The sequence below is a fragment of the Notamacropus eugenii genome, chromosome 5 (genome assembly GCF_028372415.1).
Source record: "Notamacropus eugenii isolate mMacEug1 chromosome 5, mMacEug1.pri_v2, whole genome shotgun sequence".
NCBI lineage: Eukaryota > Metazoa > Chordata > Mammalia > Diprotodontia > Macropodidae > Notamacropus > Notamacropus eugenii.
Genome location: NC_092876.1, coordinates 122,116,286 through 122,188,374, shown reverse-complemented (window position 1 = coordinate 122,188,374; position 72,089 = coordinate 122,116,286). Strand labels below are relative to the sequence as shown.

The following is a 72,089-nucleotide window of genomic DNA, read 5'->3' as shown; positions in this document are numbered from 1 at the left end:
TGAAAATTGAAACAAATTTGAGATAACTCATAAATATGAGATTGGCTAACATGAGAAAAATGACAAGTCCTGGAAGGGATATGGAAAAACAGGGGAAACTAATACACTCCTGGTAGAGTTATAAACTGGTTTGTCCATTCTGGTAAGCAATTTGGAGCTATGCCTAAAGGGCTATAAAACTATGCACACTTTTGATCTAGCAATGTCACTGCTAGGTCTGTATCCCAAAGAGATCAAAGAATTCAGAATAGAACTTATTTGCAAAAAAATAATTATAACAGCTCTCTTTGTGGTAGCAGTAAATTGGAAAGTGAGAGGATGTCCATGAATTGGAAAATGGCTTAACAAATTGTGGAATATGACTGTGATGGGTTACTATTGCTCTGTAAGAAATGTCAAGGTGTATGGTTTCAGAAAAACCTGGAAATTCCTATATGAACTGATGCATAGTGAAGTGAGCAGAATCAGGAAAACACTGTATACAGTAACAGCAACATTGTAACTTATCAACTATAAAAGAATTTGCTACTCTGATCAAGACAATTATTTAAGATAACTCCGAAGGATCCATAATGAAAAATGCCATGAACCTTGAGAGAGGGAACTGATGAACTCTGAGTACAGACTGAATCATACTTTTTTTTCTTGTTTTGTGTGTTGGTGTGTTTTCTTTTGCAACGTGACTAATACGGAAAAATTTTGCATTATTTTATTCGTATAATCAATACATTTGCCTTTACAAGGGGTGGTGGATGGACTGGAGTGAGGAAGATAATTATTATTTTTTTCAATGTGGGAAATAATGAAATATATTTTTGAAAAGAATATGAACTTCTTAACAGTAGGAATTCTTTTATTTGCTCAAATTTTTATCCCTATTATGTAGCATATAGTAAGTACTTAAAAACACTCTAACCATCTCACTATCTCTATAACTGAATCATGCTAATAACCACTTACAATTACAGAACACAAAAGATTCTCAAAGGCCATTTATAAAATTTGTTATTCCATATCCTATTCTGAGAAATAACTGGTATTTAACAAAAAAAATTAAAAGAAGAATAAAGGAAATTCGGTACTAGAAAGCATTTCTTAGAAGGCCTCTAGTCCAATGTCTACTATCAGATTCCCCTCTACAACATCCCCAGTAAGTTGCTAGTTGGTCAATCCTTGGAAAAGTGAAATAAATGTTGAAGATCCTATGGCCTTTGGAGGGAAGATTCAGAGTAGAAGAGACTTATAAAGTCACCTGGTTCAGACGATTTTTACTATTTTGTTTCATGAATCCTTTTGACAGTCTGGTGAAACCTCAGTTCTTTTCAGAATAATGTTTTCAAATGCATAAAATAAGATATAATTCGTAGGTGTGAAAAGGAAGTTAACTATACCAAATAGTTGTTCAAAGTTTTTTTAAAAAAAGAAACTTTCACAGACCCCAGATTAAGAACTGGCCTAGTTTAATAGTCACAGTTTACATATAAAACTAAAACCCAAAGAGCTTAAATGACATCTAACATCTCAGATGTGACTCAAGCTAACAACTTCTAACTTCAAGATTTATTATATTATGCCATGCTGTCTTTTCATAAAAAGGCTACACAAGCTATTTGGGGTCAATATTAGGGAATTCTTCCTTTTTCAACCAAAAAAAATAATTGCAATGTGTCATCTGGATCCATAAACTATGTCTGAACATTCATTCACATCCTGGTCCTTAGGAGATGTGATCCATTTCACATGGACTAAAAACCATGTGCTCCTCAAACCAGACATCCTATGGAGAATCTCCAGACTGTACTGATTATGGCTGAGCTCCTTTGGATGGGCTCCAGATTGCCAATGTCCCTTCCTAAAATGTAGCAACCATCAGTGAACAACAAACTCCACTTAGGGACTTATAACATGATATAGCTGGGGACTATCACATCTGTCAATGCAGGCTTTTTCACTTTATGTCCTACCCTGAGATGTTATCTGAGAACCCCAGAAATTTTCAAAGACTAAAATCCCTCTTTTCTGCATAAACTGTTTTCAGATACCTATCGTCCTTTCTGAAAAGAAATTGTAGATATTCTGAGTCTGAGTTTCTAAACTCACACAGTATGCTCTTGAAGAGTTTATTAGCCATTAAAGAAGCATTATTTTTATATTAAGGATTTTACTATCTATGAAAAATAGCTATTATTAATAATATTGGATTTACCAGAGGCCTACTTTTCCTCATCATGTATGTTAGTAGGGAACTATTGAAACTGATGTGCATATGTGTGTATACACACATATGTATATGTATTTATATACACACATATTCACAAGAGTATACATGTATGTATAGCATATATAAGAATAATACATTATATATTATCTATTGTATAATACATAAATATCTGTGCACATACATATATGTACACTTCATACACATACACACACATACACACACACATACATAGACTATAGGAGCATAGAATTGAATTAAAATTGAAAAGAGCCTTAAGTTCTCTAGAACATTCTCTTTATTTGAAAAAAAAGAAGCAAAAAGACCCAGAAAGGTAGAACAAGTTGCCAAAATTCCCACAATTAATATATAGCAGACTCTGGATTCAAAATCAGGCCACCTGGCTTGAGCTAGAAGTCTCCAGTTCCTCAACCGTACCACCTCCCAAATGATTTGTGTACATTACATAATTTCATCCTCACAACATTCTTATTAGCTTTGTACTAAATATAGGTATTTTATTTACACCCACTTTATAACTGAGGGAACTGCATCTCAGAAAGATTTTAATGCCAGTGTCCATCCAACTAGTAAGTGCTTAGTGGTGAGCTTTAAACACAGCTCTCTGCTTTTATAGAGGCTAATGCTATTTCTACTATACTACCTTTGTGAAGATAATGTACAGATTTCACGTGTCATCAGTGTCCATGATAAATATCCCTATGATATATACATGCACATGCTAATGTCTGTATTACATGTAGTAATTCTCCTTATGGAGGAAGTGATAATTTTTCTATTATATTAATAATAAACCATTAAATTCTGATTAAGATTTTTTCTCTTTATTTCCTCATTTAGGAACCAGCCCTTGTAGGTCAGTCAGCTAGTCTCTGAAGGAAAAGGTTTGTAGGTGACATCCTCCAAGATCATGCTTCTCAAGCTTGGGCAGGACCCCAACTAGAGACCTTTCTTCTGTTTACAATATAAACAGAATGTAATCTAGATGAATTCCAGCCTCAAGGCATCAAGTCTGTGCCTTTGCACCGCTCCGTTAGAGTTTAGGGTAACCCAGCACATGAAGGAGAAAACCAACCGGAGTGTTATGGGTAGAGATGAATTCCTCTGTCCAGAGTGCTGGAGGCATCTCAGTTTCATGATCAAGTCAGTTCTTAGAAAGAAGAGTTAAAGACTTTTAGCCCACCTCCTCATCAATTTGTTTTTCCTTGATTATTCACCAGTCAGAACTGATTTTTTCTGTTAGGGGCATTCCCTTAAAAAAAAGGCATTCAGTGTCTCTATTAGGTGTTTTCCTTATGGAGAAAAACCACTGACTGTCAATTTATTGATTATCAGCTAGCCTATTTATAATGATAATTGATTATCCAGAAACACAGTCTCTTGGGTTTCTCCTTCATCTCACTTATGATTCAACTCATTTAACTCACTTATGAAGTTTGTCAAATTACCAAAGACATAGGGAGTTGGTGTGGCATATTCAGGACAACTAGGTAGTGCAACAGATAGAGTGCTGAGCCTGGAGTCAGGAAGGTCTAAGTTCAAATCCAGTCGCAGATACTAGCAGTGTGACCCTTTGCAAGTTTCTTAATCTTGATTGCCTCAGTTTCCTCATCTGTAAAAGGAACTGGTGAAGGAAATGGCAAACCAATCCTGTGTCTTTGACAAGAAAACCCCAAATAGGGTCACAAAGAGTTGGACACAACTGAAATGATTGAACAACAACAATGGAATATTCAGAAATCTAGTAATGGTAGAGTAAGAAAAAGTATTTGTGTTAGAGTAAGAAGATACTTGGTTCAAATCCCACTGATGACATTTAATGGTTTGATAGCCTTAGGCAAAAGTTCTCTCAGACTCAAATTTCCCATCTGTAAAATGGGGGAGATATATTTCATGCCAACCACACACAAACACACATAGGCATGCAGTGGAACCACCTTTGATTTCATAAGCGAGATTCTGATAAAGCCCTCTCAGTAGGCTACTTCTCTATGATGGGCAATTTCTCTGACTTCTCTATACTAGGAGGCTAACTGACTTTTCTAGGGTCACAAAGTTAGTATGTGTAACAAGCAGGATTTGAATCCAGGCTTTCCTAGCCTAAACATTAGCTCTCTAACTTCTACCTCACTTGGTTTCGTGACTTTAAATTTTGTATCGGAAGAAGTTAGAAATGGCCAGATCAACATGGTCCTGACCCTGTGGCTGCTGGGAGAGGAAGGTGAGGGAAAATGAGGACAGTGTTATGCCCCAAATTGCAATTAGGTTATTCTGGGGCAGGGGAAAACATTCAGAGCAAAGAGGCAGGTGAGGTCTCCCAAGCTCCTCCTATCATCAAGGCTCTTTTGCTCACTTGGTGTTCCCCTGCTGTCTCTAATCAACCATTTAAAGATATAACTTATAGTTAATTAACATCCAATAACTTTCCTCCTTCCACATGCTAAATTGAATACTCATTAGGGGATCTTCTCTAAGACAGTTAATAAGTCTGCCATGTTACCAGCTGATTCTGAATCTATTAGCATACCACTCTTGTTTCTCTATGTGTTAAACTACAATGCTTGATAAGAAAAAAAAAATCAAGCCAAAACCACTATAGTCTCTGTGTGTATATTTGTGTGTGTGTGCATGTTAAAAACCACCTCTCAGAAATGTACCATTTGAGTCTAAATGGTAAAAAAAGTGAGTCCAATCCTCAAATCTTTTGTCCGGGGGTTCTAACATTGTTTTCTTTTCTTTTCTTTGGAAAGTCTGATGAAGTCTATGAACCCTTTCTTAAAATGATATTTTAAAACATGCAAAATCAAATATATAGGACAACTAAAAGGTATACCAAAATAGCTATTAATACACATATATCATTATACATAGTATATTATATATAATGTATCATATAATATGACATGTTATATGTATATATGCATGTATATGTATGTATATGTGTTTGTGTATAATATATGGGTATATATGCATATATTACATACATGTGAGCATGTGTGTGTGTATCATATTAGAGGTGCCTAGGGGTTGCAGTGAATAGTGGGCTGGACTAAGAGTAAGTCAGAGATGCAGAAGCCTCAAAGACCACTGAAATTAATCGGCCCATGTCTGCAAAAGTGATGTTTTGGTAACCTTGGAAACCTTTAATACCTTTCTTTCAGAACCTTGGGATGACAAACTAACTTCTAATACATTAAGAGCATATGTAGATGTGGCTGACTATGTTCTTTAAGTGATACTAGGGATTTTAAAGATGGGAGAACAACAAATGGAATATTTTTTTTTCTTCCTTTTGGGATCATTCTAATGGTGAGCAGTAGCATGACATAGCTGACTAGTAGTTGGCCATAAAGTAAGGAAGGGATTCAAGTCCTGTCTCTTCTGAGTATTTAATGAGTGATTCTAAGCAAGTCACCTAACCTCTCAGTAACCCGTAGGCAACTCTCTAAGGCTATAAGTTATAGAGAACATGCATTAATTGGGGGAGTTTCCTCATAAAGCATTTCTCTATACCAGTGGTGTCATCCTCAAATAGAAAGTGATCACTATAGGCTACATATTGACTTAGAAAAACATGAATTAGCATTATCTATATTTTATTGTATTTTCTCATATTTTAAGCATTTCCTAATGACATTTTAATCTGGTTCAAGCTACATTTGGGAGTGCATGTGACACTTATACCAACAAAATCATAGGTGCTCTCCCTATCCCTATGTCTATCAAATGATTAAGAATTTCTTCCTTACACTGAGATGAAATCTGCCACCTAATAACTTCCAATCATTGATTCTAATTCCATCCTATGGAGCCAGGCATCAAAAAACTAATAATCTTGCTTCCATACAAATTAAAACCTCTTATGATCCTGGGCAAAGCATGCGGCTAATATCATGCTCACTAAACATGGTACACAGTAGAGCCAGCATGGAGATATTAATCATCCAGTATTCAGTAACAGATATAATTACTCATTATCCTCTTATTTTTTTCACATTTGAGTATTTTTCAAGTTTATTCAGTGAATTCTTATTAAGCAACATCTACGTCCAGAGCCACAAGGGAGACACAAGAAAAACTACATTGATGTCCTTGTTGTCCAAGAGACTGCATTGTAGGTGAATAGGAATCCAGACAGATACTGCTCCTTCTACAGAAGAGGTACATGACTTAGGAACACTAATTAGATATAATCTATTTGGCCCAAACTGAGACAGATCTTATCATCATTGCTGGATCTCAAGTGGTAGTAATAGAGTTGTAAAGCTCGATTAGTTCAGTCTTGTATCCTATGAACAGACAAGAATAATGGAGCTCCCCACAGGTCTGTTCTTCCCATGAGTCTTATTAGGATCTCATAAAGAGAATATTAATTTCCCTGTTAGGGTAGGTAGTGGGAGTAGAGAAAAGCCAGACAGCTGTGTGATGTAGGTAGAGAATCCCCACAGACATCTTAAATTGCTAAGTAGTCCTCAGGGTAAAAGAAAAAATAGAGAGCATAGAGTATCCATTGAGGACATGGAAAAGGTAAGTGTAAAATATTAGAAAGTGAGTTCATGGGAGGGAATCCACCAAAGTATGATTTATATGCATTTTTCCATTATTAGTATAACAGTATAAATTTTTCTCCCATTTCCACTCACTTCATTGTGAATAAGTTCCCACAAGTACTCCATGTGTGTTCTTCTGCCTGTGCACATGTATATACACAGATGGTAATTAGGAGAGGGTGGTAACAAAAGGCAGAAAGTGGCACTTGACTGAAGTCTTGAATGGAGCCCAAGATTCTCAGAAGTGAAAGTGTGGAAGGATTGGAAGATGAAATATGAGCCATTATGGCAAAAGTATGCACTATGTCACAGAGAGTGGTATAATGTATTAATATTTATAAAGAGTAATAATGTATCATCAACTTGGAAAAAATAAACTGTAGTAGGTTGTGCTGGTTTTAAATGCCAACAAAAGGAGATTGTGTTCAATATTAAAGGTAATAAAGAGGTTGGAACTATTTCCATCACGGAAATGATGCTGATATTAACCCCTGGTAGATGCTGAGATATTTGAATGGTGTAGTTCTGCATCCTGGACAGATTAATCCGTATACAGGAAAAACTGACAGACCACAGCTCAAAGGATTGCAATTAGCGTCAAGTGGAATAGTTCATATGGATATGTGTTAGTGGGGTCCCTAGTACCCATCAGAGGAAAGAACTATTTAAACTTGACCTTAAGTTGATCAGTTAAACTTTTCTGCATCCTCTTTCTTTTAATTCCTCACACACTTGTCCTTCTGAAGGCCCTGCTTTGCCACAACTTATTCTAGATCACCCCTACCATCTGCTTTGCCTTTTATTATTGAACTACTGAACATTTTTGAAAGAAATAATACAACAGTGCCAAATGCATTCCCCAAATTCGTATTACCTAAATCAATCAGACTATCATTTCTCTGCCACAATATTTACATCCTCCATACTTAATCCACAATTACTTTCACCATAGTGAACATATATCAATCCTTCTCCCTTCCGGTGCTTTGATCCAATCGTATCTACTGTTTCATCTCCTGTATTCTATACCTCAAAAATCCCTATATATCTTCACCTACTCTATTTCCCTTTGCTGAAGTGTTGGAGGAGGGGAGGGTCTGTATTTATCCCAATAATACAGTCTAATTTTGCTGTAAATCCCATGCCTTCTTATGGCCCCTCTCTTGTAGAACATATTCTTTCTAGTCTACCAGTCCTCTCATCTTCATTTTCTCTCTTGTTACTATCTCCTTCCCAACTGCCCAGATCATCTCATTGAAAGAACAAAACTAAATCTATGAAAAATAAAAAAAGAATAATTTGCTCACTCCCAGAAGTTAATGCACTACTTCCATTCTTTTACCAACACTTCATAGAGTCAGAAGCAATAAGCATTTGTTAAGCAACTATCATGGTTCAGGCACTGTGCTAAGCTCAACAGATAAAGAAAAAGACAGGACAGTCCCTGCCTTCAATGAGATGATAATCTAATGAAGGAAGCCAAGACATGGAAAGAGGCAAGAGAAGAGGTCAGAAGTTACCCAGTTCTAGAGGATCATGAAGTCTTGCAGGTAGGGAGGGGAATGATCTGAGGAGGTGAAAGTTTCAGAGTCAATTTCATCTTGCTTAATAATGTTTCTGGGGATCATAAAATCCAGGGAAGAATCTAGGTGGGAAATGGTGAAGTGAATTATCCAAAAACCATCTTTAAATTGTAGAAGGAGAAGGATGAAGTCTCCAGCATCCATCCTTTGTCTTCCTCAATGAGGAAGGGTAGGGCACCATGGCCACAGGTGCTGAAGAAGTAGAGTTTCAGACCTGATTTAATCTTATAGAATGATGATGAATAATGAATGAGGTAAATTCCCTGAGATGTTTCATAGAAAAAAAATCCACATTATCCACATTAACTTTCTCCATCACCTTTCTTTATTCTCCTCAACTAACTATAGCTAAAACTTTTCTATACCATTTTATTAAAACTATTCTCTCAAAGATTACCAATAATTTCCCAGGTTCTAAGTCTAATAGCAATCTTTCAAATCTCATCCTTTTTGATCTCTCTGAATTTTTTGACCCTATTTAATAATTTCTGGCTACTATCTTCTCTGTGGCTTCCAAAAATCTTAATATTTCCAGGTTCCCTTCTTCATCTAAGAGCTCTTCACCTCCATTGTTGGATCAGTTTTTCCATCACATTCCTTAGTCCCTGTAATGATTATTTCATGTGCATTAGACATTTGGGTACACATCTCTCTCCTCTATACAATCATAAATCCCTTGATAGCAGAGATCATTTACTAATTTCTACATCCCCTCATAGCACTTAGCACGAGTACATAGGTCCTCATGATCCATCATTTCACTGGGATACAGAACTCTCTCAGGATCAAACTCCCTCTATAAATACAAGTTGACACCTTCTCTGTACATTGAAAAGTTGACCACATCACAGGTATACTGTAGGCACTAAATAAATATTTGTTGCCCTGAAGTTAATAATATAAAATAGTTTGGAGGAAAGTAGATCCAAACAACTCTTTCATATCCAGAAGGGTTCTTTATTTTAATTTTCCTAAAGTTCTACTAGGGTCATTCCCATAGCCATACCACCTGCCCTCCAACATGATCCATCATCAGTATGTAATCACTGATACCAATAGCATAGAATGAATCTAAGACTTTCTGCTATTTTTAGTTTTGCCCCCATACTGGGGGCCTCCTATTTTGTTCTCCTTCCTCACTTCAGTGACAGTCTTGTAGGAGGAAGTGAAAGCCCAGTGAGTGACATGTTTATTTACGTACCCCATCTGGGAATATGTGAATATGAAGAGACAAGTGGCAGGGAGGGATTTCTTCAAACAGACTTTCTTTGCCTCTTGTCAGTTCCCTCTTTGGAGCTGGCTGGTTTTATGGCACCTTTAGCTATATTTGAGTGCCTAATAATCCTACAGCACATTAAATATAATTTTTGAATTACATCTGTCTTCCAAGCATACATCTCTTTATATTTCTTAGTAAAACTATTCATAGGGATCTCTTGACAACAGACATGCTGCTGGGGGTTTATTACTAGGCAGAAAATGATATATGTGATCATCTTCTTTCCTCCAGCTTTCATTGGAGATAGCTTTTCATTTACTCATTCATTCATCTGATACTTATTAAGTACCTCTTGTTTTCACTGCCATGTAGAACACATGTAGTGGATAGAATAATGGCCTTGGGGTCCAAAAGAACAAGATTTAAATCCAGCCTTTGATATTACTAGCTGCCTTAGGCAACTCCTTAGGACTTATCTATTGTTACAGATGGGTTGATTTTTTAAAATCTGCAATTGGAGGAGGAACATCACAGGTCCATTGATTATGAGCTATCCTAGGAGTTAGGGAAATTAATTAAGAATCAGACTCTCTTCTCAAAGATCTTATAGTATAATTGGTGAGAAAAAAAACAGAAATAACTAAAACTAAAGGCCGTGAGAAGGTGCCTGCATCAAACACTAGATTTGGAATCAGGAAGACCTGAGTTCAAGTTCCTCCCTTTACATCTACTAGTTTTGTGATCCTGGGAAAGTCACAAACTCTCCCTACCTTAATTTCCTTATCCATGTAATGAGGAAAATATAACATCTCCCTTATAAGATTGTTGTAAGAATCAAGTTAGAAAATGTACATAAAGCATTCTGCAAACCTTAAAGCAGTACGTAAATGCTAGCTATTACTAAAATACAAATCTTCATGGAGAATGTGGCATTTAACTATGGGGCATGACCTTTGGATCTGTGCTTAAAAGCTACTTGGTTTGCCATGTCTGGTATTGTTTATCTTTCCATCTTTAAGATCTGAGGTTGTTCTGACATGTTTTGATCTTGTAATATAATGGAAAGGGCACTGGGCTAAGCATCAGTAAACCAGAATTCTATTGGGACTTTAAAGTGCCAATATTTGATTACCCTGTAACTGGACCAATATGTGCCATCATTAGGCAGTGGCATGATCTGGATTCACAGATTTCAGGTAAGCCTGAGTACATTTGCTAGACTATTCAAAGGCCTCCCCAGAGCATTTAACAAACACCAACTAAGTAAAAAGCATTGTGCCAAGGACCAGAGGAGATATGATGTCTATATGAAGCCTAGCCTACTGAATCCACACAACAACTCTAAGTTTGAGGTAGGTTGATTATGATTATCTGCATGGAAGAGCACAGGGGCAGAATAACACAGGTTTGAGTTGAGAGATCTGAGTTCAAATTCCATCTGGATCACTTAGTCATGTAACTTTATACAAGTCTCTTCAAATCTCTGAGCCACATTTTTCTTATCTCTAAAACAAAAACAACAATTCACCTCATGATCAACTTAGATAACCAATGGAAAAGTATTGTTGCTGGTTTTTTGATCTAAACCAAGACTGCATAACATATGGTCCACAGGCTGTTTGCAACACACCAAAGGATTTCAGGTGGCTTGTAAAAATGTAGGGTTGCCACTGTACCCTCTCTCCTGTTTGTCACGTGACTCATGGCAACCAAACATCATCGTCTGTCTCTAGTCTAAGCTATCTGCAGCCTGAAGAAGTTTAGCCTATTTTAATATTGTCTCCAACCTACCTCCAACTTGTGCAGGTCTGCTCTAAACTGTTAATAAAGATGAAGTGTTATCATTGTTATTGCATGTGAAAAAACTGAGGGTACCCAAATGGATGGTCCATGAACAAACAGTTAAGTGCAAGAGCTAGAAATGAAACTCAGGTCTTCTGCCTCATGTCCAGTGCTCTTTTATTGCATTTTTCTTATCAATATCCATGCCATCTCACTCCAGGTCCAGAACTCCATTTACTGAGATACAAATGGAACCATTCCTGCCCACTAAAATGTTATATTCTAGTGACAGAGACAACAATTCATAAGAAATTCTTAGAGCAGGGAAGGAACAAGGAGGGGTATAGATCATTGGAAAGAACCCTGGAGAGAAACAGCTCTACCTATTTTATAAGTATGGAAAATGAGGCATAGGACAAGTAAGAGCTTTGATCAAAGTCACAAAGCTGAGTGCCATGCTAGGAAAAGAATATAGAAATCCCAAATTTTTATCCAGTGCTCTTTCTCCTAAATCAAATGAAAGGGTTGGTCTAGACAAAAAAGTACTTCCCTTCCTGCACTAAAAGTCTGTTGGGTATACATTTCTATTCTCTCTCTTAATCTTCCCCTCAGTCCTATCCCCCATTAACTTCTTGACCCTGAAGAAAGAGAGGTGGAAAAGCTATACTAAATCATGATTTTATTCCCATGTGAAATCAGGAATATCTTGGGCAAACACATTTTCTGTCTAGTTCAATGTTCAGTGACTCAAGTGATGTTTCTTCTGTCACTACCCTTGAGAGATGCTTGCACATTCTAAGCAACTAGGCAACCAGGAAAAGCACCTCTAATGTATCCTGATGAACAATGTCGTCTCATTGTTCCCCAATACCTCTCATGACCTTTTACTTTCAATATGAGAAAAAAAATAAAAAGCAAGATCTAACATTAATTTCTCCATTTGTAAAGGTCATAGGGAGAATTCCTCACACATTTCTGTCTTCTAAAAACAATCACAGCAAAGACAGTAACCACCATGATGACAATCTTCAGTGGAATGAATGCAGTGTTTAGACAATGGATATGTTTTCAAATACTACTTCCTTGACACACTGACTGCGTGATTTTGGGCAAATCATTTAACTTTATTAGCCACATTGTCATCTTCTTTAAATTGAAGCTATCACACTAGGTGATCAGAAAGAGTTCTTTCAGCTCAAGATACGTGATTGGATCATCTTCACAATCTGCACATGCCTCTAGAGCAATGCCACAGGCCTAGACCTCAAGCAAGTATTCAAATTACTTCAGATTTCAAGGCTACTATAGCTTTAAGAAATTGTGTATTTTTACCCTAAGGTGATTTCTCTCTCTAGTGAAAATCAGATCCCGGCACTAATTAGCCTTACTCTAATCAATGAGTCTCAAAAATAGAAACCACCTAGGCATTCAGGAAGACATAAGTTCAAATCTGCTCTCAGATATTTACTAGCCTTGGGACCCTGGTCAAGTTACTTAAGCACTCTGTGCCTCAGTTTCCTCATCTGTAAAATGGGGATAATAATTGTATTTATCTTTCAGTATTGTTGTAAGGAGAGAGGACAATATTTGTAAACCCTTTTGCAAACCCTAAAAAGCTATAATTTATATTATAATTATTATGTTTTTGTTGTTATATTACTGTCTTTTTCTCCAACATATTTGACTAATTGATGGTACAACTTTTTCCTGAATAACTTCAGTGAACATGAGCTTACTGTCTCCTGAGGCAAATCATTTTGCTTTGGATAGTTCTAATTATTGGGAAGCAGCTTTTAATTTAATTTAACTTTTTTATTTTTACAACAACCCTAAATCTTCCTCTCTGTAATATCCAACGATTATTCCTAGTCCCAGTCTCTAGACCCAAATAGAATGTTTAATTCCTCTTGAACCTGTCAGCCCTTCAGATAATTGAAAACAGCTCTTATATCCAAAAAGCAAAACAAAACACTGGATTGAAGTCAATAGACCTGGGTTCAAATCATCCATCTGTCAGTAACTATATGATCTAAAGCAAGTCCCTAAAGCTCTCTGAGCCTCAGTTACTTCATATATAAAATAAGGGGGTTCATTAGACTAAATGGCTTCTAAGAGACATTCCAGCTTTAAGTCTGGAATCCTCTTATAACTTTCTTTTCAGTACCCTCCCCATCCAAGTTATCCCCTTAAGCACATCTTACAGCTTGTCAATACTCTTCTCAAAATGTGCTTGCCCAGATTCAACAAAATATTCAGCATGAAGCCTCACCAGGAGGGGTAAATCCAGATTATCCAGTCCTATAAATTATCACTCTTATAATGTAGACTGAGAAAATGTTAGCACTCATTTGATTTCTGTATCAAACCATTAACTCATATAGACCTTCTAGTTCACCAAGATCCCAGAGATCTTTGAGATATGAATTATTGACTAACCATGACTCAAGCAATTTATACTTCTGAAGTTGATTTACTGAATCCAGATATTGGGTTTCACTTCTTTCTTAATCAAATACTGCTTTGTTACATTTAGCCCATCTTTATAGCAAATAAAGAGAATTTTTTTAAACTGTAAACATGGCATCCAGTGTATTAGTTATCTTTCCTATCTTGACTGTTCTCAAATCACATAAATACCTACATACTTAAATAAATACATTTGTATTTTTATGTATGCATGTATATATGCATATTCATGAGCATATACATACACACATATATATACCTACGTAACATACATATATGTGTATATATCTGTGAATGCATATATATGTATAGAGTATAGAGATATGTAGATGATGAAGATAAATCCACATATAGAAAGACAAAGAAGTAAGTAGATAAATAAGCTTCATATAAATCATTAACCAAAAAGTTAAGTAGCACAAGGCCAAGGATAAATCCTTGGAACATTTCACTAGAGGCCTCCTTCCAAGTTTCCTTTTATTGGGAATAGGGATTTGTTCTGCGGAGTCTGGGTTCAGTCAAAGGGATGCACTTGAAGACCTAGAGGGCTCCATATGGCCTTGCATACCTCCATATCTCACCATCTTATCAATAAGAATAGCATATAAAATTATTGTTTAAACATCATTCTTTTGATCTTTCTAACATTTTGGGAACCCAGTCAAAAAAGGAAATGAAGTCATTCTGGAATAATGTATTCTTGAGGAAGTTGTGTTGGCTCATTTTTGATCACCACTGATTTTTCTAGATAACTGATAACTTTCCCTTAGTAATATATACTAGAACCTTCCTAGAAGGTTCTGCGAACTCTGAACTCCACCCCACTGGCCACTGTTTACAGATTTTCCTGTTTCTTAGAAAAATTTAACTATATATATGCACATATATACATATATATATGTGCATATATATATGTATTTTTTTTCTTACTCTTCAGAGCTTGTTCATTCTTCAGGATCATTCATAATGACTGGGGAATGACTTCTTCCATTTTTTTTCAGTATTCTGTTCCAAGTTTCTCTCGGTCCATTGACTTGAACTCCTCAAAGTAAACTAGGATTAATCTTACTATATCCCTATTTACCTTGTTTATTGGCTCCTTACTCTATCACCTATTTCTATTTAATCTTTTCCCATCCAAAGTTTATTCTTCTTCAAAGACAAAACATCAGAATAAAGAGGTGAACAATTCTGAGGATCTTTCTAAAATCATTGCTCTACCTTTCTTTGATGATTTTCTTTTTCCTAATATGATTATGATAAAACTAAAAATGTTTTGTCTTTAGCTTCTGTCCTTAGCCTCAGGTCATTCCAAGGTTTAGAAAGCCTGATAGTATTGTAGTGGGAACCAGACATTCTTTTTTTTATTCATCCTCTTGCCCTTAAATTGATCTTCGATAATTATCTTTTAAAAATCATAGTCATTCTAATAAATTCCATTTGCATCCACATTGGTTTGACAAATTTTGTCAAATTGGCAAAACTTGTCATCCGACAAATCTTTCCTTACTGCCTTATGAGAAATGTGTTTTCCTATCATTAGAACTCTGTTCTTGAGAGCATCCCATCCTTCCTCAGCTAACTTCCACTCTAGATTTTAAGTTGCAGGATCCTGAATTTTCAGTTTCCAAACCATTTGAAATAATATTTTCTATAAATCTGAGATTTATCTAAGGTTTTGTTTGAATTTCTTCTCTTTCTCTGTCATATTTTTCAAGATGGAATGGTCATTTCCTCCACAATTTCCCCTTTATCTCTCCCCCAGTAACGAGTTGTTCAGAAACAGGCTTAACATTTAATTTATCTTCACTCTTTTTTCACCTCTTTTCAGTTTTTTATTTAGTATTTTATTTTTCCCCAGTTACATACAAAAATGATTTAAACATCACTTTTAAAATTTCATGTTTCAAATTCTCTCCCTTCCTTCTCCCCACAGAAAAGGCAAGCAATTCTATGTTTATCATACATGTGTAGTCATGAAAAGCATACTCACAGAGTCATGTTGTGAAAGAAACCATAGACAAGAAAATAATTTCAAGAAAAATAAAGTAAAAAAAATATGCTTCACTCTGTATTCAGACACTGACAGTTCTTTCTCTGGGAATGGATAGCATTTTTCATCATAAATCCTTCAGAGTTGTCTTTAATCATTTTGTTGTTGGGAATAGGTAAGTCATTCATGGCTGATCATCTTAACAATATTGCTGTTACTTTGTACACAGTACATTTCACTTTGCATCAGCTCATGCAAGTCTTTCCTGGTTTTCCTGAGAGCATCTTGCTCCTCACTTCTTGTAGTACAATAGTATTTCATCATAATCACATACTAGAACATGTTTAGCCATTCCATAATGGATAGGTATCCCCTCAGCTTCTAATTCTTTACCTCCATTAAAAAAAACCTGCTATAAATATTTTTTGTTCACATAGGTCCTTTTCCTTTTTGTTTTTATCTCTTTTGGGATACAGGCTTAGTGTAGTACTGCTAGGTCTGAGGGTATGCATGGTTTTATAACCCTTTGGGAATAGTTCTAAATTGCTCTAAAGAATGGTTGAATCAATTCCACTAATGATACATTAAATAATTTACCTTCCTTCTTAAGTTTTCAAGAATGAATTTTGGCAAATCAGGAAATATTTAATGGTCTGACTGTGGCACAAAGTTCTAAACATCTCTGGGTTAATGATTATTACTGTACTATACATTTATTCCAAGGTTATCATTATGTTTGCAAACTCCTCTATTTCTTCTTTTCATATTGGTCATCTATAGTACAATGATGAAATATATATATACATATATGTATATGTACATATATTTCTGTTTCTTTCTCTGCAGATCTTTACCCAATCAATCAATTGTCAAACAACATGTCTTTTTTTCTTTCAAACCTCACCCTTCTTGACCTCTCTGTAGCCTATGACACTATCAATCACTATCTTTTCTCAGATATATGCTCTTCTTTCAGTTTTCATGACACTTCTCTCTCCTGATTCTCCTTCAACTTTTGCCAGATCTATTATATCAATGTCACATCCTCATATTGTGCTCTGCACTGGAAACTTTTCTCCTTTGCCCCTATCCTACCTACCTTGGTGAAATCATTTGCCTCAAGTGTTATAATTATTGTCTCCATGCAGATGATTCCCAGACCTCTGTATCTACTCCTATTATCTTTCCTGAGCACAAATTCCAAGTCAACAAGAGCCTTTTGGGCACACCAAAATGTTTGCTTTGAAAGCATTTCAAGCCCCACATGATGAAAATAGAACTTAATCTTTCCTTTCACACTATTTCCTACGTCCAACTTTTAATGAAACAAGCATTTATTAATTCCTAACTGTGATCCAGATACTATACATTATCTTGGTCTACAGTTTTATTTTTAAACATTCCACGTGCTAAGGTGTCCTCCTTATCTAATGACTAATATTCAGTCTTCTACCACTTCTAATTTTTATACCCTAAAGACCATTTCAAATTTAACCATCCAATATGTCTACGATTCTAAGTGGCCAGCCCATGAAACTGATCTATCTCATTTGAGCTTATAAATGACAACTCAAGAAACACAATACCCTAATAGTATCTTCTCATCTTCAGATGATGTGCCATAATCTTATTCAATCTACAATTCCTGGTACTTTGTAAGAACTAGAACCTTAAAAAAGATCTTTGTTTCCATGGCTAGCAAAAGGTCTCAGACTCACATAGAAGTATATCCCTTCAGCCTATTGATTTAGATGTTCACAATTTATTTCTAGCTAAGTATTTTCCAATTTTAATTTGATTTGGGTGACATTAGAAATTTTGTGGAGTGCACAGGGTCAGAGTTTGACATTACTAGGCTAGAGTGTTCCTTATTGCTATGTTTCCCCTCAAAAAAATGTAATAAGAAGCCATAAAGTTGATTTGAAATGAAGCTGAGAAATCTCACTTACAATAAAAAATATTTATCCTTTACAGGAGCATAGCATCTTCCATTAATGATAATTGAAAGTATTTTTTAAACTCTCCACAATCTCCATTTAATAAATGGAATAATTAAGGTGTGATTTCAGGCAACTGATTCAAGGACATAGAGTTAATCTGTTCCAGATTTCAGAATTTGTGGCCACACTCCTGCTCTGAGAACCAAGCTCTTCTTCAGAATATGGAAGTTTTTTATCATCACTTATACTGGGAATTTTCATGCAGAAAAGCCTAATCTAGCATAAGTCTGAACTTTCAAAACAATTTTCATCCATTATTTCTGATGACTACTGTATCTTCTTTCAAAAAATGTATCAAATAACTTCATTTTGTCCTTAACTATTCTAAACCATAAATGAAGTAAATTGTGTGTAAGATGGATCATCCATAGAATGTCAAAGTTGCCAAGGACCTTAGAAAATAGAGTTTTAGTCAGGCAATGCAGAAAACACCAGTAATCCTTGATGATGGAGAAAATCGAGGCTGTTGGATGACTTGACTATATGAGTTCTGAGCTAAAGTCAGTCAAGGCTAGTGTCAATCAGGAGTCTGCAATAAGTGACAGAGTTAGTGCCTAAGGTATGGGGGTATACCAAACTATATGAGGTGTATACTATCCAAGTTTCCAAATGGAGTAGGTTAAAGTTAACATGCTAATCTGTCTCAGGACTCACACTGCCTGTGAGTGACCCCTCAACTTCTATTCTAGGTAATACCAACCTCAAAATAATAATAATAAAACAAACAAGAAACAGCAGAATATTAGAACATGGAATTTTCTGAAGAAACTTCATATTGTAGTATGCTAAAGAACAAAGCATTGAATATTAGATTTGGAGAAGACGTTAGAGATAATCTTTCCAATTTCTTCATCTTGCATATGAAGAAACAGAAGCTAAAAGAATTACAGAATCCCGGAGTTGGAGGGGATTGTAGATACCATTAAGTCCAAACTAAACCTGAAAATAGTAATTCTCTCTATACCATAGCAAGTCAGTAACTATCCATCTTCTGCCTAACGAACTCTATCAAGGAGAAACTGCCACCTTCCTAAGGGAGCCCATTCCACTTTGGGAAGGAGAAGAAATGCTTTACACACTATCACACAGATAATAAGGAGCAGAACCAGAATTCAAATTTAAATCTTATGACTTCAAATTCTTGCTTTCATTATGCCATGACCACCTCTAATATCTTAAAGAAGAAAGTAATGAGGATTTGGGAGTAGACAGATGGTATATCACATGATTATATTCTGATATTTACTAATTAGAAAACTAATGTATAAGGGAGAGTCACTTTGGAACAGTAAAGTACGTTTAGCTGCTTCTTTAAAAAAACGCTAAATTGAAATATAGCAGGAAATGTATTAACTATTTTTCAAGAAAATGTAGGTGACAGAAAGTGGACAGAGGCTCAAACATATAATCAGCAACTCTGATTTTATTTTAAAAATACAGAAAAAAGAACGATATCAGATTATTATAAAGAACATGAATTAGAAATAAGAATCCAGAGCAAACTGAAAGCGAAGATGGATAATGAAGAAAGTAAGAGAAAGCTTTTTATTGTAAAGAGGTGCAAAAATGAAGTTTAAAAAAAACCCTAATAAATAGCATTAGCTGTAGTGGGGGAGGAGGAGGGGGAATCTACCTGGTTAACTTAGAGGGGAAGAAAAACAGAAGAAATATATAATCAGATGACATCAAAAGAGAGAAACATACAAACAAGGTAAGAAATAAGAAGAAGGCTTAGAGAGATGGGAAGAGAGCAAATGAGAACAGGTTCATCTTAAAAAAAAAAGGATTAAAGTCAAATAATTGAAGGCACATATTCTTTTGTGTTTATAGCAGAAGAGTTTTGACTTGGAACAAAAGATGAATTGTGCCTTATACAGCTAGAGGGAATACCCAGTGTTGAGATCACAAATCCCCTGAAATATAGAAGTCACCACATTCATTTATTTCTTAAGTTCTCCTCAGCTTTGATTTTTTTTTAGGGGGAGGGGGATTTGCCTTTTATAAAAACAAGCAGTTAGTGATTAGTCCAAATGGAGAACAGATTGCATTTCAGATTTTTTCATGGGGGGGGGGGTGGGTAGGAGTGGGGAACTGAACATTTAAATAGTAAATGCATTGTGTTGGATTCCAGTTTCTTGATGTTGCTAATTCCCTGTCATTACACTGGGTGTAATTGCATCTTGTGAATATGTTAAAACATGTGTTTTGCTCAGACTAAGAATGATCACAACGAGTGATTCAAACTTGTCATTTGGTAGAATGACTGCAAGCAGCAGAAGAATATTTCCTTAAATCTGTAGTGATGTGAGGTATACTTTTGTAACCATTCCAAACAATTGCTGAAGTAGATGGCATCCTGATGACAGCCATTCTGTTCAACTTTTTTTTCCAGATGCTACCCCCCTAACCAAAAAAAGACAACTCCAAAACAAAAACAACCCCTGGAAGTCCCTGGACATTATTAGTTCCTGCCTTTGTGGGGGAGTCTATTTTCTCCAAAGTTGTGTGGTGGTGGTGGTGGTGGTGGTGGTAAGGAAGATTATTAATTCACGTACTCTGTGTGGGGCTATTCAGGAGAGATACTTCCCCAGGACTGTGGAATGAGAGCTCTGAGCCAATCTCCATATAAAATACATTATTCCAATAGTTAATAAGATTCCCCACTACTCAAGATATTCAGACAAAGGCTGAAGGACCATTTGTCAAAGATGTTTTAGAGGGAATTCTTTTTCTGATAAGAATCAGACTAAGCATTCTCTGAGATTGCTTCTCGATTATGATTTTCCTCATAGTGACTCAGGTCCTTTGGGACACAAAAAGTAATAAAACAAATATTCAAGTATGATCATCAGCATTTGACATATGACTCTTTTCGCACTCCAAGGTCAAATGACTTGTCCAAAGTCACAGCCTCAGTGATCCCTTCCAGATCTGAGATTCTGTGATTCTTAATCCCAAGTCCAGTCCTTCCATGCTACATTGTGAGGCATAATAGTAGTACATGAAGGAAACATTTATAACAGTTAGTTTAGTTAGTGATGTGTGTTCGTCATTCATTGCCAAAGAAGACCATGCCATCAGAGAGAAATAATGACATGATTTGCACTTAACTTTGTTTTGAGTGAAGGTTGTGCAGATCACCAGCCTCACTTCTCCTCCAGAGCCATCTGAATCCAGCGACCAGATATTCATCAGGATGACTAGAGATGACCCAGGATGAGGCAGCTGGGGTTAAGTGACTTGCCCAAGAGGTCACACAGTTAGTGAGGGTCAAGTGTCTGAGGTGAGATTTCAACTCAGGTCCTCCTGACTCCTGTACTGGTGCTCTATCCACTGCACCACCTAGCTGCCCCTTAGTTCATGATATGGCATGTGTGTAGCCTCATCAAAGATTCTGGGGTGTTTTCCTCATTGAAAATCATTCTCAACTAAAATCTCGAAATTCTGAGAAAATCTGATAGCCTAAGGAAAGGAACATATAACCTGGATTTCTTTCTACTTGAGTGAAAAGAAAAACCTTCCAGCAGGAAGTATCAGCTTGTTACTGTCCCTATTCCTGGATAGTCTCTAATAATGACTAAAGAACTGTGGTATAAAATACATCTCTCTAAAATTCATTGTATATATGTACATATGTGCACCCTCGTATGCATGCATGTACATGCATGTGTGGATGGACATCTATTTCTATGTATCTGCAAATATCTGTGGGCACTGAAAGAGCAGCAATCTTTCAGAACACTTCTAAGAGTTTGTAGGTCACATTTTTATTTTCATAAAAGACATACAGCCACTATTTGATTACCTTTTGTGAGTACATATCAGGCTCTGGCAGTAAAACCTTCAGTCTCAGAGGAGGTGAGGGAGGTATATCCTTAGTGTCAAGGCAAAATCCTAATTAAGCAATGAAAGAAAGGTTTATCATATCTTTCATAGGAGAAACCCCTTCAATTTCTCTTACACCACTGTGGATCTACTAATCATTAAGATCTTTTCATTTAGACATGAAGGACTTTTATCCCCTAGAATTTTTCCTTTGGGGAAGAAGAAACCTATACTCCTATTGGCCTTTTCAGTCAGACAGATCACATCAGACCTATTGTTGAAACTCCTTTAAACCTTCATTATTTTTAAACTCTGAACAAGAGGAAAAGCCCAGTCTCAGATAATCAGACCTTTTTGTATATTACTTCAACAACTTTTTATAGACAAAAGATAGACAGTTTTAAAGGAGATGTAAAGTGTACGATAAGCAGATTCAGCACATAGTAATGCAGATGAAAGGGGCAGACATCTAGGCATTAGAAACCCTTGGTTCAAATTCTCATTCTGTCATTGAGTAAATAAATGACCTAAGGCAATTAATTTCATTTCTCTGAACCTTAGTTTTCTGAACTTGAAAACGGTCACAAAAATACTCATACTTTACAGAGAATTAGGGATGACAAATGTATTAGATACCAAGCAAGTTATGCATTGCCAGATGTATAGAATAGATGGCACAAATCTCAAAAAGTTGATCAGGATCAGATATATGTAGGATGAGCCATTGTCTTGTTTATGGGAAAGAGATAGAAATGAAAAAGATAGTATGGTCGGTTCTGGTGTTCCCTACATTCTAATTGTCATCCTGTTGAGTGATGCATCACTACAAATGATTACCTTTGACATTCTCATGGAGTGTTTGAGATGGTCAAATGAGATTATGTAAAGTATTTGGAAACCACAATTATCATCATTATTATTATACACATTATTACTATGATCATAATGACTGCTTAAATGTGTCAGTAGGTTTATTCCTTGTTTATGCCTGAATCAAAACATTCCTGACTGAAATTACTGGATGGCTCAGTGACCAGCCTATGTCAGCATAGCAGCAGGGGGTTGGCAGCCCTTCTCAGACTAAACTAAGGTGTGACAGCTGGTACATTCCTGGAAAAGAGAGTGAGATCTGGATCAGTGACATGAGGTAGAAAGATTATTGGACCTAGATTCTTGTTGTGGCTCTTCTACTAACTGTGATGTTTCAAAAGTTACCTTTCCCATTTATACTTTAATTTCCTCACCAAAAAAAAAAAAAAAATGAGAGATGACCTGGAATATTGTAAGTTTCCTTTCAGTACTATTTACTCTTATTTGGGATAATTCCTGTATGTTCTGTATGTCCCCTTCCTTTTTCTTTTCTTTTTTTGGAGGGGGAAAAGTTCTGTGATTTCCATGGTATGAGAAATTTCCAGTGAAGAAACTCTGTGAATGCCAACTAGCAAACTGCTTTGGAAAAATTCTTTATGTAGCATATCCAATAACCTGAGTTGATTCATAACCTGAGAACATATAATTATGATGTCTCTGTGATCTTGTGCAAGTTTAGAAGAGTTAACTTGAGTACTGAGGTCAAGTGACTTGTCCAGGGTCACATAGCTTTTGTTTGTCAAAGGTTAAACTTAGAACCTAGGTCTTCCTAAGGCAAGCTCTCTACATCCTACTCCATGATTCCTCTAGGCACATGTAGCCTATTAATACGCTACCCCCTTTTCAGAATGGCCCTTGTATGCTTAAGACTTAATTCTAAGTTGCTCTTCATCTGACTCAAGCCCCTCCCTCCCAAAAAAAACTTTCCTAAATTCCAATCAAGTCAGTTCATTGGGTAAAGGCTTGGGTTCTTACTACTCTTCAAGTCATTTATTTGACTCATGTTCTCCCCAGGGAGATAGAAGGAAGTCAGCAATACCTTGTCTCGAACCATCTCTTCATGAACTGTGAAATAATTTCATAACGTCATGAGTCTTGTTAGATGGTTTGCATATGCATATATATTAGTTATTTCAAGCAAATTATTGATTCACTTATTCATTCAAAATTTGTTTCCTACTACAGTACATAAAGTACCTTGTTAAATAATGGGGAAGATGAAAAATTAAATAAGATATAGTCTCTGTCTTCACGGAATAAACAATTTAGCAAGAGGATATAAGCCATATTCAAATAAGCATAACTAAAGATATTATGTAAAAGTATAAACATGATGTAGCAGTAATAACTTTAATAATATATTTAAAAAGCAATTTATATTTCATTTCATGGTTTTTAAAGTGTTTTACAACTATTATCTTGTTTAATTCTCATAATAATCCTGTAAATTAAAGATTATAAGCATTATTAACTTTATTTTACAGATGAGGAAACTGAGGCTCTGAAAAGGTAAAGAATTCAGTTATGATCACACAAACATATAATGTCCTAGGTGGAATCAGAGAAAGAAAATCTACCAGTGGCTCAGAGAACAAGGAAAGCTTTTGAGATTAAGTAGCATTTAAATTAAGCATTAGAGTCATAGGAATCCTCTCATGGGAGACACTAGTCTAGGCATTGAAAATCCAAAGGCGGATGCATAGAGGCAGAAAAAAGCAGGAAAAGCATCCAAAAATACTCCATTCATTTTGGCTGGAGTTCAATACAGGGGAGTGGATTATGTAAGAGAAAGGTGTACCTTTAATCCTTCAGGAATATAAAGGAAGAAAAAAAGGAAAAATGATTTTACTATGGTACTTTTCTTTTTAGCATGATACAGAAAAAGTGACAGGAAATCTTGGCCATTTTAGTTCTTAGAAAAGGTCATGTCAGTCTTAATAGCCATGGCTATGCTGAGCAGATAGAATTTCCAGTTCCCTTTGACATTTCAAAGCACACTGCTAAATAGTTCACCAAGATAGAGAATTAACTCTAAAAAGAAGCATATTCCCTGACCCCAAAACATTATCCAGTGAAGGGAGGAATATGTGGTCCTGGACTATGTGGCCAATCTTCTGGCTGGGAGGCCTCCCAAATGGTTAGGTTATTCTGGTAGCAGGAAAGAAAATCATTACTGAAAATGTGTGTGCCTGAAGACAAGTATTAAAAGGGGAGGGGTAAATATGCAACTGGGATAATCTGGAGGCTTTCTAAAAGAGATGGGTTTGGAGCTGGTGATTTCTAGTGTATATTGACTTGTGGGCCAGGTAGAAGATTTAGAACCAGCTTCTGAGAGTTTTCAAAATTAAGTGATGTTGTTTCATGCCCAAAGGTAAAGTTTTAAGAAAAGAACACATTGAGGTTTATTACTTGTTGTTAGATTACTTATGAAAGGGCAAACTTTAATTAGAATTTCTAAATTCCTCATTTTTATTCAGGCATGCTCTATACTAGAATAGGACCTAAAATTAAATAGAACCTAGACATAACCAATAAGAAATATTTGAAACTCTGACTACACACATTAAGAAGCTGAAAGGTGAAAAAATATTTCACCGTCAATGTAGAACAGTAGGTTTGGAAGCCTGAACAACTTACTCAAATTTACAAGATCTATGGTCTCCATAGTTGGAACCAGGATTATCTGAGGGACAATGGCCTAACCTGAATGGTTGCATGATATTTCCCCATATGTTCCCATGGCATCTTCTCTCTCCACTATTCAAGCTGCTATTCTTTCACTTCTGAGCTGGACTTCAGCCCTTTAGGCCAATTAGAACCCAATCCTTATATGGGCACTCATGCCTATATATGCTTGGTACCTCTGGGAAAATTCCACTGCCCTCCCAAATATACTTACCTCCAACCCAGATTATCTTTAGCTGTGGCAGAGGTCACTCAGAGGGTGGGCTCTGAGATTAGGGGGGAGGGGTGACCAGGGACAAATATTTCTATACTCCTTTCCCAAAGATTTAATTGTGGGACAGAGTATGTTGCACAGGATGAGAAGGTATGGATAGGTAATAATAAGTTATTGATTTTAATATATCATCTTTCCTCCTAAACCAGCCCCCTTTCTGAAATCAGTTTTACTATAGAGGCTAGGCACCACCATTCTCTCAGTACAACTTTGATATCAGCTTTGACCGATCACTTTCCCTCAACACATATATTCAAGTCAGTTGTTGAATCTTGTTTTGTCTCCATATCTTTCCCATATGCCTTTATTTATATGACCACCACTCTGATTCAGACTTTCTTAACTTCTCACTTTGCTTGAGGTTTTACTTTCCTGAGATCTCTCCCTGATTTGAGTCTCCCTCTTCTCCAATTCATCTTCCACAGTGCCACTGAAGTGACTCAAATCTGACCATATCATTCCCCTTCTCAATAAACTCCAGTTGCTCAGTGTGGCATGTGAATCAAATATTTTTTTTCAGTTTTATCTAATGTTTTCAATATTTATATATCTCCCTAAGTTTTAAAAGATTTGCTTCAGGTAGTTCTCAATCAGTGGTATTCAAATATACTTTTATCATACCCCCTCCTAATAAATATTTCTAAGCATATTATGTCAGTGTTTTTATGTTTATTACAAAAATTATAGAGAATATATTTTTAAATAGTTATATATATTATAAACCATAGATGTTTTAAAAGTATAAGAATTAGCTATTACAACACAGGTTAGAGAAGAGAAGGTTTTGACCTAGGGTAACGGTCATGTAAACAGATAAACAGGATAGATTTTGAAATGTTATGGTCGTTAGGAACCTCATAACGTGGCAAGTGATTATATATGTGAGGTGACTGAAGGTGAGGAACTGAAGATGACGCTGATATTGTTAACCTGGGTAACTGGAAGGATGGTAGTGTCCTTAGGGAAAAAGAGGAAGTTTAAAAAACGAATAAGGTTTTTACATTTATTTTAGAAAAATAATGTCATGAAATATGAAGTACAGTTCACATCCATCCATGCCTGCTCATCCTATCTGTCTCACCTAAAAAAATGGGTTTGAGGTCCTTACTTTTTACTTTCCTGGAAGTCAGATCCTGTCTTCTGAGCAATGTTTGATGGGGCCATGACAATATGTAGTGTGGAGAGCACCATTCATTGTGTAGGGTTTGGGGGTTGGGAGGAGTCTCATTGAACCTGTGTAGACTTTATTGTGGGTGTATGGGTTAGGTTATAACTATCCTGAGGTGGTGGTGCCTGGCTTTAAAAGGGAAACAGGAGATTGTACAAGAATACAGGTGAGAGGCAAGAGCTGGAAGTCTTGGGGGGATGAAAGTATGTGTGGATGTTAGAGACAAGACCTATGATCAGTAATGAGATGGAAGGGAGAATATAATCCATTTTTCTACAGTGATTGGTTGATCATACCTCCTTTGGAGATCAGGTCATATCTCTCCGTTGGGGTCAAATTACAGCTTCCGAGTCCCCACGTTTTGACTCCCTCACATAATCAGTTTTCTAAGCCATTTTCTATGAATGGAACTAAGGAATGTTCAGGCCATAACCACTTCTTGGCTAGACTATTATGATATCCCTTTACTTGATTTTCCTTCCTCATCTCTCTAATCCATTCTCCATACAGATGCCTTAGTATTTCTAAAGGCAATTTCTATTTTGTCACTTGAGTACACAAGAAATACCAGTCAATGGCTCTCTGTTGCCTCAATTAAAAACTGCAAACATTTCTATTTGGACAAAAATACTTTCACAAACTGGCCATAATCAACCTTTCCATTTTTATTTCACATTAGTCCTATGTACTATACTTTACCAGCAAATTAGAGTTCTTGTTCCTTTTTTGTTTTGGTTCTTTTGCTTAAACTGTTATCTATGATTAGAATGCATTATCTCCTTCCTTTCTCTAACTCATAAAATTCTTACATTCTTTCATTTCTTAAGTGCCATGTTCCTTCAGGAAGTATATCCTGACCTTAACACTGAAAGAAAAAAAAAATAAACAGAATTTCTGATCTCTTCACCAGAAAATGACTTTGCATATATTTTGTATTTAATTTTCTATATTCATGTTGTTTCTTTCCAACAGAAAGTGAGTTCCCTAAATAGGCTAGCATAGTGCATGATAGAGAGAATCTAATCAATAAAGATTTGTTGACTTCAGTTGAATTGGATGCTAGAGATGGAAGGAACATTAGAGATCATATACTCTAGTCCCATTTGGCAGATGAAGTAACTAATCCCCTGAAAGGTGAAGTGAAATTGTTCCAAATCACAAAATTAAGAAATAGAAGGGTCAGGAATAGAAAGGAGATATTTTGAGAAAAAATCTTTAAAATATGCCAGAAGACAATATATTAAATTTATTGTGATACTTTTAAAAGACACAATTCCTCTACCTCAAATCTCTTCCTCCTTTCTCGAAAATTATCAGAGCTATTTATTGTTAGAAAATTGTTGTCAGGCCTCTTACTGTGAAAATCAAAATCTCTTTGCTTTTTCAATTTTCCTGTATATTGTACATTAAAAGAAAAAATAACACCTACAAACACTAGCTGAAAGCATAACTCCTATATCCCATAAAAAATCTGCACTTTTGAACCTTCTAAGAATTGATCCTGTCCTTCCCTATCTGACATATGAATCAAAGACAAGTGAGCTTTGGAAAGCATTTATAAAAATGAGGGGGAAATTGTTCATTTGAGAATAAAGTGGGAGATAAGAATCAAATTGTGGAACTGTTTTATTTTGTTTTCCTGAAGTATCCTTTGTCCCACACTTTTACCTTGACATATTCTCAATTTTGTATTTTCCAGAAATTGCTACCAAGCAGCTGTGGTAAGTCAAATCAGTAGTAATGTAGGAGAGATGTTTTCCCACCTAAACTTATAAAATCCGTAACAACTTTCAGACAGGGATAGGGAGTTTGAGGGGACACTTTAGACAAATAGAGAAAGAAAAAACATGAAAAAAACAGATTTCCATGATGGTTGAGACAGTGTAGGATTCAGTTATTTGGGAATAATAAAAGTGAAGAAGGAGAGAGGTAAACACAGTTTTCTCCCCAGAAACTTCCATAGATAACATGCTTTACTATGGCCTATGTTCAATGTTCTTGGGATCAGATAATTATCATGGATTCACTTATGTTGTGAATTTGATCTCTGGTATTATGGAACACAAGGAACTCAGATGGGGCCAAATTATAGAACCAATACACAACTCTTCCAGTCTTTTTCCCACTGATTCCTATGTTGACAGATACATAAAGAAGTATTCTGTATTAAGGAATCTCTCAGGCAGCCCTCCTTCTTAATGGCCAGTGGTTTAGTTAGTTCTAAATTATTTTCCACAAACCACTGGATCTGTGAAAAGGTTCCTCAGCAATTTATAACTATGCCCAATGGACTATAGCACTGATCATACCTTTGACCTAGAAATACCACTATTAAATCTTTAACCCAAAGCTATCAAAGAAAAAAGAAAAGTACCTATTTCTAAAATTATCCCCACATTTACAGCAATTCTTTTTGTGGTGGCAAATAATTGGAAATTGAAGGGAGTACCTTCAATTGGGGAATAGCTTAATGGGGTGTGTCATTCAATTGTGAAGGAGTAACATTGTGCTGTAAGTAACAGTAAGCAGGATGGTTTCAGAAAAATCTGGGAAGGTTTATATTAATTCATGCAAAATGTGAAGTGCAGAGCCAGGGGAACTTTGGATACATTAACAGCAATATTGTATAATGATAAACTGTGAATTACTTAGCTCTTCTGATCAATTTATGATGAAAATTGTTGTCTACTTTCCAAGAAAGAATTGATAGAGTTTGAATGAAACCAAAGGTTTTTAATTTTCTTTTTACTTTCTATGTATTTTCTTTCTTTCTTTTCTGTTTTCTTTTGCAACATGGCTAATATGGAAATATATTTTGCATGACTTCTCGTGTATAATCCATATCAAATAGATTGCTTTCTCAAAAGGAGAGGGAAGGAGGGAGGAAATTTGGAACTCAAAATTTTAAAAATTGAATGTTAATTTTTTTATATATAATTGAAAAAGATTAAATTAAATTAAAAAAACTGTTTTGTGGTCAATTGTCAAAATTGTTTCCTCATTAAAAACATTCCTTTACCCCACTCCCAGTTTAACACAACCCAGTTGCAAGGCTCTAACATCTTCCAAGCCATTCTCCTAAAAGAGATACTATTTTGCTGTTACTTCTGTCCATGGTCCTGACATGGACCTGATTAGGTGCACATTTCCCTTTCATTCAATTCAACATTTACTAAATACCTGCTATGTGAGATGTAATATGCTAGGTGCTGAGATGAGTCATGAATGTCAATATTTTTTTTTAATTTTTAAACTGTTAATTGGATGTCCCTATAGGTATAACAATGAAATTTCATAGACATTTACTTTAGGATAGCACTTCAAGTTGTAGAATGATTTTCCCTGGATAGCCTTGCAAAAATTGTTTCAGAAGAAATAAAGAAGTCCTCAAGAAAAAGCTTCAAAAAGTTGTGAATTACTGGATCTACAATTATTAGTGTTATCATTTTAAATAAAAAAGAGAGAATCAGAGAGGGAAAATGATTTGTCCACGTCATACTGCCAGCACAAATAATGATTTCTTTCCTTTGTAATTTTGGATTTCTAGAGCCCTAGATAATCCTAACCTTTGCAGTGCTTACTTGGCAAGGGGAAGAAAATAGCTCCTAGGAGATGTACTTCTTCTTCAGAATTCTAATATGACCTTTCATGGAGGTCATTTCCAGAAAGGAGTCAAAGGTAGGTCCAGTACTTCAAATTACTGTAATATTCTGTTCCCAACAATAGGAATGGGGACTGTATTATACATAAAATTGTAAACTGAGGAAACAGAATTTAATAGCATATTTTGTAACATGAATGGATCTGTAGTAGGGCTTTTGAGTCTGTTTCTTTTTATGCATCTGTCTGTCTCTGTCTCTCTTCCCTCCTATGATTCCTCCCTTTCTTCCTTCTTTCATTTGGCCACTGATCTCATTTTTTGAGTGATTCCACTTGATCCATGCTATGCCTAAATCCTGGCTCCAGAGAAATAACATAAATTGGGTTTTACAGTCATGCAACAGAGTATGTACACATACAAACATTCACAAAACATTCTCCTTTGGTTATGCTCTCCAGTCAGTGAAGGACATAGTACTACAAAACTTACACAGAAGATAAGAAATTTGGAACACCATAGGGCCTTTATGACCAACTGGGCTATTTGCAATAGAAATTGCCCCAAATCACAGGGCTTAGAACTGGAAGGGTTCCAAGAGGACATATAGTGCTGTCTCTGCCTGGAAAAGAATATTTTCAAAATAATCCTTGGCAGATAGAAATCCATCATTCTTTCAGACCTCCAAAGATGGTGAACACTCTACCTCCCACAACAGGAATTTTTTTTTTACGTGTCATAAGTCACTATCCCTTGCATATGTTCCAGTGTGTCAAGGTTTTCTCTAAAATGTTCTTCTTAGAACTGACCACTGTACTTCAGATGTGATCTGATAAGGGCAAAATACAGTAAAATTATCAAGTAGTTCCTTCTGGATGCCATGACTCAATTATTGAAGACTAACATTTACATTTTTATTTTTATTCCTGCTAAGTTATATAGTTGACTCATGTTGAAGGTGAAATTGACTAAAACCTCAGATCTCTTCCCTCCCCCAATAAGAACTTTTGCTTCTCCACTGCATACCTTCTGCTTAGAAAGTATGATCCCTGCCAATTCCAATTTTTACCCTCAATTTTGTATGTTGAATTTTACCCTGACTCTATACAATGATGTTTGTAAGTCTTAATATGTGCCTGAAGCTTTTGTCCAATAAATATGTTCCCACTTTCCTATACTCTCCCATACACAGAATTCCCCCAAGTGTTTCTTGAAGTTACCACCTGATTTTAGGTCATATCCTTTTCTATGATACTAAGATAGAAGCCTACTTCCTTGGTGTGCTCCAAATTCCATCTGCCATTTGCAAATTCATTTAACTCCTCCCTAACCATCAGTTTTGTGCCTTTAAATATTAAGATGCTTTAATTACCTTCCTCATAAGGGTGTACTAAGGTTTTCTTAGGAAAAAATGGCAAATTACATAGTATTATTAATATTTGTTCTTTCACATGTGTACTTAAATCCTTGAAAATCAAAGGAAGAGATTTCTTTCAAGAGAAAAATATAGCTAATTTAAAGTGACAATAAAATTAAGACAGACTATTCAAATCTGTTACTTCCCTGGATAGCAATAGAAACATATAAACACAACCAAATAATGGGAATATATGCAGATATTTGTATATATACACACACCATACATATAGACATTTACCATATGTATATATATATATATGTATAATGTTTGAATATATGTGTGTATATATACACATACATATATATGTTATTCATACCTTTAACTTACGAAATATAATAAATAGGCATTTATCCTCATAAACTACCAATTATTTCTGGAGAGGAAGGTCTAGCAATTAATGTTATTGAAAAATTCCAAGCACCATATATAAATGAATGTAGGAAATAACCCTTTCCCTCACAGAGATTAGGTCAACAAGATTAGCTCATCAAAAGTGATTTTTCCAGACCTTCCTATGAGTATTATTCTCATATGCAAAACATCAGGCCTGGGGGGGCATTCAAAGTGATGAAGAATAATTTTAAGGGACACTGTGTTATTGATTTAGTGTGTTTAGAGCCAAAAATCCTGGTTTCAAGCTATGACTCCACCAGTGATTGTATTATTGGCAAATTAAGGTGTCTAAACTTCTGTTTCTTTTTGTGTCTGAGAGGGATCATGATACTTGCATGACTTATCTCCAAAGGATTTTATACAACTAATACTGGTTGAGAAATGACTTACACTTAAAAAAACCAAATAAATTATAAAGCACCATAAATATATGAGATTTTGTTTTGTCTTGTTTACCCAGTCTCAGATAACACTGATCTGGAAAACTATCTCCACTTATGACAACCTTGTCTATCACATAAAGGAATATGGAGTTCTTGGGGCACTAAGTAGATAAATAACCTTTTCATGGCCCCAGAGCCAATATGCTTCAGGGACAGCAGTAGATTTCATGTCTTCCTTATTTTGCCATGGTGCTTTTCTGAGATAAGATCTTTCTTATTCTCATCATCTTCAAAATTATGATTATGTTGTCCTTTCCTATTTCTGAAACATCATCTGTATGACTTTGGATAAGTCATCCAACTTTACTTGTGGGTCCTATTTCTCTCATGTTTAAAATGAGGGAGTCATGTTAGATGTCTTTTGATGTTCCTCTCAGATCTAAATCTATGATTCCATGATTTTGATACAAGGACAAACACCTTTGTAAATTTAAAATGATATGGAATGTAATGATTGTATCTTTAGTAAGGTAGCTTGGGGTAATTTAAATATTGAAGTCAGAAGATCATAATTTCAATAAGTTGCTAAAGATTTATTAGCTATGTGACTGGAGCAAGTCACTCATCTTCTTTGTGCTTCAGTTTTTTTATCTGTTAAATGAGTATGATAGTTGAAGTGCCTACCCTACCTCAAAGGCTTGTTATGAGGTTGATAAGATGTTGTATAACTGCAGACATAAAGTGAGAATTTTACACTACCTGATTTCAACTCTGTAGAATAAAACATTCCATAGTCTCCCATCATCCAACCCAACATATATTTGGTGTCATTTTTTCATATATTGTTCTCCCCTACGTATTTTAAGCTCATTGACATCAGAGACTGTATTTCATTTTATTAATTGGATCCCCACCACTTATCACAATGCCTGCTATATTGTAGACACTCAATAAATGTTTATTGTATTGACTTATAAAATATAACACATAATATAAGCAATAATAATAATAAGAATTTCCCCCTCATTATTCTGAATTGTGGGAAATGAGTATGTGTTCTGGTATTCACAATTTCTCCAGAGCCTCTGTTCTAAACCAAAGGCAATGCAATTTAGATGCATTCAGAGGATAAAGATACAGTCTGTGATCATGGAACATATGAGTTAATTGGTCCATATAGGCACCTAACACATGGCACATTCTTATTAGTAAATATCTCTGACCAGTTAAGTGACCAGCCAAATCCATTATGAAATCATAATGGATTCTTTCTGAACCTAAAACAAGGAACTTCATGTTATAAGGATAAAACGCTGCTCTGTGTATTATTGGGAGGCATGGGGTGTTGATTTGATTCCTGACACTGCCATTCACTCCTTGAGTCATCTTGAACAAATAATTTCCCTTATTTGGGTGTAAACTTCTTCATCTGAAATATGAAGGGGGTAGAAAAAGTGACCCCTATTAACTTTTTCACCTTAAATCTTATCATTCTGTAAAAAGATAGAAATATATGCTTTTGAAAATTTTAGAATCTCTTAAAATCCATATTTGAATTTCATTATTTATTAAGCAACTCCATTTTCAGATCTCAGAGTGCTTTGTGCAGGGGTAATCATACCTTCAAACAGCTTCCATTTTTTTTTTTTTAATGTGTGCACTTTCATTTGAACTGGTCTTAAATCAGTGTACAGGTAAAATTTCTCCCCTTCCCCCAAGTACTGGCACCAATCTCATAAAACTTGCAGGGAAATTGCACTGTCTTCATTCATATCTATGTTGGGGGCAAGGAAGGAATTTAGAGAACCATTCATTATGACTGGCAAATCAAAAAAAGGAATAAGGATTAAGGCTGAAGATACAAAACATTGTTTTAAAGGATTACATAATTTACATGTAAAGTAATACTAGTACCTCCTCTTCTCCTCCCTTCCCATCTGGATTTGTGTTAGGTAGCTTCTTTGCTCTAACAGACAGCCTTCACAGAGACTTGTAACTCTATAACAATGCATCATACAATATTTAGAATGACTATTAAAAAAGACAATTGTACAGAGTGCTGAAGACACACTGTAGAACTTTGGTGGTGTTTGCCTCCAACATACTTAGAACTGTGCATTACCTTCACCATTCTAGTTTTTAAATCCTGAGTCAAGCACCAAAACAAACAAGCAAAAACACAAATAAAGTCATGCCAATCTCATCTCTTTTTTTGGGGGGGAGCAATTATCATGTCATACCCTTTGACAAAAAAACAAAACAAAACACAAACAGTCCATTTAGAAGCATTTGTGGTGGACAATGGAACGTCCAGATTCATCATACTCCTGCTTCCTGATCCACATCTGCTGAAAAGTGGAAAGAGCTGCCAGGATGGAGCCTCCAAACCAGACAGAGTATTTGTGCTCAGGTGGGGCAGTCATCTTCATTTTCATTGTGCTGGGAGCTAGGGATGTAATTTACTTTTGCATCCTTTCAGCAATGCCTGGCTACATGGTAGTACCACCAGATGATATGGTTCTGGTAGGGGCAGTTAGGTGGTGCAGTGGATAGAGCACCAGTGCAGGAGTCAGGAGGACCTGAGTTCAAATCTCACCACAGACTCTTGACACTTACTAGCTGTGTGACCTTGGGCAAGTCACTTAACCCCCAATTGCCTCATCCTGGGTCATCTCCAGTCATCCTGATGAATATCTGTTCACTGGATTCAGATGGCTCTGGAGGAGAAGTGAGACTGGTGATGTGCACAGCCCTCCCCCACTCAAAACAAAGTCAAGAGCAAGTCATGTCATTATTTCTCTGATGACATGATCTTCTTCATCAATGAAGGATCAACACACACATGGTTCTGGCAAATCCTTACAGCTGTCAACATCACAGTTTATGATTGAGTTGAAAGAAGTTTTGTGGATTCCACAGAATTCCATACTAAGAAAGATGGCTCGAAGAGAGCTTCTGAGCATCAGAACCTATCATTGCCAGTGGTGATAACCTGACCATCAGGAAGCTCATAGCTCTTTTTTTAGAAAGTAGCTAGATACAGCAGTAGTCATTTCCTGCTCAAAGTCTAGGGTGACATAACAGCTTCTTCTTGATGTCACACACAATTTTCCTCTCAGCTGTGGTAGTGAAACTATACCCTCTCTTTGTTAGGATCTTCATGAGGCAGTCTGTCAGATCACTACCAGCCAGATCTAGATGGAGGATGGCATAGGGAAGGGTATCACTTTCATAGAGAGACACAGTATGGGTCACATCATAACAAGAGTCCATCATAATACCAGTGGTAAGACCAGAGGCATACAGGGACAGCACAGACTGTATGGCAATGTACATGACTTGGGTGTTGAAGGTCTCAAACATAATCTGAGTCATCTTTTCTCTGTTGGCTTTGGGTTTCAGGGGGTCTTCTGTGAGCAGCATGAGGTGCTCTTCAAGGATCATACAGAGTTCATTGTAGAAAATATGATGCCAAATCTTCTCCACATCATCCCAGCTGGTGACAACACCATGTTCAATGGGGGTACTTCAGAATAACTCTGGGCCTCATCCCCCACTTAGGTTCTTTCTGGCCCATACACAACATCACAGGCTGATCACACCCTCATGTCTGGGCCCCCAACAATGAAAAGAAAGACAGCCCAAGGGGCATCATGTCCTGCAAAGCTAGCTTTGCACATTCCAGAGCCATTGTTGACAATGGGAGCAGCAATCCATTGTGAATTTTGAATTGGCAAGTTTATACTCTTAAGAGAGAGAGAGGAGTTGGTGATGCACTTGGAGGCAGTGGGGAGGCAAGTGCCTTCTGTGTGGAAGAGCTCATAGATGAGTGGCTTCCATTTTAATAAGGAAGGACAACATGAGTAAGGGATCAGGGAAGGAAGATATAGATAGGGCAATTGATTATTAAGCCTTTCCTCAGAGTACTTTTTTTTTTCATCATGCTGTACATATCTTACATGTAGTAGGCACTTAATAATTTCTTCCTAAGTTGATTTGAGCTCAGGAAGGGTCTTCAAAATGTATTAGGGAGGCAAAAGCAGCCTTTTGGAAGCCATTGCATCCCTAAACACAGTGTTAGACTATTTGAAACCTGGAACCACTGCTTTATTTCTAATAGTCAGTTACAGAATCATAGAATGTTACAGCTAGAAGGAAGTTCATTAACTTATAGTCAATTTCTATTTAGTTTCTCTCTAAGCAATCCAGGCTTTGGGTGACAGATTGGGTCAAAGGATTTGGAGGATATAAAATTAAGAACACGTCCTCCAGGGTGAGTGATTCCATTGTCCTTAAAGGTGAACAGTTCTTTGAGGGAAAAATCATTCTCGGAATTGGCCACTTAACATTGCCATTAATTAGCCTTCTTTCTGAGAGGCACAGTGCTTTACAGACTATTTCAGAATGGAGCTAAGCTGCCCTCAGTCTTGGGTCTAACAGAATAAAAAGCTTCTTTTCAAAAAAACAATTGCTTGCCTTTTCTTTAGGAACACAAATCCCCTTCTCTTGTCTGTATCCATGACAATCTGCCAGTTAATTCACCAAAGAGATAGGAAATATACTTTCTTGAGAGAGCATCGATATTAGAAAAAAACACATTCAAGGGATGATTTGGGTTACATTTCTGAATAGTTTAATCATCTGACCATATGAGCCCTGTTGCAGAATAATACACCCTTCATAAATAAAAAGACCCTGAAATAATCAGGAAGATCATTCATTCAATGCACAATCTATGACTTGGTGACTTATGTATAGTTCTGTGACAAGAAATCTAATAAATCACAGAATTCTAGCATGTTAGAGTTGGAAGAGACCTTAGAACTTAGATATTCAGAGCTGAAGGGTCCTTAGAGCATAAAGTGTCAGGGTGTTGAGTATCTTCAAAGAGAATGTTAGAGATGAGAGAAACCTTAGACATAGAATGTCACAGCTGGAAAGGACGTTCAAATAATATTGTTGGAACTGAAAAGGCCTTCAAAGATAGACTGTTATTGCCAGAAGGAACCTTAGAAAATAGGACATTAAGATGCAGATCACAGAATGTCAGAAGTGGAAGAAATTTTGAAGGGTAGAATGTGAAAGCTGGAAGGGACCTTAGAAGTGAAGTGGTACAGAAGAAAGAGGTTTGGTTCTGGAATCCAAGGGCTTGGGTTTGAATTCCACTTCTCAGCTGTACTCTGTTTGATCTGGGGTGGGTCACTTAACCTCCTTAGAAGCCAGTTTCCAGTTTCCTTGAGTGTAAAATATAAGCATGCAAGAGGTAGACTACATTTCCAACCTGTGGTCTGTGATCCTATGATCTTTGTTATTTTATCAATATTGAAGACAAATGAGGGTAAATAATTGGCCTCATGTCCCACACTAGGTCAATGGTAAAGCAGGAACCAGTATCCAGGTCTTAGAATTATTTATTCAATGGTGTTTGAGTTTCTTAGTCAGAGCTCTTCTCACCCCCAGGCCACAGTTGAATATTTTGTGGAATTTCTTACCCTTAGCTTAGTTTGGGAATTTTCTCTAGAATATATAAGTAGGTCTTAGAAAATAATACAACTCCACTCTAATAAAACAGTTTTCTATACAACTCTAAACTTTTATGGAAAAGGGGATAGGAAAACAGAGACACTGATATACAGATTTTTCTCAAACTTTTGTTATTCCAGAGTATCTCAGTCTATAACTCATTTGATAATTTTGTTTGTTACCTTTTTCCAGTTTAAATGACTTACAGTTAACGATAGTCCAGCTAAACAGTTATGTACATCTACTGCTTTCTAGCTTATAAAGTTATTTTCTAACACAGACTCAGTAAGGTTAACAGAATTTTTACCCCCATCCCCACTTTCAAGCTGATTCTAAGGGAATACCCATAGTTGGCCAGGCAGTCACAAGGATTAACAAACTGGGAGGGGAAGACCCTGAACATTACTATTCCAAAGAGAAACAGTTACCACTGACATTCTCTGTAAGCCAGGAGGACCCAAAATACAGCCATTAAGTGGAGCTTGGGCAGGGACATATTGTGGTCCAATCTATAAACTTCAGAGTGAACTGGGTTTAAATTTTTGTGAAGAAAGACAGAAGGAAAGAAAAGAAGGAAGGAAGGAAGGAAGGAAGGAAGGAAGGAAGGAAGGAAGGAAGGAAGGAAGGAAGGAAGGAAGGAAGGAAGGAAGGAAGGAAAGAAGGAAGGAAGGAAGCCTAGCCAGTAAACCCCAAATTAAGCAGGCAGCTTCTGGCCATCCTGAAGGAGAGGGAGAGGGAGAGGACAAGCTGAGTTATCCAACTAGGTGGATCCCCATTCAGCAAGCTTGATCTACTCACAAGTTGTGTTTGTCCTTCATTTTCCAAGAGGAACATGGTATCAGGGAAATGAAGACAGGACTTGCAGTTGACTTTGATTTGAATGAACGTGGGCTGTGCAAGGTCATAAACCTCATTTTCTCCCCAAGAGCCATCTGGATCCACTGAAAAGATATTCATCAGGATGACTGGAGATGACCCACGAGGCAGTGGGAAACCCTGACCCTTTTAGGTTAAGGTCTTTTCAGATACTCATTTATATTGAGGTAATGCCCATCACCCAAGGGGCCATACCTTGACTCACTTCTTAAAGAGGTCTATTCACTGAATGGACATTACCTCATTCTAAGTGAGTACCTGAAAAGGCCAGGGTCTCCCATTGCATCCTGGGTCATCTTCAGTCATCCTGAGGAATATCTTTTCACTGGATGCAGATAACTCTGGGGGAGAAAATGAGGCTGGTGACCTTGCACAGCCCTCCCTCATTCAAATCAAAGTCAAGTGCAAGTCATGTAATCATTTCCCTGATGCTCTATTCCTCTTCAAAAATGATGGACAAACACAACCAGGATTACATATCTGAATCAGAGTGGTATGGCTGGAAGAGCAATGGAATTAGGATCAGGAGATATGGTTTCAAATCCATATCTGCCAGAAGACCTATCTTCAAATCTTTTATATACCTAAATGACCATGGGAAAGTCAATTGCCTTCTCAAATGCTCAGTTTTGCCATTAATGAAATGAAAGAACCGGAACTGATTATAAAATCCAGATCTAGGTCCTAGGTTTCTACGATCTTCGTTCTTGCCCTGACTCAATGAGTTGTGAGTTTAGGTGAGTTATTTCACTTCATCAAGCTTTGATTTCTCTTCCTGCAAAATGGCTACAATAGTACTTATATTACCTACTTCTCAGCTCTCTATTAGATAACATATACCAAGTTGTTACTTAAATATTATGTGCACTTCATGTATAAAGATAAGATGAATAATGTGTGTTTAAATAAACATATGCTATACATGCTATAAAATCATAGAATTAATCTAGGTCAGTCCCCATCTATATTATGAGGAATTTTCTTAAAATACCTTTCAAAATATATTTATCCCTCCTTCCATACTCCATCCCTTCCTCAGGCCTCACTGGTCTTCTTTTCTTTTTCTAGTAATTTTAGAAAAATGAATTTATATATATGTTAGCTGTAAAATCTTTTCTTCCCTCCTCCCTCCCCTACTCATTGTGAAATCAATAAATATGATGCTCATTTTACATATAAAGTCATGTGAAACATGTTACTTCATTAGCCATGTTCCAAGAAAAGGAAAAAAAAAGATAAAAGAAAAAAAATGTTTCAATTGGCTATCTAATCATTTTCATCATGAGTCCTTTGGAGTTGTGATTGCTCATTTTATTGTCCAGAGTTACTAAATCTTTCACAGTTGATTATCTTTATAGTATTGCTGTGTCTGTGTACATTGTTCTGTTTCTTCTCATTTCTCTTCGTATCAAGGTTTTCAGGTTTTTCTGAAACTATCTTCTTCATAGTTTCTTCTAAAATAGCATTTTATCATGTTCATATAATATAATATATCTTGTTCAGCCATTCCTAAGTTTCCAATTTTTTGCCACTAGGTCAAAAGGTATGCTCAGTTTTATAACCCTTTTGTCATACTTCCATATAGTTCTCTAGAATGAGACAAATATATAACTTCACTAACTGTGTGTGAGTGTAAGTATTTTCTCTAATTCTTTCCAAAAGAACCCTTTTTTCCTTTTTTTGTCATGTTAGCCAATCTGATGGTTTTGAAGTGGGACCTCAGAGTTTTAATTTTTATTTCTCTAATTGTTAATGATTTGGATCACTTTTGCATGTGATTACTGATAGCTTTGATTTCTTCCTTTAGAAAATGACTGTTTATAGTACTCTTTGATCATATATCACAGAGGCTGTTTATCCCACATTCTTTTTTTAATTAAATTGTTTTCAATTTTCAACAATCACTTCCATGAAGTTTTAAATTTTCTCCCCTTCTCTCCCCACTCCCTCCTCGAAATGTCATGCAATCTCATATGGGCTCTACACATACATTCTTATTAAGCACATTTTGATATTAGTCATGTTGTATAGAAGAATTAAAATGAACAGGAGAAACCATGAGAAAAAACAAACCAAAACAAAACATAACTCAAGAGAAAATAATCTGCTTCATTCTGTGTTCTGATTTTATAGTTCTTTCTCTGGATATGGATGACATTTTGTATGAAGAGTCCTCTGGGACTGTTTTAGGTCCTTGCATTGCTGTGAAGGGCTAAGTCTATCAGGAGCAGTCCTCACACACTGTGGCTGTTACTATATATAATGTTCTCCTGCTTCTTCTCATTTCACTCAGCATCAGTTCACATGAGTCCAGGTTTTTCTGAAGTCTACCTGTTTGTCGTTTCTTATAGCACAATAGTTTTCCATTAAATTCATATACCACAACTTGTTCAGCCATTCACCAATTAGAGGGCATTCCCTCGGTTTCCAGTTCTTAGCCAACACAAAAAGAGCTGCTATAAATATTTTTTGCACATGTGGGACCTTTTCCTGTTTTTACGATTTCTTTGGGATACAGCCCTAGAAGCAAAATTGCTGGGTCAAAGGGTCTGCACATTTTTATAGCCCTCTGGACATAGTTCCAAATTGCTCTCCATAATGGTTGGATCAGCTCACAGCTCCACCAGCAATGAATTAGTATTTGAACTCTCCCATATCTTCTCCAACATTTATCATCTTCCTGTTTTGTCATCTTAGCCTCTCTGATAAGTGTCATGTGGTACCTCAGAGTTGTTTTGTTTTTCAACTTTCCAATCAATAGTGATTTAGAGCATTTTTTTCATATGACTATAGATAACTTTAATTTCTTCCTCTGAAAACTGCCTATTCATATTCCCTGACCATTTATCAATTGGGAAATGACTTGTATTCTTGTAAATTTGTTTGTCATTCATTCTTAAAGAGGACCATGACATCGGGCTAGTGATGCCATGACATGCAAGTGAATTGGATTTAAGTGAGGGAGGATTATTCAAAGTTACCACCCTCACTTTCTCCTCTGGAGTCATCTGGGTCAAGTGGCCAGACATAGATCAAGAAAACTGGAGATGGCCCAGGATGAAATGGGGACCCTGATCATTTATCAATTGGGAAATGATTCACTGCTTTAATATTTTGACTTATTTCCCTATATATTTGAGAAATGAGATATTTCTCAGAGAAGTTTGTTATAATTTTCCCCAATTACCCATTTTTCTTCTAATTTTGGTTCTTTGTACAAAAATTTTTTAAGTTTTATATAATGAAAATTATCCATTTTACCTTCAATGAACTACTTTACTGTCTCTAGTTATAAATTCTTCCCTTATTCATAGATCTGAGAGGTACTTTTTCCATTTTCCCTTAATTTGTTTATGATAATACTATTTCTGCCTAAGTAACAGACACATTTTGAGCTTATCTTGATATATTATTGGTCTATGAGATGTTAGTCTATACCTAGTTTTTACCAGACTAATTTATAGTTTTGCCAGCAGTCTTTGTCATATGGTAAGGTCTTGCCCCCAATATCTGGGATCCTTACGTTTATCAAACACTACATTACTGTGCTCATTTGCTTCTGTATATTGTATACCTAATCCATTCTGTTGTTCTACCATTCTATTTATTACCAGTCCTAAATTGGAGGCATGACTGGGCTTGACTTCAGGAAAATCTGAGTTCAAATTCAGCCTTAGACACTTTCTATCTGTTTGACCTTGGGCAAGTTACTACGTCTTTGTTCTTCATTTGGAAAATGAGATGGAGAGGGATATTGAAAATCACTACAATATCTTTGCCAAGAAAAGGCAAAAAAAAGTCATGAAAATTCAGCCATGAATGAGAAACAACTAAACAATAAAAACAATACTGAATTGTTTTGATGAAACTTCATAATATGATTTGAGATCTGATATTGCTACACTCCCTTCCTTCACATTTTTTTAAATCTCTGCCCATGATCCACTTGACCTTTTATTCCCCCAGATAACTTTGTTATTATCTTTTCTAGCTGTATAGATTTATTGGTATAGAACTGAATAAGCAAATTAATTCAAGTAGAATTGTCACATTTTTATATTGGTTTGCCTACCCATGAGTAATGAATATTTCTCCAATTATTTGAATCTGTCTTTATTTATGAGAAGTATTTGGAAGTTGTGTTCATATATTTCCTGTGTGTACCTTGTCAGGTAGATTCCCAAATATTTTGTAATGTCTGCAGTAATTTTAAATAGAATTTCTCTATATCTTGCTGCTGAAATTTATTGGTAATACATAAAAATTCTGATGATTTCAGGGGTTTTATTTTATATTCCATAACTTTGCTAATGGAAACTTTGTTTCCATTAGTTGTTTAGTTGTATTTGCTGAAGTTGCTAATTGTTTCTTCTGATTGGTTAGTTTGTGTTCCCTAAGGCTCTCTAAGTTCTTGGGTTTTCTAAGTAAACCATCATATCATTTTCAAAACTTTAATAGTTTTGTTTCCAGATGGCTGATGCTTATTCTTTCAATCTACTTTTTTTCTTGTGTAATTCCTATCCCTAGTATTTATATTACTATATTGGATAATTATGATGATAATGCTCCACCACATTTCTTATTAGAAAGACTTATAGTTTAGCACCGTTACAAGTAATGCTTACTCTTAGTTTTAGAAAAATATTATAAATCATTTTAATAAAAGTTCCATTTATTCCTATGGTTCTTAGTGTTCTTAATAGTAATAACAGTTGTATTTTTTCAAAAGTTTTTTTTCTGAATTTATTTTTTTATCGATGCAGTCAATTATGCTTATGATGTTCCTAATATTGCTATATTTCTGGTATAAGCCCACACTGGTTTTAGTGTATGACCATTACGATACATTTCTGTAATCTACTCACTGTATTTAAAATTTTGCATCAATCTTCTTTAGAGTGATTTCTCTATAGTTGGGTTCCTCTATGCTCTCTTTGGTAACAAAACCATATTTGTGTCATACAAGAAATTTTGTAGAATTTGCTTGTAAAGCCATCTGGTCCTGGTCTCTCCTACCCCTGGGACCTCACTTAGTTCTTTTTCAATTTCTAAGGGTAAAATAGGGTTATTTAGGTATTCTATTTCCTTTTTTGTTTATCTGAGCAATTTATATATTTTTATAAATATGTATTTATATCATTTAAATCATCAATTTTATTGGGATACATTTGGGCAAATATTTCCTTATAATTCCTTATTCCTAATAATTGCTTCAATTTTTGATTTTCTTCTTTCTTTTCAAATAATCAAATTATCCAATACTTTATTTTATTGCTTTTTAATAGAACCAACACCTAATTTTATTAGTTTTCTTTAAAACTCAATTTTGTGAACCTCTCCTTTGATTCTCAGTGAGTTCCTCATGCCAATGAGATCACAAGTCAAAACACTGTTTAATCCTTGGCTTCATTCTCACCACATTCCTATCATTATTTAATTGTTTATAAAATATATTCCGCACAATGTCCTAACAAGAAGGGCCATGCAGTACCTTCATAGCCTTCCAAGTATTTTCTTCTCCAAACTAAAATATCCCTGTCCCTTCAAAAGATTATGATGTAATATAAGTAGTGTGTCCATTAAACTATTATTAAATATAATTATTAAAAAATAGATGAATAAGCATAGTCATTAAGCAATTACTATATGATAGCCATTCAGTCAGTCAATACTCAATCATTAAGTGCCTTCTAAATACCCAGCACTTTCCTAAACAATGGGGATACAAATAAAAACAAAAAACAGTCCCTGATCTCCAGAAGTTCATATTTTAATAGGGTAGAGCACATGCCAAAGAAACCGTATAAACAAGATATATACCGAATAAGTTGTGGGTAGTATCAGAAGGAAGATACTAAGAAAACATTCTGATAGAAAGTAAGAATTTAGCTGAGATTTGAAGGAAGCAGAGAAGGAGAAAAGAGAGAAAATTTCAGGCGTGGAAGACTGCCAGCGAAAACACCCAGAGAAGTGAGACAGAGTACTTTGTACAAGTCAGAGTAGGAAGGCCAGTGTCACTGAATAAAGTGAGGTAATCTATACCTTAAAAGAGCTCTTTTTCTTTTAGTTTCTTTTTTTGTTTTTTAAGAGAAAAGACATATAGAATATCTATGGCTAAGGAAGGAAGTTACGAGCATTCCATTAACACATTCTTTCTTAAGCAATGGTAGTGTTGATTTGATTATAATTCTGACATCCAAATGTGAATGTATTGAATGTATGGTGCAGAGAGGGAAGGAAGAGTTAGGGTACATGAAAGACGATGACCAAGGTGAAATTGAAGATAAACTGTTTCACAGAGAACAGAATGCAGAAGTTTAGCTCTTTCCAGGCTTGGACAATGGTGGTCAGATTTTGAGGATGAAGCAGCAGCAGGAGCATCAGATTAGAATGGTGCCTACTTGTTTAGGTATATTTATTTAATTCAACAAATATCTAATTAGCACCTTCTATATGCCAAGCACTGTGCTTGGTACTTGGGCTATGAATAAAAAGATGAAATTCTTTCTGTTCCCAAGGAGGTAATATTTTACCGCTGGTTATGACTAAGAGGGATACAACACTTAGGCAAATGACTGAAAGACAATTTAAGAGGATTGGGGTGAAGAACAGATTTGAAGGACCAAAAAAAGGAGCAAATACATTCCAGGCACTGAAAGACAACTTATCTGAGGGTACAGAAATGGAAATGAAATGTATGAGGATGAACTAGCAGTACAGTTTGTCTGGAATATAGTATATATGAAAGAAAATGTGATACGTATGCCATCAGACTCAACAATGTTCACTAGGTGCCATGCCATAGTTGAGGGACTATAGAGATTTATGGAGGCAGAGTAGAATCACAACTAAGCAAATGTAATGTTGAACTCAGATAATTCCCCATGCATGAGAGCATTCCCTCTTAAAGCTTACCTTGGAAACTCTATATCTTTCTTTAAGTAGTAATCATACACTAGCTCTGAAGCCTTCATGGAGCCCTCTGAAGCCCCTCTCTCTCTTCTGGTTACTCTTTCTTAATTCCTCAGATTTTCTTAGTGTTAGAATATCTCTCTCCTTGATAACTTTAGTCTCTGTTTTGTATTCATTTAATTTGTGCCTATTTGTATTTATTTCATTTGTGTTCATCTGCAAATTCTCGTAGAATGTAAACTCTTTCAAGGCAAGGATTTTTTCATTTTTGTCTTTTATTCTTCGTTCTTAGCAGGTAGCTAAATAGCACAGTGGATAGAGCTCCATGCCTGGAGTAGAAATATCTGAATTCATATTTAGACTCAGAGATTTCTTAGTTGTGTAACCCTGGTCAAGTCACTTATCTTCTGTTTGCCTGTTTCCTCAGTTGTAAAATGGGAATAATTATAGCACTGACCACACAGGGTTTGATACCTAGAGAAACTCAGTAGATAGAATGCCAGACTTGTTGTCAGGAAGACTCATCTTCTTAAGTTCTATTCTGGCCTCAGACACTTACCAGCTGTGTGACCCTAAGCCAATCGTTTACCCCTGTTTCAATTTTCATATCCATGAAATGAGCTGGAGAAGAAAGTGGCACACCACTCCACTATCTCTATCATGATAACCCCAAATGGAATCACAAAGAGTCTGTTAATACTGAAAATGACTTAAGACCAACAATTATAGGGTTGTTGTGAGGGTCTAATGAGATTTTTATAAAAAAGAAAAAAAGTGCTTAGAACAGGACCTGGAACTTAATAGGCACTACATAAATGCTTATCTCCTTCCCTTTCCAAACACAGTCCATTATACATGATTGGTACTTAATCCATGGGTATTCATGATATAACTGGTAGAGCAAATGACTCCTACAAATCAAATTAATCTCAAAATTAGTAGGTCTAGATTCCATTAAATATTTGTATTTGGGCAAGTAACTTTACTTTTTCTTGTGTGTTTGCAAAATGGGCCAAATCAGCTGTTCACTATCTCTGGCACAGGTTTGTTGTGAGTGTATATATACAAGACCCAGGTTCAAATCTCAACTTAAACGCTCACAACTATGTGACTGGCCAATTCATTTAATTTCTTCAAGGTTCTGATTACTTATTTGTTAAATTGTAATTGCACTTAATAGCTTCCAAAGACCCTTCAACTCTAAATCTGAGATTCTAAGACCCAGAGCACTATAACTTGAGGGATTTTCAAATTTTCTCATCATAGTGAGATGATAATCATTTCATGCATATTTTGCTTCCATACAATTGCTCCTGATTCTTCAAAAGGTGTTAATGACACGAAATTGAAGTTTCCATCACCAAGTGAGGATGGCGAGGTTTCAAAATGCAGGTCTCAGAGATATGGTTTCTGGAATCATCTCTATATTTTGAAAAATAGCCTAAAGGACCATAACTATCTACAAAGTTAAAGTCTGATCAGTTAGAGTGTGTCATTGAACCCTCCAGCAAAGGCTAAACTAAGCCTTTTTTTTGTTCCCCTTGGAACTTAACTATTCTCTTAACACCTACCCTCCCCCATCTCGTTTCTATGTTATTTCCAACTTTCTGGTTTCGTGAATCAAATAGTGTGAAAAAAATCTATTCTCACTATGTTTTGGACTTGTTTAAAATTAGGAATCACTTGGGGAAGTTTGTTCTTGTGAGAGTTGTGATTCTGTTTCCTGACCCAAGAGGTAGAGAGGGTCTGAAGCATTTGATTCTATTCTTACTTGCTGCTTGACAGAAGAAGGAGAACTTGCTCAGTCCAGGGCTGGATGTACCTACCCTTTGGTCATGATGCAGTTCAGACCCAAGTGAAAGCTGAATACTCATAATGCCAAAGGTAGCTTTATTCCAAACAACAATTTAATCTTTATTAGTCATTTTGTGCTTCAAAGTAGTGTTCCTTATCTTTTTTCCTATCTTTCCTCAAATATTCAGAAACTGTATACTGGTTCTTATGTTAGAAAAAAATTAGGAGAATGAAATGTGAAGTTATTATAGATTTTTAGGATATGTAATCGAAAATACCTGTCTTTTGGTTTTTTAAGAGGACTGGAGATAGCTTGAAAAAGATACAATTGCAATCAAAAATGATCAAATAAATTTTTGAAGGATAATAGGAATTAAAGTTGGAAGAAGCTAGGGATCATTTTGTTTAATTCTCTCATTTTATAGATGATAGAACTGAGGCACATAAAGGTTATGGTCCAAAGTCATACAAGTAGTAAAACTGATGCTTAAAATTTATACACTGATCCTTTGATTCCATAGCCAGAATTTTGATGACTGCAGATTTTGAGCTGGAAAGGACCCTAGAGGTCATCCAGTTCATGTCATTTTTCAGATGAGGAAACCAAGACACAGAGCAATTTAACTGATTTTGGTAATGGATAGAGCACTAGACATGTAGTCCGGATGACCTAGCTACAAATCTGACCTCAGATACATTGTGTAAACCTGCAGAAATCTCTTTAGCTCTGACTGTATCAGTTTCCTCATCTAGATAGAGATACTAATAGCACCTACCTCTATCAGTTATTGTGAGGACAAAATGAAGTGAAAAGATTTTTATAGTTCTTCTCAACTTTAAAGTGATATATAAATACTAGATATTATTATTTGCTCAAATAGACACACCAGTCAATAGCATAGCCAAGACTTGATTGAACCCAGGTGTTTTACTGAAAATTTAGAGCACTTTCTACTCTATCATGTTGCTCATTTAACTATACAGATGTTTAAAACATCTGTATTCTTAAAAGCAAACCTTTTAGTCCCATGCATTTTTCTCAATATACCATATATAGGGTATAAACATTTATGTCATCAGCTACAATGTGCTATTAAAATATTTAAGTAATATTTCTTTTTGTTTTAGAAACTTGAATTTATTGCCACAATTTATCATTCTTGAAGTTTCAATTCAATCAAATGAAAAGCATAGATGGATAAGAGAGAAGACCATATATTTTCATGTTTGTAATATATCCCTTTTTTCCCTCTGAAGGTAATTTGCCCACACCTTTTTCTGTAAATATGAAAAAAAAATGAGGAGTGATTGGCTCAAAGTTTTTTCAGTATCAGTCAGAAAAGACTCTATATTTGAATGCAAGACATACGTGGTGGCATATTTTTCCTTGAAAGGGAGAAACGGGTGGTATATACATCATATAAACCTGCGGAAATCTCTTCAGCTCTGTCTGCATCAGTTTCCTCATCTAGATAGAGGGACATATATTATGATTGGATTCAATACCAAAAGATAAATATAATAGTATTTCGTATGTTTCAAATAACAAACAAGGAATCCCACAGGGTTTGATTGGGAAGATGCTGTTTGGGATACTGTCCTGTTTCTTAGTAAATATATGAATGTTTCAAAGTTAATGGTTGGAAAGGATTGAAGCTTGATGAGATATACCCTGAAGTAGAAGAAAAGGCATGAAGTGTGTGTGTGTGGGGGGGAAGGAGATACTGTGAGAAAATAGGGAATGACAGAGAGATCTTAGATGAAAGGGGTCTATGATATCTAGTAGAAATCTGAATCTTTAGAAGAAAGAAAAGGAGAAAAGTTCATGAAAATTAGTGGGAGAGGCCTTTATTAATGAGAACAGGTCTGTTTAGAGTCAGGAAGCTTGAATCTGGCTTCTGTCTCTAACTTCCTATGTGACACTAGATAACTGATTTCCCTCTTGTAGCTAATGTTTTCCATTTATAAAATGCTAGACTTACATTAAATTCCAAGTCCTTTCAGGCTTGAACATTCTATGAGTCTAAAATATTTTTTTTTAATGGACATGATTATTTTTCTCTTTCCTTGCCTTATTAAAGCTTTTGATAAGAGTCAGACAGGATGGCGTTTCCAGTTTGTAAAAAAAGAGCTTTAGTGAGCATTATTAATATATTATACAATTATAATATCAGACTAACAGTAATAATATATTAATATTAATTTCCCTTTTCAAGGAAATAACAGTGAAAATCCTTGATATATTCTTCTTCCACACCTCTACATCCCCCTTCTAATCTATATGGTGTTAACAACAGAATTTGAGTTAGAAAGGACTTCTGAGATCACCTAGGTCAATTTATTATGGCACTGTTCTGGTAAGTGGTTAATGACTGGATCTCCATTTTTTCTAAAAAAAGTACATACAATACCATTTTAATTTTATGTGCATTATTCATGTTTCATCAATCATTTTCTTAAAACTAGGCAATCTATGAAACTATAAATGAAAGTGAATTTTAGTATTTGCTAATTTCCAAGGTGTAAATGCTTACACTTAAAATTTAACAAATAGTTCTTGAGAGTCAATGCAAACTGAACCAAGTATAAGCCTGTCAGAGATTTGTTTGATAATTCCCTTTACTCAATAGGTAATCTTCACTTTTAGGGTTTCAGTGAGATAGAGTCTATTGCCTCCCAAGGCAGCCCATTCCACTCTTTACAAGCTCTAAACTCCAGGAGGATCTGCCTTCATGACACACGATGCACCCTATCCATCTTGTCATCATCCCTGTTACTACCATACTTCATATCCCCTGGAAAAGTATGCTCAGGATTGAACCTCCAGAATCCTTGTTGGGAAATAAACCATCTGTCTTTACTTCCAAAAATGGAGCTTCAATCTAGAATCTTATGGACTATTCATGCCAGTGATCTACTTATCCAAACCTCCCTTCCTCAGTCCACTCCCATATGTATGTGATATCAGTTTCCTAAGATATAAGCAGCTTGAGTGCAGAGATTGTTGTTGATATAAGTATTTCTAGAGTATAACACATATTAAGTGTAAAACATATTAAGTGTAAAAGTCATTAAGCCTCTCAAAAATCATCTATTAAACAATGTATAAATCATGAATTATGCTTAGAACTTCACATATAAAGAAAGACAAAAACTTCCCTTAGAAGGCTACTTTCTTATGAGGGAGACGACATGTCAATAACTAGGTACACATAAGATAAATATCTCAGCCGTGGTCGGTAATCTCAGAGGAAAGAGACACTAAGTCATGTGGATACGGAAAGGCATATTGAAGAAGGTGGAATCTGACTTGTGTTGAAAGAAGCCAGGGTAACTGAGAGGTAGAGAAAATGTTTTCATTTGTCAATGAAAACTTAAATGAAAGATGTGTTCAGAGAACCTCTTGTTTACATGTCACTCAATCATTCATTCACTCCTAGGCTGTACCTCTAAATTCAAGTAGAATAAGTTAAATTTGTTTTAGTTGAGACAACTTTTATAAAGCTTGATAGTGGTCCCAAGGCAGTCACCAATCTTGAGAAGAGGGCTATGGAAGAGTTAGTTTAAGGATTGACCTATCTCAGTGTGAGGTCATATGGATTTTTCTAGCAGAAAGAGGGAGAGAGAGAAAGGTAGAAAGATTAGAATGGGGAAGAGACTGCTTAAAACTTGGGAAATGTGGTGGGAAAAGAAAGGAAATATAAATCTCTATCTCAATGCAGGGGAAAGGAAGAAAGGGAATAAAGCCAAGAGTCTACCTTTTGAGAAAGTTGAAAGCAAAAGGGTAAAAATCTAGAAAGTAACTCAGAGATCATTAAGTAAAATAAAAACCTTGTTTATTACACCATGAAGAAGCAGGCCAGAAGGAATGGGGGAAGTGATTTGTCCAAGGTCGTACAACTATACAGAAAAGCTTTCACTAAACACACATCCAGTAATAATAACTCATGCATATATGGTGAATTACATGTTACGAGTCCCAATCATATTGTGTAATTTAACTGTATGATAATGTCCCTCATATATTGATTACCATTTTAAATACAATATTTGCAGAAGCCTAAATGAATATTTATAGTATCATGCTTTTGCCTACCTATTAAATTCCTGAACTTTGTAAGGAAGCCCTATTCTACTGGTCTCCTAAATTATCAAAATATATATTCCTTAGTGAGAAGGTCCATTTACAAGTTCACAGTTATGGATGGTTTAAAAATCATCTTGGAGTGTAAGCTCCCATAATAATATTCATGCTGAGTATGATTAATCTGCAAGGTGGAACCCAAGCTAGGTCACACATGTATACTTTTTTTGCACCTTCTGAAATATTTTTAATGCCTAACAGCCCAAAAGCTAGATGGCACTCCATCACCTTACTAATTAAAATACTTGAAAGTCCCAAATACCACATGGGAATGGAGAAATCAGAGCTCACATTTTGTCAAGTAAGTTCAAGTAAAAAGGCACAAAAATTGTGTTATTCAGTACATTGTGCTGGGAGGACCAGATAAGGTATAACCCCTTAAAGAGAATTGGATACTTATAGATGAATCCAATGGCTATTAAGAAACATGTCAAGACTACCAAGAATTGTTGCATAATGAAGAAGAGGCAGGAAAAGAAAATTCTCAATGCTTACAGCAGTATAAATGGAAAGACCAACAATCACAAAAATAAATGAAAGTAAAAATTCTCGAAATTATAAAAAACAAGCAGGTCCCAAATCAGAGAGAAGACAAGACACCTCCCTTTACTCTTTTGTAGGTATGAAACACTGCATCTTTTTTAGGCTTTTTCGACGTACTGGTTCCTTTTCTTTATTGTTTTTCTCTATAGCCTTTTTTAACTTTCTTTTTTCCCATTTAACAATTTTATATGTCATATGGGAGAGCTCTTTGGAAAGGGTGGGAGGAAGGATACTGGGAAAAAATTTAATATAAAAAGAAAACATAGTAAAATATGCTTGAATAAACACATATGGGGTGATGGTAGTAAAGATAATTGTTCTTTATCTTAATGAAATATTAATTTGTTATGTGATATGTATCCTGGGTGTTTTACTAAGTAAAAATGAATATAGATAGATAAATAGATAGATTGATATACGTCTATACAGCTATACATATGAACATGCACACACACATATACATGCATACATACATGCTGACATTTCCTAAATTGAAACATTTAGGTACCAGACAAATTTTCAAGTTACTAAACGAGTGCCCTTAAATTCAGGAAAATTGAAATGGGGGAGAGATTAAAAGTTTCCAAAAAGGGATACCTTATTGAAATTACTCCCCTTTTCCTGCTTTCCTAAGGGTTACCTCTCCAGTATGTATGTATATATGTGTGTGAGTGCACCTGTATATGTACGCATATACATGTGTGTATACACATGTGTTTATATACATGTATATATACACACAGATGTATGTGTATAAATGTATGCATGGATATAGAAACAAAAATGTGCACATAAACATGTGCATGAGCACACACATATGCATATGTGCCTGTATATATGTATACACATGTGCACATACGTATATGTGGAGGGGGGGAGGGAGAGAAAGATCATCCATGTATTTTGTGCTCTCCTGGTTAAGGCAAAACAAAGCTCCATAGAAAGAATTATTCTGATATTCAAGAATACTAAGTGTTTTGGTCTCCTACACTGGGGTCACACATTCTCTCTCTCTCTTCTCTTCTCTTCTCTTCTCTTCTCTTCTCTTCTCTTCTCTTCTCTTCTCTTCTCTTCTCTTCTCTTCTCTTCTCCTCTCTTCTCCTCTCTTTCTCTCTCTCCTTCCCTCTCCCTCTCCCTCTCCCTCTCTCTTTTCACACCACTCTCTCTCCTTCTCTCTCTCTCCACACACACACATGTATATGTATACATATATGTGAGTGCATGTACACATATATGTGTACATACACTCACATATATGTAAACGTGAACATGTATAATGTGTATGCATATGTTTATTTTTAATTAATTGATCTGTGCATTTATTCTGTCCATATTCAAAGAGAGCACAGAGTTATTCACTGAAGCATAAAATTCTGAGGTAGACTTGATCTCCCCACTTGATACCCAAAAGCATAGTGTCTACCCAAATAAGATCCATAGATTTTCTTGCTAACCCAGGATATCCAAATACTAATGTCCTGGGTACAATTACAAGTCACATTAAGCCTGATGGAATCCTTTTTTATCCTAATATCACAATCTCTACTACCACCAACAACCATTCCTGTACATCTCTGAGACTGCTGGCAAAAAGCCTGTGGAGCAGACTCTGCCCTGGGTGCTGTACCACCAAGAGCTGATCCTCTGACAGGAGGCCCCAGGTGGTAATCCATGTGTTTTCTGCTCCTGTAGGCAACACTATGCTCTTCTGACCAAAACAAAATAAAGCCACTGAAATTTATATTAGGAGTTATTTGCTTCATCCACCTGTTCCACTTGACATGGAAATGATCAAATTTTGTTTTTCTGACCACTGGAAGAAAAGTTCTAATGCACCATGAATGTTGCATTGATTTTAGACTCATGTGTGCCTCCAAGATGATGATTGGTATTTGTGAAATATAGAGAGTCTGACCCCAAATTGCTTACCTCAGCCACCTTCACAGAATCTGGAAGTCAGGGCCAGGAAAAATGCTGAGTAGCCTAGGAAAAAGGAAACAAAACAAAACACAACCATGGAAAGAATTAACCTGACATCCAAGACAGGTGAGTGTTATGCTCTCCTACACTAGGGAAAAAATGTTCACTCAGTGCAAATAACATAATGCAGAGAAAGAGCAAATACACAACAGGGAAAATAATGTCTCTCTCTAGTGATCCCTCTATCACTAGGACTGAACCTTCATAATGGGGTAGTAGCCATCAGGAAACATGGGATCAGTTCTAACAAGGCATCACTTTGGCAAGTCATTCAATCTCTCCCTCATTTCAATTTTCCTGAATGTAAAGGGCATCATTAACTTGGTGAGTTACAGTGCCTTAATATCCCAATTAAAGAAATGCCTTTGAGATGGAAAGCACTACAAATGTGTACATTTGTGTTATTTGTTTCTCAGAATAGAGCAGCATGTTTGTAACCAATATGGACTATGGCTCATGGAGCTGATCAGCTACCTGGCATTCCAGTGAAGTGATCAGCAAGCTTAGGTCTGTAGTTTTAAAATACATTGTGAAACTCCTCACATATCCTTATGATGAACTGAAAAGGAAAAGGCTTCTTTTTCTGAAGACCATGCCTACAATATTTGACTATACCTATTATATTTTCAATGAAATAGAAAATTAATAATGATTGATATACTCTGGTGTTATCCTTTATGAAAAGATTAATAGTACAACTAATTTCAGCAGAAAGTTATTTCCTTTAGGATTGTAGGAAACTACAGCTCAATATCCACATACTTGCTATGACTTGTTAAACTTATAATTGTTTTATTTTAATATACAAAAAGCTGAACCATTTAAATATAAATCCACAAAGGTCAAAACAGAATATATCCTCCTTTGTGCATCCATTTATTAAGACATTTACAGAAAAAGCACACAGTGCTAAAAAGTCTGTCAAATTGTTCCTTTTCTAGTATTGCAACCTTTATTTGTATTAAGTAACATTTAGAAATAAGATATATTTTATATAAACACATGCACAATACAAGGGTTTAGCATTGGATTTTAATCTTCATTATAATAATATGAGAACAGAGATGTATGCTATCTCCTTTTAGGTATTAGAGACCTAGGTGTACATTCAAAAAGTCATCTGTACAGGTATATTTGTGTAGGAGGATATCTAGATGAAAGAAGAGATGGAAAAACAAAACAACAAAAAACCTACCAGTTAGAATGGAATGAAGGCACAAAGTTATTCATCAATATGACATGGCATTAGAGTACTGATGATGGCAATTATTGATAATTGATTTCAAAAGAGACATATTGCATTGTATAGCAGATAAAATACGAGATGTAAAGCCAGAGAGATCTGAGGTAAGACTCCTACCTCACTCATTTAGAACGGCAAAATGGTACTTTGAGATCAGAACAAATGAAACAATATATATAAATTAATTTGCAAAAATCTAAAGTGCTATTATATAAACATCCCTTATTATTATCATCATTATTCACACTGTCATTACAATAAAAGGGCATGAGTTCTATAACAGGAAAAGAGTTAATCTCACTGTCTACTGTACTGATAAAATCAATGAATAATTTTACAGTGTTTTAGAGTATGCAGAATGTGTCATTTCATATCCTCTGTAAATTAAATGATTTAGAGAGTGTCCCCATTTTGTGGATAAGTAAATTCAAGCACAGAAGTGAAGTTACGTGCCTAGCTGCACACAGAGGGTAAGTGTTTGATTTGGGACTTGAACTCTTATGACATCAAGATCAATGGATTTCCTACCCCACAGTGCATCCCTGTGGCATATTTACCTCATCTATAGTTGGGGAATGGAATAGCTCAGCAAGGCTGAAAAAAGACTTGAATATGGCCATAATGGTTCATTGAAGGAATTGAATTTAAAAAATACACCTGATACTATCTGTGTTTAAAGGGAATTCTGGAAATTTTCTCTGTTGAAAACAGTTTTGTCAGTTTACTGTTTTATATTTATCATGGGAACTAATCAAATAAGAAAAAGATACCCAGTAATTAAAACTCTCCAAAGTTCGGGGGGGGGGGGGGAGGAGCCAAGATGGCGGAGTAGAAAGATACACTTATGCTAGCTCCGAACCCACAGCCCATAAAATATCTGTTAAGAAGAACTCCCAACAAATTCTGGAGCAGCAGAAGCCACAGAACAATGGAGTGGAGGAGATTTCTGTTCCAGAGAGCCCTGAAAAACCGACATGAAAGATTGTTCGCTCCCTGGACCCAGAGCACAGCTCAGCCCTGCCTTGGCCACATGGCACCAAGAGGAGCAGATCCAAGCAGGCTTCAGGGACAGAATCTCCAGCAGCCGCATGGATCCCTCCACCCACAGGTGCCAAAGGTTGGTGGGAGAGTCTTTTCGGCTTGTTGAGAGGGGAGTGGGGGTCCCCATGACTCAGGCCCCCTCGGGAGGCAGCAGCAGAGGCAGCAGTATACAAGGGCTCCCAAAGCAGGCAGGAGGCCAGTTCCATTGTTGAAGGCCTCCATATAAACCCCCTGAGGGAACTGAGCCCCATGTGGCGGCCCTGCCCCAACCTGAGCACCTTAACTTAATCTCTCACTGACAGCAGCACAGCCCAGCCCCTGCAGAAAGCCCTGAGGCTGGGGAGCAGCATTTGAATCTCAGACCCCAAGAGCTGGCTGGGCGGATCTAGAGGCATGGTGGGTGTGGAGAGAACACTCAGAAGTCAAGTACTGCTGGAAAAATGCCCAGAAAAGGGGGAAAAAAGAAGACCATAGAAGGTTACTTTCTTGGTGAACAGATAATTCCTCCTTTCCTTTTTGATGAGGAAGAACAATGCTTACCATCAGGGAAAGACATGGAAATCAAGGCTTCTGTATCCCAAACATCTAAAATAAATATTCCATGGTCTCAGGCCATGGAAGAACTCAAAAAGGATTTTGAAAATCAAGTTAGAGAGGTGGAGGAAAAATGGGAAGAGAAATGAGAGAGATGCAAGAAAAGCATGAAAAGCTGGTCAACATCTTGTTAAAGGAGACCCAAAAAGATGCTGAAGAAAATAACACCTTCAAAAATAGGCTAACTCAACTGGCAAAAGAGGTTCAAAAAGCCAGTGAGGAGAAGAATGCCTTCAAAAGCAAAATTAGCCAAATGGAAAAGGAAGTTCAAAAGCTCACTGAAGAAAATAGTTCTTTCAAAATTAGAATGGAACAGATGGAGGCTAATGACTTTATGAGAAACCAAGAAATCACAAAACAAAACCAAAAGAATGAAAAAATGGAAGATAATGTGAAATATCTCATTGGAAAAACCACTGACCTGGAAAATAGATCCAGGAGAGACAATTTAAAAATTATGGGACTACCTGAAAGCCATGATGAAAAAAAGAGCCTAGACATCATCTTTCATGAAATTATCAAGGAAAACTGCCCTGATATTCTAGAACCAGAGGGCAAAAAAATATTCAAGGAATCCACAGAACACCGCCTGAAAGAGATCCAAAAAGAGAAACTCCTAGGAACATTGTGAACAAATTCCACAGTTCCCTGGTCAAGGAGAAAATATTTCAAGCAGCTAGAAAGAAACAATTCAAATATTGTGGAAATACAATCAGGATAACACAAGATCTAGCAGCTTCTACATTAAGGGATCAAAGGGCATGGAATAGGATCTTCCAGAAGTCAAAGGAACTAGGACTAAAACCAAGAATCACCTACCCAGCAAAACTGAGTATAAGACTTCAGGGGAAAAATTGGTCTTTCAATGAAATCGAGGACTTTCAAGCATTCTTGATGAAAAGACCAGAGCTGAAAAGAAAATTTGACTTTCAAACACAAGAATGCAGAGAATCATGAAAAGGTAAACAGCAAAGAGAAGTCATAAGGGACTTACTAAAGTTGAACTGTTTACATTTCTACATGGAAAGACAATATTTGTAGCTCTTGAAACTTTTCAGTATCTGGGTACTGGGTGGGATTACACACACACACACACAGAGCACAGAGTAAATTGAATAGGATGGGATCGTATCTTTAAAAAATGAAATTAAAGGGTGAGAGACAAATATATAGGGAGGAGAAAGGGAGAAATGGAATGGGGCAAATTATCTCTCATAAAAGAGGCAAACAAAAGACTTTTTAGTGGAGGGAAAAAGAGGGGAGGTGAGAGAAAAACATGAAGTTCACTTTCATCACATTCCACTAAAGGAAGGAATAAAATGCACACTCATTTAGGTATGAAAACCTATTTACAATACAGGAAAGTAGGGGAGAATGGGATAAGCAGGGTGGGGGGGAATGATGGAAGGGAGGGCAATGGGACGAGGGAGCAATTTGAAGTCAATACTCTTGGGGAGGGACAGGATCAAAAGAGAGAACAGAAGCAATGGGGGGCAGGACAGGATGAAGGGAAATATAGTTAGTCCAACACAACATGACTATTATGGAAGTCATTTGCAAAACTACAGAGATATGGCCTATATTGAATTGCTTGCCTTCCAAAGGGCATGGGTGGGGAGGGAGGGATGAAGAGAAGTTGGAACTCAAAGTTTTAGGAACAACTGTCGAGTTCTGTTCTTGCTACTAGGATATAAGAAATACAGGTAAAGGGGTATAGAAAGTTATCTGGCCCTATGGGACAAAAGAGAAGATGGGGACAAGGGAAGGAAGGGATGATAGAAGAGAGGGCAGATTGGTGATAGGGGCAATTAGAATGCTCTGTGTTTTGGGGTGGGGGGAGGGGACAAATGGGGAGAAAATTTGGAACCCAAAATTTTGTGAAAATGAATGTTAAAAATTAAATAAATAAATTTAAAATGAAAAAAAAAAACTCTCCAAAGTTGCATTGGGATGCTTTAGGTAGTAAGTGTGCTGTCACTGGGAGTTTTCAAGGAGAAACAGGAATTCATGACCAGGTGGATGGACCACTGAACAGCAGAGTGCCAAGATAGATCCCAAAGTCCTACTTGTAGGACACTAGAGCAGAGGTCCTATAGGAGAAGAAACTAGACAGGTATGTAATAACTAAGGAAGAAGGGGAGTGTTGAAGTATAAAAAGAGGTTGGACATATTATTGATTGGACTTTTGCATGGTGTAAGAATTGGAATAGGGGACATCTATGACCCTTTCTATTTCTGAAATTCCATGTTTTCCATTACTTTTTCTAACTTTAATGTAAAATTATTTCCCTGATTCTATTTAACATGATTCTATATTGTTTTAATATTTGTTCAAATCAAAAAGGAGGAAGGGCATAGGGTTAGCATTTAGTTTTCTTCTGATGAGACCTATAGTTAATATGACTTCGTTGCATCTTAACTAGTCCATGTAACACTCCCAGATGAATGCACTTGTCCTTAGTCCTTTATCCTCCCTATATCTGATGGCTGAAATTCAGCAGTTTGGACATCACTGTGTTACCTTGGGGAAGTCATTAGTCTCTTTTGTGTTTAATTATTCTTATCTTTCAAATATGAAGGGTTGAATGACACTGCTTCTAAGATCTCTTCCTGTCAAAATCTATGATATTTTGACCTTTTTTGACATTTTTTTCTATATGATGTAGCAGAAACAACATTAACCTAGAGACCTCAGTTCTAGTACTAGATTCTCTATCTATTAACTATATCAAATTAGTTAATTACTTAATTCTTCCATGCCTCAGTTTTCTCATGTATAAAATGAGGGTAATGGTATTTACACTAAATACCCCTCATGGGGTGGCTGTAAGGAAAACTCTTAGTACTCCAGCTATGTGACATGGTAGACAGAGGGCAGGAGCCAGAGTCAGAAAGATCTGAGTTCAATCTCTACCTCAGACAATTATTAGCTGTATGATCCTGGGTTTTTCATTTAACCACTGTATGCCTCAGTTTCCCCACCAATGAAATGGGAAATAAAAATACCCCTACTTTCAAGGTTGTTGTGAGGATAAAATGACATGCTATGTGTATAATGATTTGAAAAAAAATTAAAACTCTGTAAAAATGCTAGCTACTATAATCATAAGCCTCAAAATGTCACAGAAATAGGAGTTATGATTAACCAGGTTCACAGAAATGCAAACGCCTTCCTCTAAGACAACTGAAATTCATCTGTGAGACAACTCTTAGGTCTCATCACTGAGGTGGATTTTAGCTAACTCAAACAATGTGGCAGAAAAAGAACTCTGAGGGATTGGAAAGTGTAATAGAATTCAGACAAAAAACTTCACAAATTGGTCTCTTCTGACAGGGGTGTTGAATTTTCTAGCAAGTTGACTCAACTTTTAAGTTTTTCAGTTGAGAGTGTCTAGACTTTCTACTGCAGATATTCAGCTTATTTAATGGTTCTAAAGGCACTCCATCTTATCAATAGCCATTGGCTGGTGGAGAGACAGGTAGAAGGGCAGTGTGGTATTAAAGTGATAGATTAGAAGTCCAGAAGATCTGGGTTCAAATCCCACTTCTGACATATTATTCTGAACCTTAATTTCCTTATCCATAAAATAGATATAATAATGCCTGTGGCAGATACTCACAAGATTGCTGTGACAATCAAAGGAAATCATTTTTATAAATCACTTTGCAAACTTGAAAGAACCGTATAAAACATCGGTTAATATCATAAACAAAGCATGGGTGAGGGGAGGGAGCTGGTGTGTTAAAAAATAAGGTGGGCATCATAAGCCTGAAGAAGTGAAGACTAATATCGGATAAATTTAGCAGAGTTTAAGCATTTAGAAATGGAGATGTTGGAGAACCCAGACCTGTAGTAAAAGATCTTATGAGCAGTTAGGAATGGTGCTAAGTTGGAATCAAGAGTTAGAAACAAAATAAAATTCAAGTGTTTGCTACAAAATGTTGCCATAAAAAAAAAAATGCAAGCAGAAGTATAGGTTACTATTCAGTTGTGGCTCATTTAGGGGAAACTAGGGTGTCAGTCACATGTAGGCAGTCATAAGGATATGCACACACTTGCACAATATTGAGTGCAATAAATTATACAAACTGTCCGACTCATGTCACCATCGCTTGGAATCCATCACTTGCACCAGGAATCCACTTGATTTTGGCTCATATCCCTTCTGATGTCTTAAACCTCTGTTCTTTGCTGATTACTATTATATATCTTTGGTACTTCAACATCATGCACTCTTTTTTTTGAAAATCATATGTTTTATCAAAATTGTTTTCTGGTTCCCATATGCCCAGCACATTTATATCACCTTCTTCCCGAGGTTGTGTTTGAGGATTAAATGAGATAATATTTGTAAAGTACATGGCACAGTTCCTGTCAAATTGTATGTGTTTATGCTTGTTTCCTTTCTGTACTCTTTTGGCCAACTCTTCTTCTATAGTTCAAGAGCCTTCAGCTTGCATCAAGAATGGTCAAGGTTCTGCACATGATGGCACTGGTGTGATGGTGAAGGGGAAGACTTCTATCAACCAATCCTCATGTGAAATAATTATATAATCCAGCATTGCCTTACTCACTTGTACCATTCTTTATCAGTGTATTTGATAACATATTATCTAATATGTGGGGACAACATATGTCTCTATCTTTCCTAAAATGTGATGCTCAAAAATAAGCGTAAACAAAAGATTTCATACACTTTCACTGTTTGAGGAAGGTATGAACAATCTAAGGAAAGGAGCACGTGTCCATGTGGCAGCTTGTACTTTGTTAGTTTCCACCTAATGATACCATGAGTGATATTTATAAGAATTACTTGAAAAAATGAAGAATGTTTAAGTGATGAAGGAAAAAATTTACTGAGGACATAATTTCTGTCTTTATATATTTGAAAGTTTGTTAGGCTGAAAAGGGATTAGACTTTTAGCTCCCCAATGAGAACAAGAAATGGAAGTTATGGACATTTTCTCCCGTACTATAAATATATTTTTAAAAATTGAATTACTTCAATTTTCATATATGTGCACATATACATATACATATATGCAAATATGCATATACCACACATGTGTACATACATGTGTGTGTACTATATATATATATATATACATCCCTCCCCCTTGTTCTACTCAAAGGGATAGTCTTTGTAACAAAGAATAAGGAAGTATGTGTGTATATATGCATGTGTATGCGTATATGTGAGAGACAGAGAGAGAGAAAACAATCCAGTAAACGAACCAACTTACTAATTTAGTCTGACAATAAGTGTGATGTTCCACATCCATAGTCCCTGTGTTAAGAGAGTGAGATGCATTTTCACATTCCCTCTTTAGAAATGATCTTAGTCATTATAATTACATGGCATCCATTGTTATTATTAGTTTTTCACTATCTATTTATACTTTAATTATGTGTATCATTTCCTTGGTCCTTCTTACTTCATTTTGTATCAGTTATTTTAAGTATTTCCATGCTTATCTGTGTTCTTCACATTCAACATATCTTATGGTACTGTAGAAGTAAGCACCCCGGTACACATAGGAGGGTCTGCTGTACAAGTTCTTAGATCTGCTTTTGTAAAAGAAAAGTAACTTTTGAGGGGTCAACAATCACTTTAATCAAATTCACATACCAATGGAGAAAATACAAGCAGGACCAGCAGAGCTCCAATTTTTTGACCATAGGTAATACATACATCATTACCAGACAGAGAAGCACCAACATCTAGGTTCTCAAAACTGAGGAGGGGTTGGAGGGAGCTTCTTAAAATGTCTTCCCAGAGTCTCATCTGAGACTCTGGCACATGAACTTTCTTCCAAAAACTAAGCCCCAAAATAAAACCTCACCTCAGAGTACATATTCACTTTTCAGAGCCAGAGGGCACAACTCCTTGTGACCCAGTGCCTCATCAACAATCAGCAAAAGGTGTGGGTCCCCATACAAAGCAAGCCTCCTCCAATCAAGCCCCACCTGAGGCCTATCAATGGGTGGGAAGATTTTTAATTGCCATTACAGGTACAGAATTCTATATTTATAGATTATAATTTGCTTGACCTTTCCCTTTTTGATAGTACTCTACTTTGTTTCCAGTTCCTTAATACTATGAAATGTATTCATAAATATGTTGACACATACGGAATTTTTCCTGTATTTGATCTCTTTGGTCGTATAAGTCAGTTTGGTCTTCTCTTTTAATTTTCCTCTTAATAGATTCTACCTAGTTCCTTAGACTAAATCTTACATGGCATGATTTGTGACTGGTCATCTGTGTCATGCATTAACAATGTGCTTACTAAACTATGGCCCAAGAAATGGACAAAATATTCGTTAATATCTTTCCTAAAACATGGTGCCCAGCACTGAGCATGCACTGGAGGTATTATGGTGCAGCAGAGGATGTCAGGGCTATACAGCTCCCTCTCTGCAGACACTCTATGAGACAGGACACAGAGTTCAGAATAAAAGGCCCAAATGATGACTGTCAGTATGGCTGAAGAAAAATGCCAAACCCAGGCCTTCGTGGAAATGAACTGCAGAAGATGTTATATCTGCTTCAAATATCTGACTCAATGTCTTTTCCTTACGATTCTTATGACAACAATAGGCTAATAGATTTATGCCATAGAAGCACTGACCTTTGTTGGCGGGAACATGCTGTCATGGGAAAAAAAATAGCATATGCTGCAGTGACCTCTGATTTTGACAGTGACTGACAACATGGTCTGGTGCTAGCCACCAAAAAGCTCTTTGTCTGCTTTGGCATTGTTACCCTTTGATTAACTTCTGACACTTGCTGGAACATAGAACCTTCCCAGGGAAATTTCTGGGTGATGCACATTGAATTCCATAGAGCCTTTGCTATTTAAAGCAGAGATATACACAAAGGCAGGGTGTTTGCAGGACGCTTTGGACAAACCGCATTGATTCTGGCTTATTCAGTGATTTTTTTTAAGCTCAACGTCTCTTTCTATATTTTGAGAATACTATGTACTTGTGTGATCAGCTGCAGCGAATTTAGAAGAGAACAACCCCTAGTGACTAGTAGGAAATTCTTTTCCAAACCATCCATAGCAAATAGTTATGGAGCCTCTGCTTGAAGACCTGATGTAATGGGGAGCTCACTATCTCGTCTTTATTAGAATGTAAATTCCTTGAGATTTGGGGTTACTTTATTTTTTCTAATTTTACTGCCAGCACCTACCACAGTACTTAACATAAAGTAGGTACTTAATAAATGCTTTTTAATTGATTTTATTTCCCAGTTGTTATTGATTGGTATAAAATTGGTCCCTTTTTCACCTTTAACTCTGAACACAGACATTCAATTTCTGTTCTACAGATCAATCTCAAATTTTTGATAACATGACCATGACACCTCATCCACACACTCACTTTGCCAGAAACATCCCTTGTTACTTCAGTCACCAGTACTATCCTGGGGTTCAAGTCTCCCCATTATCTTCATCCCACTTCTCTTTAGAGCTTTCAGGTTATCAGCATCCCTCCTAAAATGTGCACCCAGAAGTGAGTAAGAAGCCCCTGACGTGCTTGCGAAATTGCAGGTCACAGCTTCACAAGGGGACTATCCCCTCCTTCATTCAGGACACTATACTGGAGAGTCTTGAGAGAGGCCAAGATCAAAATGAATAATGCAGGAAGCCAGGGGCCTGAAGCAAATGTTAACTAATTTCAAAATGGGTCAGAATCATAACAATTAAGTTCCTGACATGTGAAGTCATTTTCCCCCCTAAAATATTAACCAACTTGCTTCATTTCTGCTAGATTGATTTGTGGAGCATGAAAGGTCATTTCAGAGGCAGAGGGGGAATTTTCCAAGCAGAAGGGAATTTGGCTTCTACAAGCCATCCATAATGAGAACCAATAAATTACGCAAAGCTCCTGTTTACCTAAGCTGAAATATTGATGTCCAAGCCCACATCGAATGCAAATCTCAACATTAATCATTTTTCTCCACTCTGGAAATTCAGACCATGGTAACACATGCTTTGATAGACCTATATATCATAGTTACAGCAACATTAGACAGTGCATCAGTGACAGAATACAAATATATTGCATCTGAGTTACTTGGTTTTCTCTGGCAAGATTTTTATGTGTATCTCTAAGCCAGGTCTGGGGTTTGGGATAAATTTTGGCATGTGTTTGATTCCAGACATATGCTTGAGATTGGTGATGAAGAAGACTTCATTTGTGGGTGGCCCTTTGGTTATATCTAAACAAGCCATTGTTTCTTAAGTTGACATCCTCCATGGATTAGCTTGAAAGGAATGAACATGTGATCGTACTTTAGTCTCCTCCAGTTGTCTGTATTCTATCCTTCCTTATGGCATTTTGTACTTTTTTTTTTTTCTGAGTAAAGGATGAATTCTTCCCTCTAACCTAGAATATAATGTCGTTCAGCATGAGAATTATTGTTCCTCTATTTCTTTATATAACCAGAAATTGTTGTATAATGGAGCCTTATACACAGACTTGTTTTCTCATCTGTAGGAAGTTCTCTACATAGATAGGTGGAGAAAACTCAGTGATGCAAATCAGCACCTCGTCTATAATTTCTGGTCTTAGTGATTTGTTTGGGAAAAGTGAAAGATTAAATGAATTTCCAAGGGTCACACAGCTAATAAGTATATCACAGCATGAACCCAAATCTTCTTGAGTTCAAGGCCATCGTGCTATTCACTAGACTAAGTCACGTAGTAGAGATTGAATAAATATTTACATAAATGAATTGTCCATAAAGGAGGCTGCATAAGTGACTTCATTAGTATCTTCATTCAGAAAAATGAAAAGCTATAGGGAGTTAGAGATGACTGGATCATTTTAATGATAAGGAACCCTATGCTGATTCTTTTTTTTTTAAATCTAAGATCAAACTACTGCAATAAGGCATCAAGCATCTCAATTTATCCAGCTTTTACATGACATCATCCAAATTCACATAATAAATCTATTTGTGCTACTTCCCTGCTTCATGAACTTCAGTGGATCCCCACTGTCAAGCCAATAGGGTCAGGGATCCTTATTTTTACATTTGGAGTCCTATACAAGCTAACTACAAGGCACTTTTTTTCATTAACTTTTTAAAAAAACTGTTGATTATAAAGAAAAAAATGCCCATAAATATTTCAATATACAAAAAGAAGAGGCATGTATAAAAAACAAACTGTTATGTACAGGTTTTTAAGATGTACATATTTAGATGTGTGTATATGTACATATATGTGTGCTGTACATATATCAATGTGTACATATTCATACATAAACACATATACAAATATATATAATACACACATATATACTGATAGGCATATATAAATATCTATATGTTATATCACAAAAGTTTTAAGGTTTAATGTAAATATATACACTATGCTTGTTTATCTGTATTTCAAAAATGTAGATGAAGTATAACAGGAGTAACAGAAATATTTTATTTTCCCATATCTATCATTACACAAAGTCTTGCCACCTTTCAACGTGAATAGAAGCCCTCCTTTGCAAACACACACACACACACACACACACACGTTAATGCATTGGTAATATCTGGGAACATAGCTTTCTATCTCCAAGGCCAATCCATGATGTCTCAGTATCACCTCTATGGCAGGCACATTTCTTTATCATTCTTTTCAGATCCCTATTATTCCCTTCTGACTTCTGATTCACCGCTCATCCTGTTTTATTCCATGCTTTCCTTAAATTATCTAATAGATTATAACCAAACGGGACTGCCCTACAGAATCACAGTCTCAAAGCTGGAAGGGGCCTTCTGAGATGATCAGTATATGCCTCATTGAGTGAGGCTCCCCTCTACAACGTGCCTGACAAGTGGTTTCTAAGTTTCACCAGAAAACCTCTAATTGCTGAGAATCCATTACATCTCAAGACACTACACCCAACTATCTAATAGTCTTCATTGTTGGGAAATGTTCTCTAGTTCTTTCGAGCTAAACTCAGCAACACTGTAAATTCCTAACCATTGCATCCACTTCTGCCTTCTGAAGTCATACAGAAATGTCTAAATACCCTTCCGTATGATAGCCCTTAATATATGTTGATATTGTAATCATGTTCTTCATGAAAGTCTTTCTTTTCTCTGAGTTAAACATCCTGATTTTTTTCAACCCAAACAGCATGATCTCTAGAATTCTTCTCATCACAATGTTTCCTGAATGTCATTTCTCCTTTAAGTATTCTCTCATCTCATTTAAATACGTTAGTTCTTTCAACTGATCCATCTATTTCAAGAGTTTAATACCCTTCGTTGAGCTGATTACTTTCCTCTGCATTCCCTCTAGTTTATCAAATGTTCTTCCTAAAATGTGGCAGACAGAATTGAATGGAGTATTCTAGATGTAGTCAAACACTAGACACTGACAATTTAAAGAGGTCATAGATTGCTTTAGCTTCTTGCTGTCCCTTTTTTACATATACTTACTTATCAATTTATTAAAACTCCTAGACATTTTTAAAGTAACATTGTTATCTGTCCATGCCACTCTCATCTTGTACCTGTGAAGTTGCTTTTTTATGCAAGGATAAGCCTTCACATTTATCCAAATTAAATGTTATATTAACTTTGACACAATGTGTTGGGAATTTTTTAGATCCTGACTTGCTGATCTTGGTCTGTCTCCATCATGTCATGTCTAAATTTGATAAGCATATCTATTACGCCTTTATCCAAATCATTCACAAAATTCATAATGAGTACAGGGCTGTGATAACTGTAAGTTTCATATTGTTTGATGTTATAATGCTAGGACTGCAATGTGGAGTCATTTAGGCTAAGTGGTCCTAATGTCTGTAAAGCACATCAGCCAAGAAATACAGTTTGTACTTCTCCAGAGTTGTGATGCATATTAACTCTGTGACTGGCAGATAATGCTCAAATTTGACTGGATGAAACTTTTGACTTATGTCAGGGGTCTTGAATCGTTCATCTTCTGCTGCCTTAATTAATTAACTTAGATCCTCCCCCATTTCAGTCCTGATGAAGAAACTCTCCCTCCCCAAGTTTTGACCAGTCATGGCATCCATAAGTAACCTCAAGAACTTCTCCCCAAATCTTATCTGAGTAGTAACAACCTCTCCCATATCTGGCACTATTTACACATTTTCCACCAAGCCCATACATAGGGTATATAAATGTACCACTTGAACCCTCATTTTGAGCACTTTTCCTCCCTGCCACATCTCCTTTCCCTTCATCCTGGGTTTCCCATGGGGAGGAAACTTTGTCTATTGTTATCACCATATTGCGTGTGCGTGTGTGTGTGTGTGTGCATGTGTATGTGTGTGCATGTGTTCTGTTTACCTGCTTTCTATACACATAATAAAGCTTTTGTTTACATCACTTTCCCAAGTAGCAATTTCCTGAAAATTTACAAACCTGTTCTTGATTTAACCTGAACTGTGAAGCAAATTAAAATAGCACTAACCAGCACTCTTATCCTGCCTTTTTTGGCCAATAATGTTCATTTACATGGGCAATTAGGGGTAGCACTGTGGATAGAGTGCTGGGCCTGTATTCAGAGAGGCTCATTTTCTTGAGTTCAAATCCAGCCTCAGACACCAACTAGCTGCATGATCCTGGGCAAGTCACTTAATCTCATTTGTCTAAGTTTCCTCATCTACAAAATAAGCTGAAGAAGGAAATGGCCAACCACTCCAGTAGCTTTGCCAAGAAAACCCCAAATAAGTTCTCAAAGAAAGTTCTCAAACAACTGGAATGAATGAACAAGGGCTCTTACTCATGCCACCTCTCTTGGATTCTCTCAAATTGCAGTTTAATGAAATCTTTCCTTCCTTTCAGGATTCCATTCCTATTCTACCTCCTGTATGTTATTTACTGATTCCTCCTTTTTCCCTTAGAAGTCTCTACCTTCTCAAATTTCAAAGAGATCTAACTGGACTTCAGTTTTGTACTCATATTTTTCTGTTTCAAGCTGCATGCATAAGCCATCTTCCCTTGTAATAGGCCTCTGTACCATTTTCTCCTGACCTGCGGTGGAGTATTCTGAGCTTGTATTGATCTGATCAGCCACAGTTGGGCACACTGTACATTAACCTTGACATAGTTATATCATTTTGGAACTCTTTGAACATGCAGGACAACAACCGTCCATCTTCCCTATTAGACTATTAGCTCTTAGAAGTTACAGACTATGCCTTATTTATCCCCTAAACAGAACACAGATTCAGAACTCATTATTTCTTTAATTTGAATTTTGTAAAGTGACATCTCTGTAAGTGATAGAATAATAACAATAGTTGAAACTAATATAACACTTTATGGTATACAAGGTACTCTATAACCATAATCTCTTTGGATCTTCAAATAGTACCCCTCCCCGAATACACACATAATGGCCCAAGCTGTCATAATAGCTGGACGTTGGCAATAATCTCCTAATTGATAATTCTTATTCTTGTCCAATTCATCTTTCATGAGGCCAACAAATTGATATCATGAAAGAATAAGACTGACAATGTCACTTCCCTATTTAAAAAGCCTCCTTACTTCTCTTATTTGGCACAGCTCAAATACAAACTCCTATGTTTAATATTAAATGATTTCACAGTGTAGTTCCTGCCTCTCTTCCCATACAAATTACTCTTCTCTACTAATTCAATGTTCCAGTCTAAGTGGCCATTTGTTTTTATGCACATATACATACATATACACATGTAACACACATATCCACACATGCATTTATACATATATGCATATCATACATGCAGATATACACATACATACATATACACAGATATATACATACGTACACATGTGTATATATGTGACATTCAATTTCACCTCTGTGTCTTCACACAGGCCTTTCCCTCATGTCTGGAATGCTTTTCCTCCCCAATCTTGCCTCTTGGTAAATGTCAGTTCTTTCAGGTTCAGTTCAAGGAATAACTTCTTCAAAAGGCCTTTATTGATTACTCCTTTTGTTAATATTCCTTCCCTAATCAATTAGCACTACATTTATTCAGGGTGGAGGTGGGGCTTATCTTGTACTTCTAAATATATATTGTATCTCCCCAGGACATTATAAGTTCCTTGATGTCAGAAAGTGCCTTGCTTTTAATGTGTGTCTACATCACCTGACATGGTACCCAGCACATAATGAGCAATTAATAATGCATGTTTGTTAATTAATGAAGGGAGATAATAAAAGTATTTTAATCTCTACAGATAAGAACGCTAAGGCTCAAAAAGGTGACATGACTTGCCCAAAATTAGGACTTGAATTTTGGTCTTCTCATTACATATCCAATGATCACTGACTTCCCTATCCTGCCATGTCTTAATGTCCTAGGCTCAAGGAACATCATAATAATGAATTTTTAGAAAGAGTAAATATTGCCTATGCTAAAAAACAAAACAAAACAAAACAAAACAAAAAACACTCAACTCCCTCTCCACCCCCTGAAAAAGCATAAGGAACATTAATTTCATTTGAATAACATGACCCTTACCTCCTCGTATAGAACTTTCATATTGTTGTTGTTGTGTAGCTGTTTAAGTCATGCTCAATTCTGTGTGTCCCCATTTGGGGATTTTCTTGGCAAATAAAGTTGTTTGCCATTTTCTTCTCTAGCTCATTACCCTGAGACAAACAGGGTTAAGTGACTTGCCCAGGGCCACATAGCTAGTAAGTATCTAAGGCTAGACATGAACTCAGGAAGATGAGTCTTCCTGATTCTAAACCTAGTGCTCTATATAACTGTGCTAATACATAGACACATTCATTATTTTTAATGGTTTCATAGATATTAAAGAGTGAAAAGTATTATTCTTGGATGGGAAGAGTAAAAAAGAAGGAAATATACCTTCATTTGTGAGAAAGGCTTGGATGTTTTGATTTGCTGAAGCTCAGTAAAGGTAGACTCTCCAAGAGATAAAGTCATTTGCAACAAATCAAACAGTTGTGAAAAACAAATAACAAAACTTTAGATTGCGGCTGAGTCTTGAAAGCCGTTCAACACATTTCTGTTGAATTTGAATTTGAGCCATTTTCAAACACAAATTCAGAATATTGACTAGTTGAATTGGAATTAGGAAGGCCTGAATTCAAATCTAGCTACTTAGTTTTTGCTGGGCAAATTGTTTAATTTCTTTCAGCACCAGCTTCATGATGCATAACATCACCTAAATAATAACATCACCTAAATTACAGGAGGGCGAGTGTGAAATTCAGAGTTGAGATATGTAAAGCACTTCAAACCTTAAAGTGAATCAGAAATGATTGCAATTGTTCTAGTGCAACTAAGGGTTGACAATGTGAAAATGAAGGTGGATGAGGTATAGAACAAACCAAAAAAAAAAAAAAATCTGAGCAGAGAACTTAATGTCAGGAGATAAGTGCCTTATTTAGTTAAGACAGAAACAATGACTTTTAAGATACTTTTCCGTGTCAGAATTCTATCAATTGATGTCTCCAAGCTTTGATTCATTAGTTTCCTCCCTTAAAAATGTTATTTGGCTAAGTCTGTATTTCCACAAATCTTACCATCCTTCAGAAACCAGGAGGTCTTCTCAAAATACATTTTTTTTTAGGTCAGTCGCTAACTCCTCACAAATCTTGTGGCATGTGTCCCTCCCACTGTGCCATTTAAAATGATAGAATCTCTTTATTGGTAGTGTTCTCATAGGTATTCTTGTCCAGTCCCCTATTTGATGGAATACTGCCACCTACCACTTCATTGTACACTATTTTATGTTTATGGTTTATATCCCCGGAGTTGGTTTTATATTTAATCTTCATGAATTCACCCTAGTACCTGATACAATGCTCCCAGAGTGTTTCAATAGTCTTGATGCAAGTTTATGCTGTGTGTGTTGATTTTATTTTTTAACTTGATGAGTATCATTCTATAGAAAGAGGCAAGGTGGCATTGTGGAAAGTTTGCTTGACTTGAGTAAGGAATACTTGCATTCCAACTTGGCCTCTGACATTCAC

The 72,089-nt window shown here is 36.1% G+C and overlaps 1 pseudogene; it reads right to left on the bottom strand.

Annotated features, from left to right (window-relative positions):
- Positions 1-35,410: 35,410 nt before the first annotated feature.
- Positions 35,411-45,821, bottom strand: LOC140507676 (actin, cytoplasmic 2-like; annotated as a pseudogene).
- Positions 45,822-72,089: the final 26,268 nt, after the last annotated feature.